Source organism: Lycium barbarum, chromosome 4 (assembly GCF_019175385.1).
Source record: "Lycium barbarum isolate Lr01 chromosome 4, ASM1917538v2, whole genome shotgun sequence".
NCBI lineage: Eukaryota > Viridiplantae > Streptophyta > Magnoliopsida > Solanales > Solanaceae > Lycium > Lycium barbarum.
Window position 1 is genome coordinate 136185397 of NC_083340.1, and position 72089 is coordinate 136257485.

A 72089-nucleotide genomic window follows, 5' to 3' on the forward strand; every position below is an offset into this window, starting at 1 on the left:
TATAATGTAATTTATAAATGTTTCTTTAACTTTTCATAGTTTTTTGTCTTTTAACATATTATTTAAAGCTTGGAATTAGAATTTTGAATGGTTTAATAAGTTTTATAGCTCAATAATATTAGTAACTCAAATAAAAATCAACAAAAATCAAATCAATACTAATGCTAACAAAAGAAATTCATATCTAACACTGGAATGATAATAATTTTGATATTTATTCTTTAGTTTTATATTAGTTTAGAAAGTGAAAATGCATAACTTAATTTTATTTTTTTCTTTAATATCTAGTCATGTAATTAATACTTATTAGTCATACTTATTTTAGCATGACTTAATACTTTAGGATTATGATCATTTTCTACATGCCTTATAAATTAGTTGTATTTATTGTAGCATGACTTAGTACTTTTAGATTATGACAATTTTATTTTATGCAATTTCATTAATTTTTTTCGTTGAATATTTTAATACAATGTCATCTCTCATCACGTTTTGTGTTATTTTCTTAATAAATATCTTAATTAGATAGTCGTATCTTACTAGGACTAAAGAAATATTTGAAGTACAAGTTATATGTTTTGTATGAAGACTTTACCGAAAAAAACCCGAAAAACCCGAGCAACCCGAAAAAACCGAGAAAACCCAAGGTTGAAAAACCCGACTTTTGTTGGTTTGGTTTGGTGTATAGATTTAAAAACCCGATGCAATTGGTTTGATTTGATCTTTAAAAAATTCGAACCAACCCGGTCCATATACACCCCTAATAAACACTATGATAGAACACAATAAGAAAGAATTTAGCATAAGATCCTGATGTTTGTAACCCTTTAGTAAAAGAGGAAATAGCAAAAAGGTATAGTACCAATTTAAAAAAACAAAAAGGTGAGAAATATATTTTTTGGAAGGTCATAACAAAGTGACTGGGAAGTTACCCAATTTTTTTTTTTTATCTTTTACTGTCATATCAAAGCCTTTAGTGTGTCCAGTTTTACTGTTGGTGCCCGCCCCTACCTTGGCTGGCTAGACTTTTAATCCATTTACAAAAAATACTATTCTCAGATTGAAGTCTTTCAAAGAACTTTATTTAAGGTTTTTGCCCTTATTTTCTGTAAATAGGTAAATTAACCTGTTTTTATGTTTTTATTGAGTCGAGGGTCTCTCGGAAACAGCCATCCTACCTTGGTAGGAGTAAGGTCTGCGTACACTCTACCCTCCCCAGACCCCACGTTGTGAGATTTCACTGGGTTGTTGTTGTTGTTAGGTAAATTAACCTGTTGTAATTGTTTTCCTTATCAAAAGAAGAAGAAAAAAACATGTTGTAATGTTCATACTAGAATTATGATTTGATCATAAAAATTAATTTGTTTTTACAAAACTTAAAATATGGGCTACTCAACAATAATTCGATACTTCTACCTCGCGAAACACAGGTAGATTGACTAATTCTGGTATTAAAGAGGAGAAGGAATAATGGCTCCAAAATCATTGTCTTGGGTTTAATGTTATAAAAAGGCCAAAAGGACTTGTTTGAATATGCCTAATAATAAAACAAATATAGAAAGCAAAAGCATGAAAAAGTGGAGCCTCACTTGTCTGCCACAAAGTCTAACAGGAAAAAAGAAAAGAAAGCAATGAATAATTAGGTTTAGTTTAATTTAATTAGAAAGCTAATCAAAATTTCTCATAGGAACAATGCTCTGTCACTTTAAATTTCCTTTTCCGTTTAATTTTATTTGGCACTATTTTCATAGTAGCCCGCTCAGATAATAATGACATTCTTATAATTTTTTAATTAAAAGTTTTTACAGCCATACACATATTATGACATGTTCAAGATCACAAATTTTATAATCACATAAATGTTTCAAAAGTTACTTTCTTAATTAAGTTTTGTGCAAGTCAGAGTATAACAAACAAAATGAAATAGAGAAATACTTGTTTGATCATGTATAATTGCGTATGGAGCAGGCGAGATGACAACAACGAGAAACCCTTCAAAAGAAAATTGATGGTCAGAAACACACAAGAACTATCATTTTTTCGTGTGTTTCACACGCCAACTATCAGTTGTTCCTTTTTCCTACCTAAACTATCACCGTATATGTATTTAAAAAAAAAAATACTTCAAAGTTAATTAGGCCAACTATCAGTTGTTCCCTTTTCCTACCTGAACTAGCTTTGAGGTGTGTTTTGATACATATATAGTGATAGTTCGGGTAGGCAAAAAGAATAGTTAATAACGAAAAAGTGATAGTTCAGGTATATTTTTTAGTATTATCTCAAAAAAAATGATATAATTTGTGTATTTTTTTTCCCCCTTTTCACCAACCATGAAGAGGCAACCATTAACATCTTTGCATACTTTATATGTACGTTGTGGGATTCAGCACAAAAGACAAGCCGGGGGGGGGGGGGGAAGGAAGCATAAAGGATGTGTTTGGTAAGAAGGAAATATATATATTCCTACAAAGTAAGAGCCTGTTTGGATTAGCTGAAAAAAAAAAGTGGCTTTTAAGCATAAGTGCTTAAAGTATTTTTTTAATTGCTGAAAGTTATTTTATAAAAAAGTAATTACGCATTTGGATAAAAATGTTTAAAGAGTTTTTAGAAGGAAGAGTAGCATGAAATTAGGGAAAAGGACACTGTGTGTCCATCGGCCAAACTAATCCACATTTAACCATTGTTTGGGCTTAATCCCACTAGGTGTCCGGTCGACCCAAATTAATGCAAACAAATGGTCGGTCGGCCCAAAATAATGTCAAAGCTGGCCGGCCCAACAGCCCAAAAAAAAAAGACTTTTTGTGGCGAGTAAGTTGCCACAAAAACGTCACCACTAAGGGGCTGCTACAGCATATATACATATGTTGGAATTATATATACACTTTATATACAAGAATTATACATATGCTGGAATTAATCTTAATCTGACATATATTATACATAAATTATACGTTAATTATACATTTATTATACACATATTATACAATAATGATATGATATCTATTTTTAACATATACAGTAGTGATACATATTATATACCACAATGATACGATTTCTATGATACATTTTTTATACGTACGATACACTTTCTATACAAGACTGATATAGTTTATATACACATACTGGAACTATATATACACTTTCTATACAAAAATGATACATATTATATACAAAAATGATACAATTTTCTATTCTATAATACACATTATATACACAAATGATACATATTATATACAAAAATGATACAATTTTCTATTCTATAATACACATTATATACACAAATGATACATATTATATACAAAAATAACACATACCTTAGTGATTCTTATTTTATACGATTTCTATACAATGCAGATAGGTACTGATACATATTTTTATACACAAATGATACATATTATATGCAAAAATCGCCTCAGAGTTTTTTGGGATATTTTTTACTAAATAAACACATATTATACATGTTTTGGGATATTTAACCTTTAGTGGTGACTTTTTTAATTGCCATTAAAAAGCCTGATTTTTCTGTAATATCCCTTTAGTGGCGACTTTTAGTCGCCACAAAAAGTCTGACTTTTTTTTTTTTAAGCGACGGGGCTGTTGGACGGGCCAACCTTTAGTGGCGACTTTGTAAATCTTAAGTCGCCACAAAAGGCTTGCTACAGATTTTGGATACCGGATGGGAATAGTTTATGAGCTAATTTTTGAGTTTGGAAATAGATGGATCAACGCATAGGATTATTTATGGCCCAGCGGCCATTTGTGTCCTTTCCCCTTGAAATTAACAGAAAATATAAGAGATAAAATCATAAAGTTGTTGGTCAAATCAAAATGGCTTTTAAGCCAGAAAAAAAAAGTTGGGGTTGAACAACTTCTTGGTTTTGGCTTATTTTAAGCACTTTTTAACTTAATTTAAGATATTTTTTATTTTACCAAAGATCCAAATAAGTTTTAAAATGACTTATAAGTTTGTTTGATCAACTTATAAGCCAATCCAAATGGCTGTAAGTGAAATACTTATTTTTCGAAGTTGGATAATTAAAAAAATATTGTACCAAAAACATTTTTGAATAATCTAGACATATAATTAATCTAACCTACAGAATTCGTATGATCTGAGATCTGTCAATAATCTAACTATTAGTAAGCCAATTAGAAGCAGAGTTGGAAGGAATTTGGCCAATTATTATACAAGTAAACTGTGGAAAATGAGAAGAAAAAAATACCACAGCAACAACAATAAATGCTCATCTACTCAATTTCTAATTAATATTGACAAATAGTTCAACTGAGACTTTTATTAAACATTATTTGGCGATTGCATACAGAAATTGTGTAAGAAGGAAGAAGAGCATGTTCTTCTCTTGCCAATTTGGCAGACTTCCTCTTTCTTTTTTTTTTTTTTTTTTTTGACTTGATGAGTAGATAGTTCAAAGTATGAGAATGCTTGAATGGGGTTAATAGCACTTTTTAAGGTTTTCATCCCTATTTTCTGTAAATAGGTAAATTAACAGCTTACCGAGGACATAACCTTAGATAGGAGGGTTTGGAGGACCCACATTAGGGTAAAAGGCTTGTAGATAGTCTCGTTATCCTTCCTTATTAGTAGGCGCATTATCGCAGTATAATTTCTTGTGCTTTGATTTCTGCTATTATCTGTTATTTCCTGTACTTTGATTATCTTATTTAATCTGTGTCGGTTTCGTTATTTACATGTCCATATCGCTTTGAATTTCTTAGCCTGATCTCACCTCTTTTTATGCTTTTTATTGAGCCGAGGGTCTTTCGAAAACAGTCGTCCTACCTTGGTAGGAGTAAGGTCTGCGTACACTCTACCCTCGCCAGACCCCACGTTGTGGGATTTCACTGGGTGGTTGTTGTTGTTGTAACCTATTGTAAAAAAAAAAAAAAAGAAAAAAAAAAAGGAAGACCTGTTGTGATTGTTCATACTAGAATTATGGTTTGATCATAAAAATTAATTTCTTTTTACAAAAATTAAAACATGAACTACTCGGCAATAATTCGATACTTTACCGTGCGCATTCACTAGTATTGTATAAAATGAAGCCCAAACTTAATTCGAAATATCTAATCTTATCCCATCAAATTTCGATTGTGGGAGTGAAAGCCTAATGTGGGGCTGGAAATGAAGCTTCTCTGTTCATACTTAAAGGTTGACTTGGGGTCAACTCATAGCCGGCCTTGACTTTCATTACCTCAATGAATTACAGGGCAATTATCTTAATTCTATATTCACACTCCTTAAACATATTGATAATTTTCACAGAAGTTTAAGGAGCCTCCCTCAAGTGTACTAGAGAAATTAAAGTGGTTAGTATCACTCTTACTTCAAATTCTGTTCATCTTTTTGCATGTTAATTTGGTGATTTTTTAATGTCTGCTTTTAAATATGAAAATCTGTTAATTTTGCTATGATGAATTCTTAATTGAAGTTTGGATAATGATTACTGAGTTCTTCAGAGAACAACCAAGAAACCCAAAGAATTTTAGTTCTGTATCAATTGGTATTCTGAGGAATGTTTATACCTACCGCCTATTTTTTCTACCAACTATACTCAGCATAGACAGAGCTAAAGCCAGGATTTTTGTTTTTTTGGGTTCTAGACTTTAGCTGAGGACATGCGTTGTAGTCTCTTGGTCCCCAACATTCTGCACCTCATAATCTTGCTCTTAGGTTTGGGTTAAGCTTTATGTCTTTTTTTAACAATTAGCTTAGATGAGGAGTCCAGAACCTAAATGACCCAAAAAAAAAAAAAAAAAAGAACCAAAATACCCTAAGAAAAAAAAGTGATACAAATGTATCTTTAACGCAGTTTTTTTATGCGTTATATAAAAGTGAGTTAACGTCTCCTGCTAAAATCCGTTACCCGAATTTTCTTTTTAAAAAAAAAAAAAATACATAACGCACTATTTTAGTGTGCTATGTAACCAAATTGGCCGTGCCATCTATAATTAGTGTATCCATTCATTACTATGCAAAAGTTTCCATTTCTAAAATATATATATATTTTGGTAAGCAAATCAAACTTCCTAAAATATTTATAACATTAATTTTTTCTAAAATATTTATAACATTAATTTTTTCTAAAATATTTATAATATTAATTTAATGTTCTGATACCATAAGAACCTTTTAACAAATTTTTATTCTCTTATCTTTGATATTTATGAAAGTACTTATTCTTATAAAAAATATTTAATCTCTTATTTTTTGATAATTATATTTTTTAACAATTTTTTTAACCTCTTGTTCATTGACCTGGTGCTCCATCTTCTTAGTTAGTGTTTGTTAGCTAACTCTAAAAACAATCGAGTCTATGATGTTTTTAGCACCGACAAAAGTAAACAATTTTCTATTATAATTGAGGGTTAATTATTTAAATACTCATGCAATAAAAATTAATTCGAGATATACCCCTTGTATTTAAAAATCGAATATTTACACCATTTGTACTATGAGAATCATGCACATACACTCTCTATGGGGTATAGTCGTAACTAAATGTATTTATTAAAAGATAAATTAAAATTATAAATAACACAAATTACTTAATAAAATATACCAACTATTGTTATTAACTTTCTCGCACATTAAGCAGCAAGTTATTTTAGTTATATTGAGTTATAATATTTTATTGTATAAGAATTCCTCATCTTTAATTTATTTATTCTTCCGCTTTAAAATTATTTAAAATTATTTATTCTGATAAATTGTCATTTGCGTAATATTTCTTAAGAAATTAAATTTTTTGTTTGAAAATTAGGAATACATCACTATAATTAAGATTTTTTAGTTTTTTTTTTTTTTTTTTTGCCAAATACGTTAAAATTCTAGTTATCTTTCTATTAAATACTCATGTAATAAGAATTAATTCGAGATACACCCTTGTATTTTAAAATCAAAGGTAGGATTTTCACAGTATAAGTGGTGTAAATGTTCGATTTTAAAATACAAGGTATGTACCTCGAATTAATTCTTATTTACATTAATATTTACTGTAATTAATCGTCACTTATAATCAAATTATTTATTTTTATCGGTAAATAGATCTTAGACTTAGATTGTTTTTAGAACTACCTAAACGAACATTAATTAAAAAAAAAAGACCAACAAGCCAATGAACAAGGGGATAAATAATTTGTTAAAAGATAATTATTAAAAAGTAAGAGAATAAATATTTTCTATAAAAATAAATGTTTTTCATAAATATCAAGAGATAAGAGAATACATACTTTGGTAACAACTTGTTAAAAGATTCTTATAGCATTAGAAGATGAATTAATACTCCCTCAGTTCACTTTTACTTGTCCAGAACTTTGCACATTCCTTAAGAAATAATAAATGAAATGCATAATTTATCACGATATTCATATTAATTGATGTAAATTTTTAATGGACTTGAAAATGATTTAAAATGAGTAATTACTACTATGGGTAAAATAGGAAAAAAAATTATCTTCTCTTAATATGCTAAAAGTGACAAGTAAAAGTGAAAATGTAATTTTAGAATACTGGACAAGTAAAAGTGAACAGAGGAGTATTATAAATATTTTAAAAGATGGAAACTTTTGCATAGTTTTTGAAATGGATACACAGTTGGATGTTGGATTAGTTAAGTAAATTCACGGCCTGCATAGCGCACTAAAATAGTGTGTTATGTAATTCAGTTTTTTTTTTTTTTTAAAAACAAAAGAAAATTCGGGTAACGGATTTCAACAGGGGACGTTAGCTCACCTTTATGTAACGCATAAAAAAGCTGTGTTAAAGGTACTTTCGTACCACTTTTTTTTCTTGGGGTATTTTGGTTCATCTCTTGTTTTTTTGGATCATTTAGGTTTTGGACTCTTAGATGAGCCCCTCATAGTTGGTTTTTATTTATTTTTACCTTCTGTTGTTTTGCAGACATACTTGCCATGGAAATTGTTGGTGCAGTGGTAAGCATGATGCAGTGTTTTTGTGGAGAGACCTGTTCTCATCAATCCATTTCCAAAACATGTGCATATCTGAGAAAGCCTCATGCATTAGCAAATAGACTTGATGAAAAGATGGAATTGCTCAAAGCTCGAGAAGAGGATATTAAAAGGAAGTTACATGTGGAAAATTTATGGCGCGGAATGGAGCCAAAGGCTGAGGTGCATATGTGGCTTACCAATGTAGGAAAGATTAGAAGTGGTATTGCTAGCATGCAAGATAAAATTACTAAAGACGAGAGGTGTTTAAACGGATGTTTGCCAAATTATGTGTCTCGATTTAAGCAGGGGAAATGCATTAATAAGAAAATTAAAGAGGTCGACAGGCTCCTGGGTCAGAGCATATTTCCAGATGCTTCATTGGTCGATATGATGCCTCAAAGGGGGAAAATATTGCCAACAACCACACTTGTGGGAAAAACTGCTCAAAGATGTTTGGAAGTAGTGTGGAAGTATTTGATTGATGGACACACGGGGATAATTGGTATTTATGGAATGGGGGGAGTGGGCAAGACATCCATCCTCTTAGCAATTAATAATCAACTTTTGAGGGAGAGCACAGTTTTTGATAATGTCATTTGGGTCACGGCATCCAACGATTCAAATGTCCAAAAATTGCAAAAGGATATTGCTAGAGCAGTAGGTTTATCTTTTGACAATGAAGATGACGAAATGACAAGAGCAGCTCAATTACACGAAGCCTTGCTGCGAAGAAGTAGATTTCTTTTAATTATAGATGACTTGTGGGAAGCATTTCCTTTGGAGGTTATAGGAATCCCGTCTCCAGGTTACGAACATGAATGCAAGTTGATAATAACTACTAGATCCATGATGGTTTGTCGTGGCATGGAAACAACGAGAGAGGTCGAAGTTAGTGTGCTTTCTGAGGAAGAAGCGTGGGACCTCTTTAAACAAAAGGTCGGTGACGAGGTGCTAGCATCTCCGAGATTAAAAGTTGTTGCCAAGGATGTTTTGAAGGAGTGCGGAGGTCTCCCACTAGCTATTGTAACAGTTGGTCGGGCTTTAAGAAGAGAAAATGATCTGAGGCAATGGATAATTGCATTAAGCCAGCTGAAAAGTGCAACGGGAAGAATAGAAGGAATGGAGAATCGAGTCTCTGCACGTCTGAGATTTAGCTATGAAAGACTGAAGGACAATGTGACTAAGTCATGTTTCCTTTATTGTGCGTTGTATCCAGAGGATCATCATATAGAGACTGAAGAACTGATAAAATACTGGATATGGGAAGGCCTGTTGGATTATCTTGGGTATGGAGAATCCAAGATGCTGCAGGGGAAGATGATACTAGATGAACTAAAAAATGCGTGCCTGCTAGAGATCGGATGTCAAGAAGGTAGCTTGAATGAATATGTCAAGATGCATGACCTCATTAGGGATATGGCGATAGCAGTTACAAGAGTGAGTCCGCTGTTTATGATCCGAGCAGGACATGAGATTCGTGTCCCACCAGTTGAGAGTGAATGGCTCGAAGGCCTTGAAAGAATCTCATTAATGAGAAATGATTTGTGCTCTTTGAATTTTGAACCGAGATGTCCTCAGCTAACTACCTTGTTGTTGCAGTATAATTCATTGTCCAAGGGCATACTTCCTTCTTTCTTTAACCATCTACAAAATCTCAGAGTTCTGGACTTATCTTACACAGGCATCGATCTGTTGCCTGATTCACTTTCTAATCTGGAAAACCTCTGTGCTTTGCTTCTACGTAGTTGTTGGAACTTGCGTGGAGTGCCAACAATGGAAAGGCTCAAGGAGCTGAGGTTTTTGGATCTCTCTTCTACATCAATTATGTGCCCGCAGGGGATGGAAATGTTACTCAATTTGAAGCATCTGGATCTCTCCAACGCTAAACTTTATGGATTTGATAGTCAAATTTTGGGAACATACAGATTTCTGGAGAATCTCTTAATGCTCGGTTTGGATTTTGTTGATGTTGTGGAACACTGTACCAACTTGACAAACCTCGAAGCCAATTTCAGCAACTTGCAGGACTTCAATTATTATGTTTTGTCAGGTCACTGGAACACACTCGAGAGTTTCAAATTTTGCATAGGCTATTCCCAATCCTCTAAACTACCCGGAAAAAATAGTGTAGGATTCTTTGGGATTCACATTGTTGAAAGCGAATCCCCTTCTTGGTTGCCAGGGATACTTGAGTTGGCCATTCATAATTGTTCTGGCATCACTCAGTTGCCAATGTTTATCATGAATGCCTCTTCCGATCTAAAACGCTGCAAGATAAAGTACTGTGATGAGATGGAATGGATTATAACTCCCGAGTGGGTCGCCTTTCCCAATTTAGAGTTGCTAGAGATCGAGGGTCTGAGCGGATTGCAAAATATGTATAAGGGGATTCCGCCAGCGGGCACTCTTACAAACCTTAAGGTGTTGAATGTTTTTGCTTGTAATAGTCTCATGACTCTGTTGCCACTTGAGTTAGTGCAGCAACTCAAAAACCTTGAAGAGCTCGAGTTGGAAAGCTGTTCGATGCTGGAGGAGATAGTTACCGAAGCAGAAAATGAAGAGGTCATTCAAGAGAACAACGGTGAATTGGTCCTCCCATGTTTGCGAAAATTAAGATTAGTTTCTATACCAAGACTGAGAACCATATGCAGAGGTCCAATGGTTTGCGATTCCTTAATGACGATCGAAGTCATAGATTGCCCGCTGCTGGGAAGACTTCCCTTCTTTCTGGAAATAAGGCAGCAACTAGTTGACTCTCTTAAACAGATAAAAGGAAGCAGAAGGTGGTGGCGGACATTGGAGAGGAACCACCCTACTGCGACGTCCCTCCTTGCTCCACTAGTTAGACCTGAAAGGGTGCAGCATTGTTCTGCTTCTAATGAAGATATTATAGTTGAAATTAACACTATATGTAGCAGTGGTGGCAGCTCTGGAAATTCTTCTTTTGGACCACGATAACATTCTTACTGTAAGTAACAAGCTTGCAGTTTCTGAGGGATTTTAAATTGTTCGTTAATCAACACTGACTTAAAATCCCATCTTTTGAATTTTTTGGATCATATTTTTTCATCAACACAAAAGAGAACAGATATAGAGCATTGATTGAGTAGGAAAAATATCTGAAAATTGCGTTATGCATAATGACTATTTCTGGCAGGAATCCCGAAAACCCAAAAAGTGGATTTTAATAGAAAGACTTATGCCTTGTCTTGATTACAGTTTTATGGACCGGACTTATTTCCCTACTATAGTATGATGGTCTCGAGTTTGGGTCTTTGGCAAAACTTGACTTCGTTCCCTCTCACAGTAATGCATTTTCTCTTTTATCTTATAGAGCAGTACTAATCTTATATCATATTGAATTCTGCTGTCTTTGTTTAACAGTTTACGATTGAGATGACGTAGTTGTTCTTTTTGTCTTCCTCATCTGTCTTGTTTAACTGGCTTAAACTATGGATTCTCATGTTAGAGTCAACTATTTTTTCAACTAGTCCGTGAAAGTATTAGCAAGGATTCTTGCTGGGGAATGCTAAATGGAACTGTCCTATAACCACATTTATGAAATCACTATAGAAGTTCGGCATACTAACAAACAAGTAAAGAGAGATGTGAGGTTCCATGTGATGTCTCAAAATTAGAAAAGCTTTCCATGAAAACGGGATTATTGTGCTAATGAAGCTCCAATGTATGAACATCCTGCAATTCTCTTTTGTATCCCATTCAAATAGCATTTGGTATGAAAATGAGGAGGGTCCTAGTTGAGTTTTTAACTTTTTTCTATTAACTGACACAGAAACCAAGATTTATTTGCTGTATGTCTAGTTTTTAATGATGAATTGGTCTAAATTAGCAGAGTCTATTTTAGTTTATCTTCCAATAATCATGTCAGGAGAAGATCAGTAAGTACTCCTTTCTCCAAGTCCAGACGTTCTTCGGATGCCAGTGTCTCAATGTGGTTCGGGACACAATCAGCTCCAATTTAGTTTGGCTCCAGTGGAATGCAGCTAAGAGATCCATGGATATGATTGTAATGTTGTACGTAGTTAACAATGGACGAGTTCCAATCATCGCTATACCTCTGGCTTGAGTCACCACTTCTAGACCTTCATCCGGTTTCATTGTAATTTGCTCTGGTTGAGCCCATTCTGCCCAGTGGATGCCCTTGAAGTTAGGGCGGTAATAGCCCAGCTCCCCCCTGATGGTGTCCAGAGCTCTCCTTGTCGTGTGAATAGCAGCATACTGATAAAAAGGTACTGAATACATTTTCATTAATTTTTAATTTAAATAGTGCTGATAATGTGTTAAGAGTCGAGGCCATTTCAAGTAGAAAACTTTGTTCTGATCTTGAAACTGATTTCAATCTGCTGCAACTTTTTTAGCAAGCCAGCAGCTTCATCAAGTGAAAGCCTTGCTAATGGATGAATGGCAATGTCCTGCACAACATTGAGGTGAGGGTGAGCACCCGAGAGCTGCTCAACGTTTATGTCTTCATTGGTAGCACCACACATGTCTAGCACAGTTTGATCCAAAGAGCTGTAAATGGAGCAGCTACAAGAGTGTAGGTAAATCTATTGGAATCGTGATCTTGAAATATGTTCGCGAGGATAGTTTCTGCATTGATTTTAGCAGCACATCCAATGGATTCGAGAGCTTGTTTGTGTGATTCAGATAAATAGAACTTGCAACATAACAACTTTGTATTGGTTGTATTACAATTTTCTTCTTGACCTTGCACATTAGCAAGACAGAGATTCAACATCAATTCAAGGTGATGTTGAGCTTTATACATCTTGCAGACACACTTTTTTACATGCAGATATATGTAAACATCTTACTATACGTACTCAAATAGAGAAAAATGAGAAAACTGATTCCTTAAGTTTTGTAGCAGGTTCAAAGTAGTCCCTTTAGTATCACCTAAGCAATTCTGGTCCTTAAGCTTTTCAAAAGTGAGCATTTTTTGTCTGTGTTAGATATTTACCAAATTTTGATTGTTAAATTTAACTGGAGTGAAAATAGAAAATATTTAACGCAAACTCCCATTTGGAAATAACTGAAGTTAATATTTCATTTTATTGTAAGATAGACATCTTACCATTGTTTTTAAAGCTGAGGAAGAGTATAATTTTTAAAACAAAGTTAGGGACTGATTTTCACCTAAAGAAAAACTATACTCCCTCCGTATCAATTTATTTGTCGTTTTTTTGTTGTACACTGTTATACCCCGTACTTTTGTACATAGGGTTATTCGTAAGCTAATCGACATAAGTTCAAGGACAAGATTATTTTTGAGACATGAGACGGGAAATTTTTAATCCCAATTTTAAAAAAATTGCACGGGATGCTAGTTAATTATTATTAGTGTGGAGATGTTAGTGAAGATTAGGAATTAATTATGTGTGCAATTAATCATACATGGAGGGTAGTGGAGAAATTATTAATTATCTAGGAAATTCCGTTAATTGTTGAGTTAGTAGAAGATTAGTGAATTAATTGTTGATGAATGAATAAGTGTTAAAAAGGGACAAGTACTTGCACGTGGATGCATAAGGTGACTAATGTAGTGTGTGTATCCATTTGGTTTACTTTTAGGACCAAAACTCTTATATAAGTAAAGCCAAAAAAAAAATTATGGGTCCCACAGCCATAAATGGATTATGCTTACTCATTTAAGTAGATACTACACTTAAGGTTGAGATTTGTGTTACGAAAGAAGGACGCTTGGTTTGCTGAAAGTACGGATACAAGGAATGAAACTCCGAAATGATTAAAAAAAAAAGTGACGAGGATGATTGAAAATAATATTTTATGTGTGGCAAACGAAGCTATGGATTAGTGCTACGTCACATAATCATGGCAATGAGTATATGACGTGTATTAAAAATAATTACTATTTAAGTGAATTGAGATTACTAAATTAATTATGTGGATGATTATTTAATATTGAGATAAAGTGGGAGAGTAAGAAATTAATTATGGTATTAATTAAAATAATGAGACAAGTGATTGGTGGACATGATCAACGTGTCCTTGTTAATAAAGCAGCAAATGAATAAGAAAATATATATTACATTGCATGCCCATCTTAGTCATCACCTTGGAGACAACAAATGAATAAGAAAATATATATTATAATATATATTTGTTGCCATTACACGTATAGGACTTCTTTTTCTTGGTGTCATCTTTTGAATAGGAATATATTATAATATGTATTGTATTGTGGGGACCCATAATAAATGGTGTTAATCTAATATGAGCAGTTAAAGTGGCAAAGCCCACAAATCATACCATGATCCGGTTATTGCCCCATTTGCTATAGATATAACAAAAGTCTTATTGGACTAAAAAAACCAAAGTACAACAACATTACCTTGGTGAAGACGAAAACCTTTGATGTTCTACTGCCAGAACTCAACATCACTCTATTTCACGTTTGTTCACTTTTAAGGAGAGGATTCTCCTATTGTTTTACACATATGCTGCAACAATTTCGCACCTTGGATAGCTACTAGCACACTCAAACGTAGAAGAGGCAACATCAGTAAGTCGCGATTGTTAGATAGTAATTTATTTTTTAAAGGCAAATTTATGCATCAACAAGTTTGTTCACACCAACAGAATTATATTTCTGGCAACGTTGTTATGCTTGAAGAATAAATTGCGAAATTAGAGCAATTAAGAGTAGAAATTCCTTCGAGAAAATTAAGGTATGATTTTCTTGTTTTATGGTGTAATCATGTTAATAGTGTTGTAATGGAGTTATTAAAATTGGATTGGACAAAATTGAAAGTAAGAAAATGCAAAAAATTGATGTTATACGAAATCGCGGGTTGAAATGGATTTAGAGAAGTTGTTGAGTTGTTAGAATTGTTGTGGGCTGTTTTTCTTGTTGTAAATATATGATATAAAGCCGAGATTTGTGGTAAATGATGTCCTTATCATATTGAGAATATTTTTAAGGTTAAATAGAAAACATACGAAAAGGTGTCATGGAGTATACGGATCGTAATTCGAGCTTGTCGCTCGTTATAGAGTATTATGAAATTGTTATGGACATGCATGTTGTGTTTTTGGGATTTATTTGTTGTTGGGCTGATATACCAAATTGGGAGATGCCAATGATATAGAGGAGATGCTGCCCGTTTCGTTTTGGAATTAAGTCATCAATTAATATATATAATATGCGAAAGCCTTCTTAAGTCACGTGCGTATTCTTACGATTATAGGTTTATCATATTAATTGTGGAAGTTCTTGGCTGGACTGAGCCCTTGAACGACGTAAGGTATGTAAAGCACAACCCTTCTTTCGTTTGGCATGCCTTAGTTTTCAATAGGCTACATTATGAGCCTCGAGGAAATTCTAAATTCGAAATCCAAGTACGTTATGATCCTTATATATATTTCTTGGCACTCTTATGTATGATTTGATGAAATATGAACCATTATGTCTTTGAAAATATCGCTTTTCGAACTTTGCATAAAAAGGTTTCACTTTAAAGAATTGCGTAATTTGTGAACGCCATATCTTTCACCGAAAGGCTCGGATTGCTTCAATATTTTTGTAGAAGTTTATATGGCATATAATGAGTATATTTTCCATAGGCGGGCCCGATTCGGGTCAATACCCGTCCGTGGGTCCCGCGACTTTCCTTTATGTAATTCGGACGATTTTTGAAAGAATTTGGTATGATTATCATTTCGAATTTCAAGTATGGTCATTTACTTATATTTGAGTCTATGATAATGATTTTATGCATATGGTTACTCATGACTCTGCTCATGCGTTCTGTTATATCTTTCGCCGGTTCCCGGGCCGGTTCTGTTATCGTGCGCATTTTGATATACTCCGGAGTTATGCTGTGTTTATGGTTCACCGAGCTACTCGCTAAAGAGGGTCGGGTTCCATTTATATTTGGTGTTATGTTGTGTATGGAGTTATGCTGTGTTTATGGTTCACCGAGCTACTCGCTAAAGAGGGTCGGGTTCCATTTATATTTGGTGTTATGCTATGTATGGAGTTATGTTGTGTTGTGATATGTGACGGGGATACGGAGATTTGAAACCTTCTGGTGTTATGCTGTGTTATGGCGCCAACGACGGGCGGGCGACCATATTCTTCTGTACCTTATGCATGACTTATATTTTGAAAGTAAACATTTTGATATGTTGGATTTATACTTACGTTCTGTACTACTACTTCGTTTATGCCTCAGATTTGTTCCTGTACTTTCTGCTTTGCATACTCAGTACATATTTCGTACTGACCCCCTTTCTTCGGGGGGCTGCGTTTCATGCCCGCAGGTACAGACGCACAGTTTGGTGATCCACCTGTTTAGGACACTCTTCTGCTGTTTGGAGTGCTCTTCTGTATACATTTGTTCAGGGGTACGGCGGGGCCTTGTCCCGCCATATGTTTCGGTTGGTCTGTTTAGAGGTCTGTAGACATATTTATGGGTGTGTGTGCCTACTTCTGTTCAGATGTGTCTGTATGATCCTATTCGCTATGGCAGCCTTGTCGGCGTGCATTCGTATATGTGTTTTGGGCCGTTGTGCCATTTGATAGCCTTGTCGGCTTTTGGTACATTTGATAGCCTTGTCGGCTTTTGATACATTTGACAGCCTGAAATGTGTCTGATACAGTTTTATATAGTTTGGGACGGCATATAGTATTTATGGCCGCATATGCTATCTGTTTGTGATTCGATTTGGATAAGTGTGTTACGATTTGATATGTTTTTCTGTCTGGGTGTCCAAATAGGGCACCATTCGCGGCCCACGGGGCTGGGTCGTGACATACACGCCCTTAAGAAATATTAATTAGAAGGGGCATTTGATTATTTTACCCTTATTTATCTCTAAGTTATAATCTCTCTCCTTTAATATTGATTTTATATTTATGTGTCCATCTCCTTTAATGACAAAATTTTATTAAGGGTAAAATGGTAAAAAAATAATTATTTATATCTTGAACTTCTAAAACGACAAATTATAGGAGACAACTCTTTTTAGTAACCCCGATAAATAATTTGAGACGGAAGTAGTATGTAGGTTTCTTAAAATGGGAATTTATTATCTTCAAAATAAAATGAATTATTTGTAAAGATGAGTAGTCTGAAAATTATTTACTGACAAAAACTCCGTACGATAATTTAACTCGGAGAAAAAAAGAGATTTCCTGTTTAGGTACCGTTAGACTTCCTAGAAGGTTGGGAAAAGGAAACGTGGGGAGAAAGCTAGAAAAAAAAATAACCAAAAAATAAATCCCAAACTCATTCCCAATCATACACGGAAGTAATTCTTTTTTTATCCTATAAATAGGTTGCATTAACGTAGTGGACTATCATTGAACGCCCAATTTTTATCAACTTCATTCTATATTAATTCCTTTCTCAATGTCTTTTTTTCTTCAAGAAAATAACACAATGTCTCAAATTCAAGAATGTCCTACATTAATATTACCACATCAAACAAGTGAAAGAATTAATAATGAAGTGCCTCCTAGACGGGTAACTGCTCGAATGAGTGTGCGTTATAGTCCTCCTCGTTACGATATTTCCCAGTGGATTCGTGATGCAAATTTAAATAATACTACTTATGGTTACTATGGATTTGACGAAGAAGAAGAAATAGACGACGAAGTATATAATGATATGTATGGTGAAGAAACTGATGAAGAAGAAGAAACAGTCGAAGAAGATAATAGTAATGAGTTTGTGGACTATGATGTATCGGAGTATTTGGAAACAATAACATATCATGCTCCAGCGACTATGGATATAGATAATGTTGATGAACAAGAAGCATGTGCTATATGCTTGTTTGAATATAAAGATGAAGATGACAAAGGCATACTTCAATGTGGCCATGAGTTTCTGTAGACTGCATCAACAAGTGGCTGTTGAGGAAGAAAACGTGTCCTTTTTGTAGAGCTTCGGTTTTGCCCCAACATGACTTTTGATGTGATGTAAATAAAGATGATCGACTTTCTTGTTAAAAAAGAATGTTATTATATTGCTTATTAATTTTTAATAGTTGATTGATTATGTGAGTAATTCTGCAAAAAAAAAATTAGCAAGCCCAAATTGCTTGCATTTTTTGTCTACGTGCAATCTTAGACTCGGAATGAAGTAGATATTGATAGTCTATAATTCAAATGGTGACCTCTTTAACATTCAATTAATTGTTCTGTTTCTTTTTAAAAAAAAAAAATTAAGATGTATACCTTACAACAAAATGGAATATCAACTTCACATTTTACAAAAAAGTTGATTACATGTAGATAGCCATGGCATATAAAAAAGCTGTCTGAAAGATGTATAAAGCTCAACATCACCTTGAATTGATGTTAATTAGAATGTCTGTCTTTCGAATGTGCAAGGGCAACAATAAAACTGTAATATAATCAATATTATCTGAATCATGCGACAAACAAGCTCGTGAACAGTTGAACATGCCGCAAAATTCAATCCAAGAACCGTCATGGTGAACATATTTCAAGATTGCGATTTAACTACACTCTTTTGTATCATATGTTGCTTATGATATATAGCACAGGCTGCAACATTTGCAGCCCTTTCAATGAAACCGTGCTAGTCATGGCCTCGGTCAGCATGATGGTGCTCATCCTCGCCTTAGTGTCGTGGACATGTTGTCATTCATCCACTGGCGCAGGCTTAAACTGATGAAGCTGCTTGCTGGCTCGGAAAGTAATTGGAAAAACGTTTCAAAGCTGGTGCAAACTTTGCTACTTGAAATGGCCTTGACATTGAACGAATGATGAGCGCTATTTACGTTAACAATGCAAATGAAAACAGTACCTTTTTACCTATATGCTGCTGCTCACCCAATGGGGCAAGCTCTGGACATCATCAGGCGGGAGCTGGGCAACTATCGCCTAACTTCATAGGCACCCAGTGGGCAGGATGAGCTTGACCACAGCAAGTTCCAGAAATAGTATTCCGAGCCAGAGGTATAGTGAGGATTGGAGCTCGTCCATGGTTTACTATGTACAACGTTCCAATCATATCTATGTATCTCTCAGCAGCACGACGGATTGCACATAAGGTGAGTGCCCCGGCGGGGACCTATCCAATGTGCAGTTTCTAGGCCTGTTTCATGGTCTCAACCAAGATTGCTTGAAGTCTGATAGAGCAAAACCAAATTGGAGCTGATCGTGTCAAGACCCACATTGATACACTGGCATCCGAAGAAGGTATGGACTTAGAGAAAGGGTTTTTTTACTGATTTTTCTCCTCAAATGACTAATGAAAGATCCATGGAAATAAGCTCTGCTAATTTGGACCGATACATCATTAAAGGCTATGCATACAGGAAATAAATCTTGGTTTCTGTGTTAGTTAATAAGAAAAAAGTCAAACTCAACTAATCGTCTCTTCATTTTCAACAAGACAATACAGTTCAATATGATATAGGTTGTAGTAGTGCTCTATGACTAAAGATAAAAGAGAAAATGCATGATTGTGAGAAGGAAAGGAAATCAACTTTTGCCAAAGGCCCAAACTCGAGACCATCACACTGTAGTAGGGAAATAAGTCCGGTCCATAAAACTGTAATCAAAACAAGGCATGAGTCTTCTATTACAATCCATTTTGTAATAGCCATTATTATGCATAACAAAAAAATTCGGAAGTTTTGCCTACTCAATCAATCCTCTACACCTATTCTCTTAGTGTTGAAGAAAAAAATATGATCCAAAAAATCCAAAAGTTGTGATTTCAAATCAGTGTTGATTAACGAACAATTTAAAATCCGTAAGAGTCTTACGAGAGTGCAAGCCTGTTACTTACAGTAAGAAAGTTATCGTGGCCCGAAAGAAGAATTTCCAGAGCTGCCACCGTGACTATGTATGGTGTTAACGTCAACCCAATATCTTTTTTAGCAGCAGAAGAATGCTCATATTTCATGTCTAATTGGCTGAGGAAAGAGGGATATCGCAGTACAGTGGTTCCGCTCCAATGTCCAGAATTACCTTCTGCTTCCTTTTATCTGTTTGCAAGAGTCAACAAGTTGCTGTCTTATTGTCACGACCCAACCCCGTAGGCCGTGACTGACGCCCGAGTTGAGCACCCAAACGTACCTATCCATATCGAATCACATACAAATAGCATATGCGGCCATAAATACTATATGCCGTCTCAAACCATATCAAACTGTATCAGACACATTACAACGCAACCATGTGCGAACATATATATATATATATATCAAAAAGCCGGCAAGGCTGTCAAATGTATCAAAAGCCGACAAGGCTATCAAATGGCGCAACGGCCCAAAACATATACCAAACGCACGCCGACAAGGCTGCCATAACGAAAGAGATCATATAAACACAACTGTACAGAAGTAGGCACACACACCCACAAATACGTCTACAGACCTCTAAACAGATCAACCGAAACATATGGCGGGGCAGGGCCCCGTCGTACCCATGAACGAATATATACAACATAGCGAACAAAAGTGTATACCAAAAGATGTGCTCTGAAGGGAGGAGAGCACTCCAACAGCAAAAGGGGTATCCTACACTGGGGGATCACCGAACTGTGCGTCTGTACCTGCGGGCATGAAACGCAGCCCCCGAAAAAAGGGGGTCAGTACGAAATATGTACTGAGTATGCAAAGCAGAATGTACAGAAAGCAAATCTGAGACATAACGAATTGGGAGTATCAAACATAAGTACAAATCCAATCTTATCAAATTATTTAGTTTCAAATATGTAAGTCATGCATAGGGTACAGAAGAATATGGTCGCCCGCCTGTCGATGGCGCCATAACACAGCATAACACCAGAAAGATTTCAAATCTCCGTATCCCCGTCACATATCACATCACAACATAACGCCATATACAACACATCACCAAACATAAGTGGAACCCGACCCTCATTAGCGAGTAGCTCGGAGAACCATAACACAGCATAACTCCGGAGTATATCAAAATGCGCACGATAACAGAACCGGCCCGGGACTCGGCGAAAGGAATAACATAATGCACGAATAGAGTCGTGAGTAGTCATATGCATAAAATCAATATCATAAATTCAAACATAAGCAAAATGATCATATTTGAAAATCGAAATAATAGTCTTAACAAATTCTTCCAAAATCTCCCGAATTTCATAAAGGGAAGTCGCAGGATCCACGGATGGGAATTTACCCAAGTCGGGCCCGCTTATGGACAACATACTCGTTATACGTGATGCAAACTTTTATAAAAATATATTGGAGCAATCCGAGCATTTATGTGAAAGATATGGCATTCGGATATTTCGAAGTTCTTTAAAGTGAAACCTTTTTGCGCAAAGTTCGAAAAGCGATTTTTCAAATACATAAAGGTTCATATTTCATCAAATCATGCATAAGAGTGCCAAAGAACATATACGGATCATAACATGCTCGGATCTCGAATTTAGAATTTCCTTAAGGCTTATAATCTAGCCTATACAAACTAAGGCATGCCAAAAGAAAGAAGGGTTTCGCTTTACATACCTTGTACGCACTCCAAGCTAGCCAATCTAACGCTAATCCAAATCTACGCCTCGGGCTCCCCAAGGTCTACAAATATGCCAATGAATATCCAATGTTAACCATAGGCACTTAAGTAATTATTCATTCCAAACTAACTCTCAATTCTACAGAAAATTCGGCAGCATTTCCCTTGTAAATAGGTCATCCCGAGAATTTATCTCGCTCAAAATCAACAACAACAACCACAATAACCAACCTAGCAACATCAATAATAAATTCAGAAGGCAAAATAACATTAATAGCTCTCTTTTCCATCATTCGACAACTTTCCAATTATTCAATTCAATGGCTTACTTTCAAGCCACAATATCGTTCGTACATTCGATTATTAACCCAAATCCATACTAACAACATTCAAGAACATTCTAAACAATTCACATAATATTTCCAACGATCCGAAAATTTTTCCACTGTTGGCCGAAAACAGTCCCCTTTAGCCGAGCAGCCCTCTTTTCATTTTTCCTCATTTTCAAGTCATGTTTTGCGTCACAATCCACAATATAACGATATGATTTTCATAAAATATACAAATTACGTCAACGCACAATGACTCTCCAATCAGCCCGCACAATCTTAATATTAATCTTAAGTCATTTAAAGCTCATTTCCAAACTAGAATTCATATCGACGATAAGCGATATTAACTCATCCTTCGTCACGCATTAGAGGCTATATACACGGCTAATCCACACATACATATATATGTTGATGATTTTTATTCTCTTCCCCACTCTACAACAATTCTAACATGATATAAGAATTAATTCATCAATTCAATCACAACACCCATTTACACAAGCACACCCACACTACACGGCTAGCACACCCATCACACAACCCACTTCCAACATTCCATATTTCATGATTTTTATCCATTTTAGCATACTACAACATGAATAAAATGTTCACAACACAATAAACAAGATCAAACTTACCTTTCTTCTTCAACTCCACAAAGGGGTTAGGGTTTGCAATCTCTTAAATGAATGACTTGATCGCTCCAACAATGCTTCCACGCTACTTAGGGACCTCTAAATAGTTGATTTATACCAAGGAAATAATTTTGGGGTGGCTTGATTTGGATTTGGTTTTCTTGGTTTCTTGGCCGAGAATGGTTGTTGAAGTTGTCTTCAACTTCTTGATATTTTGCTTAGTGTAAATGAAAGAAGATGACTTGAAAGTCATCTTTTAAGTCCCACTAAATTTTGTCCATGTGTCCTTGGGGCCCACACATGTGTTGGACCAATTAAAATTGGCCACAACAATGTGTGGAGACCACTTCAATCCACACATCTTCCCTTTTTTTTTTGCTAGACTTTTAATTTCCAAAGTTATGCATTATGGTCCCAATTTTTCCTAAGTGTTCAAAGCCAACAATTTCATGCACAACTTATGTCTCAAAATAAAATCAAAGGTCAAAAGTCTCGACTTCATGTCCCGGAAAGGTTTTGGCCCTAACTTATCATAGTTAATCCGGATTGCCCCAATGTGTAAAAATATGGGATATAACACTTATTTCCATAAAGGAGGGAAGTATTTCCAGCTCTGGACTATCTATGACCTAGATAGTCGTTAAGGAATCACAAATCATTGGACCTCTGCATATGCTTCTCAGTCTTGGTATAGAAACTAATCCTAATTTTCACAAACGTGGGAGGACCACTTCACCCCCATCCTCTTGAATGATCTCTTCATTTTCTGCTTCTGTAACTATCTCCTCCAGCATCGAACAGCTTTCCAACTCGAGCTCTTCAAGGATTTTGAGTTGCTGCGCTAAATCGAGTGATAGCAGAGTCTTGAGATTATCACAACCAATGACATTCAACACCTTAACGGTTGAAAGACTGCCTGCTGGTGGAATTATATTTTGCAGTCGGCTCAGACCCTCGATCTCTAGTAACTCTAAATTAGGAAGTGTACCCCACTGGGGAGTTATAATCCATTCCATCTCATTGCAGTACTTTATTTTGCAACGTCTTAGGTCGGAAGAGGCGTTCATAATAAACATTGGTAAGTGAATGATGCCAGAACATTCATGAATGACCAACTCAAGTATCCCGGGAAACCATAAAGGGGCTTCCCAACCAACAATGTGAATACCAAAGATTCCTACGCTGTTTTTTTCCCGGTAGTTTAGAGGATTGGGGTTAGCATATGCAAAAATTGAAACTCTCGAGCGTGCTCCAGTGACCTGACAAGACATAATAATTGAAGTCCCCTGCTGAAATTGGCTTCGAGGTTTGTCAAGTTGGTGCGCGTTTCACAACATTAACAAAATCCAAACCGAGCATTAGAGGTTGCCATAGACCAATAGTCAAGAGATTTTCCAAAAATCTGTATGTTCCTAAAATTTGTATATCAAATTCATAAATTGTAGAGTAGGAGAGATCTAGATGCTTCAAATTGAGTAACATTTCCAACCAGCGGCGGATACTCAATTGATGTAGAAGAGAGATCCAAAACACTCATCTGCTTGAGCCTTTCCATTGTTGGCACGTGACGCAAGTTCCAACAACTACATAGAAGCAAAGCATGGAGGTTTTCCAGGTTAGAAAGCAACTCAGGCAACCAAACGATGCCTGTGTAAGATAAGTCCAGATTTTGAGATTTTGCAGATGGTTAAAGAAGAGAAGGAACTATGCCCTTGGACAACGAATTATACTGCAACAGCAAGGTTGTTAGTTGAGGACATCTCGGTTCAAAACTCAGCTCAAATCATTTCTCATTAATCAGATTCTTTCAAGGCCTACCATCCATTCACTCTCAACTGGTGGGACACAATCTCATGTCCTGCTCGGATTATAAACAGTGGACTCACTCTTGTAAGAGCTACCGCCATATCCCTAATGAGTTCATGCATCTTCACGTATTCATTCAAACTACCTTCCTGACAGCCAATTTCGAGCAGGCACACATTTTTCAGTTCATCTAGTATCATCTTTCCCTGCAGCATCTTGGATTCTCCGTACCCAAGATTATCCACAGGCCTTCCCATATCCAGTATTTTATCAGTTCTTCAGTCTCGATATGATGATACTCTAGGTATAATGCACAGTAAAGAAAACATGACCGCGTCACATTATCCTTCAGTCTTTCATAGCTAATCTCAGACATGCAAAGAGTTGATTCTCCATGCCTTCTATTCTTCCCATTGCACTCACTGCACTTTCCCATTGCCTCAAATCATTTTCTCTTCTTAATGTTACGTCTCGTATTTTTATACATTGGGACAACCCGGATTAACTATGATAATTTGAGGCCAAGACTATTCCGGAATTTGAAGCTGGGACTTATGACCATTTGATTTTATTTCGAGACATAAGTTATATATGAAATTGATGGCATTGAACACTTAGGGAAAATTGGGACCACAATTCACAAAATTGGAATTAAAAATCTTGCAAAAATAGAGCCATGTGGCCGTGTACAATGAAGTGGTCCCACACAATTGTGTGGCCAATTTTAAATGGTCCAACACATTGTGTGGGCCAAAGATTTGTAGAGATATTTTAGTGGGACTAAAAGATGACTTTCAAGTCATCTTTCCTCATTTTATACTTAGCAAAAATAGAGCCACAAGTTGAAGAGCTTCAACTTGAAGCTCACGGCCAAGAGGGGAAAATCCAAGATCATTTTTTTGCTTCTCTAAAAATTATTTCCTTGATACAAACCCACTATATTGAGGTCCCTAAGTAGCTTGGAAGCATTGTTGGAGTGATCAAGTCCTTCATTCGAGAGGTTGCAAACCCTAACCCCTTTGTGGAGTTGAAGAAGAAAGGTGAGAATTCCTCTTGTTTTATGTGTTATAAATGTTGTATGCATATTATAGTATGTTATTATGGATGAAAATCGTGAAATGTAGTATGTTGGAAGTTGGGTCGTGTATGGTGTGTGAAGTTGTGTAAATGGGTGTTGTGACTAAGTGATGAATTAATTCCATTTAGTATGTTGATTGTTGCAAGGTGAAGAAATGAATGAGAATTATCGATATATGTATGTATGTGTGTATTGTAGCCGTGTATAGCCCCAAATGTTTGGCAAAGAATGAATTAAAATCGCTTAGCGTCGTAATGGTTATTGTGATGACTTTTATGTTGGAAATGAGAGTTTAATGTCCCAAAATTGATATGGTAAATGTGCGGACTGATTTGGAGAATTTGGGTGCACCTAATGTAACCTTTATTTATGAGAACCATTAACATATGTATGTGTGTAGCGTGGACGAATATGAGTCTTATTATATGCCGAAGATCGTATTTATATCGCTTAACGTCTTAATTGTCGTCATTATGAATTCTAGTTGGAATTGAGCATTTAATGACTCAAGGATGATGTTGAGATTTTGTGGGCTGATTTGGGTCTTATTATGCGTTTGATGTAAGTTGTATATTTGTGAAAATGACATCGATATATTGTGGATTGTGATACAAAACATGACTTGAAAATGAGGAAAGAAAATAGGGGGCTGCTCTCGGCTAAGGGGGCTGTTTTCGGCCAAAAATTTGGAGAAATTGTGGATTGTTAGAAATATTATGTGAATTGTTTAGAATGCCCTTGAATATTGTGGTAAGGATTTGGGTTGATAATTAAATGTGTGAACGATATTGTGGCTTGAAAGTAAGCCATTGAATTGAATAATTGGAAAGTTGTCGAATGATGAAAAAGAGAGCTATTAATGTTATTTTGCCTTCCGAATTTATTATTGATGTTGTTAGGTTGGTTATTGTGGTTGTTGTTGTTGATTTTGAGCGAGATAAATTCTCGGGATGGCCTATTTACAGGGGAAATGCTGCCGAATTTTCCGTAGAATTTAATGATTAGTTTGGAATGGATGGCTTAAGTGCCCTTAGCTAATGATTGGATATTCGTTGGCATATTTGTAGACCTTGGGGAGCCCGAGGCGTAGATTGGAATTTACTTTAGATTGGCCATCTTGGAGTGCGTACGAGGTATGTAAAGCAACTTCCTTTCTTTTTGACATGTCTTAGTTTTACATAGGCTAAATTAGAGTCTTAAGGAAATTCCAAATCCGAAATCCAAGCATGTTATGATCCGTATATGTTCTTTGGCACTCTTATGTATGATTTGATGAAATATGAACCCTTATGTCTTTGAAATAATCGTTTTCCGAATTTTGCATAAAAAGGGTTCACTTTAAAGAAGTTCGTAATTTTTGGAATGCCATATCTTTCACAAACATGCTCGGATTACTCTAATATTTTTGTAGAAGTCTATGACATATGATATGTATGTTTTCCATAGGCGGGCCCGACTCGGGTAAATACCCACCCGTGGGTCCCGCGACTTTCCTTTATGAAATCCGGAGAATCTTTGAAAGAATTTAGTATGACTATTATTTCGATTTTCAAATATGATCATTTTGCTTATGTTTGAATTTATGATAATGATTTTATGCATATGACTACTCACGACTCTATTCGTGCATTCTGTTATTCCTTTCGCCGAGTCCCGGGCCGGTTCTATTGTCGTGCGCACTTTGTTATACTCCGGAGTTATGCTGTGTTTATGGTTCACCGAGCTACTCGCAAAAGAGGGTCGGGTTCCACTTATATTTGGTGTTATGCTGTGTATGGCGTTATGCGGTGATGTGATATGTGACGGGGATACGGAGATTTGAAACCTTTCTGGTGTTATGCTGTGTTATGGCGCCATCGACGGGCGGGCGACTATATTCTTCTGTACCCTACGCATGACTTACATATTTGAAACTAAACATTTTGATATGATTGGATTTGCACTTATGTTCGGCACTTCTGTTTCGTTTATGTCTCAGGTTTGTTTTCTGTATATTCTGCTTTGCATACTCAGTACATATTTCGTACTGACCCCCTTTCTTCGGGGGCTGCGTTTCATGCCCGCAGGTACAGACGCACAGTTTGGTGATTCACCAGTTTAGGACATCCCCTTCTGCTGTTTGGAGTGCTCTTTCATTTCAGAGCATACATTTTGGTATATATTTGTTCGCTATGTATATATGTATTTGTTCAGGGGTACGGCGGGGCCCTGTCCCGCCATATGATTTGGTTTGTCTGTTTAGAGGTCTGTAGACGTATTTGTGGGTGTGTGTGCCTACTTCTGTTCCGATGTGTTTGTATGATTCTATTCGTTATGGCAGCCTTGTCGGCGTGCATTTGTATATGTGTTTTGGGCCGTTGCGCCATTTGATAGCCTAGTCGGCTTTTGACATATTTGATAGCCTTGCCGGCTTTTTGATATATGTGCATATGTTCGGCGAGGTATATTCCGCCGCCTCTTCTGATTCTGATATGATGTTTTGTACGCGCAATCGCGCAAGAAAATATTCATTCTCAACTCTGTTTAAAAATGATGAATTTGAAATCCGTGTTAAGCTTTGCTATGATGATTTTGTTTGTATGTCCGTTTGGGTGCCCAAGTAGGGCGCCAGTCGCGGCCCACGGGGTTGGGTCGTGACAGAAGTGGTATCAGAGCGGTTTGTCTTTGGGATGTCTACAAACCGTGTCTCGTAGGGTCTTGTTTATCGGTGTGTTGTGCACCACACCTATAAACAGGAGGCTACAGGACATTTAGGGTGTTTCCTTTCTTTGAATCTTAGATCGTGCGATAGAGCCAGCTGTAGGAAATGGATTCCTTTTTGCTAACCTTTAATTTCAGCTGGAGGACGGTATCGACGTAAGAAAGTGACTGATGATATTGGAAGCTATACCGTACACAGGTAAGAAATGGTATGAAAGATGTATGTCGGGGAAGCTATTTGAAGTATGATGGAAATATAAAGTTGAAGATTGAAAAGAAAAATAAATAGGAAGATGTCACCGGTGCCGTTTGAGTTGGGCATGTGAGGTAAGCCTCGACATCTGTGTACTTTTATTTGCAATTGTTAGCCCTGTGTGGCTATGATCCGATGTGATATGATGATATATATACGTATATGTGTTGGCCCTGTGAGGCATGGTTGGTATTTCCTGTGTACAGGTTTTGGAATAGTAAGAAATACAGAGGAACCTCTGCCCAAATTTTGTCAGAAATATAAAGAGGGAAAATGAGATATAAGTTCTTAACGTGTTTTGAAAGTCGATACCGATAGGGTAAATCTATTATGTTGGATTAAAGTTAAGAGATACCCTCCGTGTCATCCGTAAGAAGTATCATTCTTGTTCGGAAAATTTTATTCCGAGAAAGCATTTATGAGCAGCAAATTTGCACTTCATTTAAACGGACCAAAATGCGTTCCAACCACATCGTGCTTCAGAAAAGCCTATGTTGAAGGGCAGAAATGTCCAATGATTAAGTTTCGATTCATTTGAAGAATACTAAATGTATAACAGGCAGTTGGGAATTGAATGGTTCGCTTACGACTCAAAAGAAAAATATATATATGTATAAATATGGAGGTAATTATGTGAATTGAGTACTAAAGGATTTCGCGATGTTCGTCGGATTCTAGTGTTCTTTTGCTGGTGGTAGGAGAATGCTTTACAGTAGTATTTTATCTGTCTTCATCGACTAATTGGAGATGGAATTTGTGGAACAAAAACTTAAAGCTGTGGATTGTTTAAAATTATATATGTATATGCATGAGGAGAAAAATATTGAGGATTTACAGGGGGCGACATGGTGACTATATAGTCCGAAAAGTAAAAGAATTCTCTCTAGATCGGGGTGGAACCCGCTACGAGAACGTTTTGAAAATATGTAAGACCCCGATTTGCCTTAAATTTTGTGATAAAGGTTGTGCGGGAAAATTGATGCAATTATACCGGCCTTAACGCGTCTAAAAACATTAAAGTTGTAAGGTTAAGCGTGCCAGGGCCAGAGCAATTCTGGGATGGGTGACCCCCTGGGAAATGTACAAAAATTTTCGCAGATATGGGTATAAGAGACAAATAGGAAAGTTAGAGTAACCTAAAAGGGAATTAGAGTATGTGGAATGATTAGAAACTTTATAAAAGTCGCGTGGGCTGAGACAGATTAGATTAGTGAAAAAGAAGAAAGAGCAACGCAGCTCTAGAATTTGAATGAGTTTGAACAGATGATTGAAGACGCTTTGTAAAAGAAATGTTAGTGATATATATATATGTATAGGACCCCCCCCCCCCCCCCCCTTTATGATTTTGCCGATCGATTGGCGAACCCTAATAGCCAGCGTTGCAATATATTGGAGACATTAACAGAATAGAATTTATGAGACAAAGTGAAAGGTATGGTACTGATGTTACGAAATGAACTGATATTTATTTCGCTACTGGTTGAGATATTTTATCCATAGGTTCTCAGAATTCATAAAGAAAGACAGAATGACTAAACTCAAATTATTACGAATAGGTCTTTCTAATGATAAATAAGTATGGACTCATTCTCTCTTAGAAAATGGGATCAACTCCCCAACTACGTATTGGTACTTATCGAGTATAGAATATGAAAGATTCTAATACGACGATATTTTGGAAGGAAAAGAGAGTAATTGAGTATAAGATAAGGAGATCAAAATGCCAGAAAATTGAAAAGTAAGAAACCTATTTAAGAAGAGCCTCAAAAAGGGTCGACCGGCAAAATACGAAATTATTTGCGAAAATGAACTCAAGTGTAATAGTGCAGGGCAAAGGAAAACCTATGGCATAGAATGATGAATCATGCGAATATTAAGTAATTTGACTATCGAGAAAAATAGAACGACGGATAAGGAACGGGTATGAAGGAAGGATATGATTTTTTAAAGGATAAATTGCTATATTAATTAAATTATTCGAGTGCCAGCTATCAGATAGGATTTGTACTATATGATTGAGAACTTCATCACTTCGTAATTTTGTTAAGATCTCGTACGAAGGTAATCAAGTTATAGATTATAAAGGAAAAACATGGGTACGGTGTAAGCACAACCCCAAAAGGGGGGGAGCAGATGAAAGCGAAGTAAGGTAAGTATAAATAGAAATAATTGACACACACAAGATTGAAGCGATCAAAAGTTGGCCTAGGTCTTCGACATAGACCGAGATACACAGTTTTTGGGGATTAGCCAAGTATTACAGAAAAATTTGTGAAAAACTTTGCTTCTTCTACGGCACTATTAACGAAGCTAACTTAGAAGGCCGTGAAATTTCAGTGAACCGGTACGTGTGAATGCAGTTTCCAGTACTGGAGGAAAAAATTATTTCGGCTCCAGTCTATCTCTTCCCAAGGGCCAGTCGGGTATGTTACTTATTATGATGCTTTTGGTATTGGGATAGGTTATGAATTAGTGCAGTACAATTAAGTTATGGCCTAGGCTCCCCGGCAGTTTAAATCGCACGAGAGAAGTTATCCCATACATAATCTGGAATTAGCCGCGGGGATTCATGTCTTGAGAATGTGGCGGCATTACTTACATGGGGTCCACGCTGATGTTTATACGGACCATAAGAGCCCCAGTATATTTTAAGCAAAAGGGAGCTAAATCTGCGGCATAAATGGCTTGAATTATTGAAAGATTATAATGTCGATATTCTGTATCATCCCGGAAAATCCAATGTGGTAGCTAATGCACTTAGCCGTAAGTCCACAGGCAGTTTGACTAATGTACAGTTTGATGAGGAAGAATTGGTTCGTGGAATTTATCAGTTAGCCAGCTTTGGAGCCCGTTGGACAGATTCTGGAGATACTGGAATTTCTGTTCGAGAAATTGCTGAGTCATCAATTATGGAAGAGGTAAAACAGCGCCGATTTGATAGCCCTATGTTGGTACAGTACAGAGATACAACCCTTGGTAAGGAAAAGACTTAGTTTGAAATTTCGTCTGAAAGGGGTATTATTATACGGAGGCAGATTATGGGTGCCCGACGTTGCAGGGCTGTGATGATCAATTTTGGGCGAAGCACATAATGTTTGACATTCTGTTCATTCTGAGTCCACAAAAGTGTATCATGATCTTAAAAATTTATGCTGATGGGATGGTATGAAAAAAAAAAAAAGGGACACTACAGAGTTTGTTGGCCAATGCCCAAATTGTCAGTAAGTCAAGATCGAGTATCAAAGGCCCGGCAGATTGCTTCAGGAATTAGAAATTTCAGTTTGGGAACGAGGAACGATTCGCATGAACTTCATTATAGGCTTACCGCGCACTACGCGGATATGATTCTATTCGGAGTATTGTTGATAGACAAATGAAATCAGCCCATTTTCTTCCAGCCAGGACTACTTATTCGGCTGAGAGTTATGACAGAGTGTATATTAATGAGATAATAAGACGTCACGGGATTCCTATATCTATTATAACCGACTGAGGTGTTCAGTTACGGCTAACTTCTGAAGATCGTCCCAGGAAGGACTGGAGACTCAGATGAGTCATAGCACAATATTTCATCCTCAATTGGTAAGAGGCGATTCTCTTCGGGGAATGTAAAGGAGCCAGAGGTTCCGCGTTCGATACCCCGTAGCGCTGCAGCGTGAAGAGGGATAATGGGGCGAGCCCCGGTGCGGACGGGCAGTACCCTGGCATAGACAATACCTTGAGTAGTGGGTCCCCAAAGGGGGTTGTCACAAAAAAGGCTATATTGAGGTCCCTAAGTAGCTTGGAAGCATTGTTGGAGTGATCAAGTCCTTCATTCGAGAGGTTGCAAACCCTAACCCCTTTGTGGAGTTGAAGAAGAAAGGTGAGAATTCCTCTTGTTTTATGTGTTATAAATGTTGTATGCATATTATAGTATGTTATTATGGATGAAAATCGTGAAATGTAGTATGTTGGAAGTTGGGTCGTGTATGGTGTGTGAAGTTGTGTAAATGGGTGTTGTGACTAAGTGATGAATTAATTCCATTTAGTATGTTGATTGTTGCAAGGTGAAGAAATGAATGAGAATTATCGATATATGTATGTATGTGTGTATTGTAGCCGTGTATAGCCCCAAATGTTTGGCAAAGAATGAATTAAAATCGCTTAGCGTCGTAATGGTTATTGTGATGACTTTTATGTTGGAAATGAGAGTTTAATGTCCCAAAATTGATATGGTAAATGTGCGGACTGATTTGGAGAATTTGGGTGCACTTAATGTAACCTCTATTTATGAGAACCATTAACATATGTAGCCAATCTAACGCTAATCCAAATCTACGCCTCGGGCTCCCCAAGGTCTACAAATATGCCAATGAATATCCAATGTTAACCATAGGCACTTAAGTAATTATTCATTCCAAACTAACTCTCAATTCTACAGAAAATTCGGCAGCATTTCCCTTGTAAATAGGTCATCCCGAGAATTTATCTCGCTCAAAATCAACAACAACAACCACAATAACCAACCTAGCAACATCAATAATAAATTCAGAAGGCAAAATAACATTAATAGCTCTCTTTTCCATCATTCGACAACTTTCCAATTATTCAATTCAATGGCTTACTTTCAAGCCACAATATCGTTCGTACATTCGATTATTAACCCAAATCCATACTAACAACATTCAAGAACATTCTAAACAATTCACATAATATTTCCAACGATCCGAAAATTTTTCCACTGTTGGCCGAAAACAGTCCCCTTTAGCCGAGCAGCCCTCTTTTCATTTTTCCTCATTTTCAAGTCATGTTTTGCGTCACAATCCACAATATAACGATATGATTTTCATAAAATATACAAATTACGTCAACGCACAATGACTCTCCAATCAGCCCGCACAATCTTAATATTAATCTTAAGTCATTTAAAGCTCATTTCCAAACTAGAATTCATATCGACGATAAGCGATATTAACTCATCCTTCGTCACGCATTAGAGGCTATATACACGGCTAATCCACACATACATATATATGTTGATGATTTTTATTCTCTTCCCCACTCTACAACAATTCTAACATGATATAAGAATTAATTCATCAATTCAATCACAACACCCATTTACACAAGCACACCCACACTACACGGCTAGCACACCCATCACACAACCCACTTCCAACATTCCATATTTCATGATTTTTATCCATTTTAGCATACTACAACATGAATAAAATGTTCACAACACAATAAACAAGATCAAACTTACCTTTCTTCTTCAACTCCACAAAGGGGTTAGGGTTTGCAATCTCTTAAATGAATGACTTGATCGCTCCAACAATGCTTCCACGCTACTTAGGGACCTCTAAATAGTTGATTTATACCAAGGAAATAATTTTGGGGTGGCTTGATTTGGATTTGGTTTTCTTGGTTTCTTGGCCGAGAATGGTTGTTGAAGTTGTCTTCAACTTCTTGATATTTTGCTTAGTGTAAATGAAAGAAGATGACTTGAAAGTCATCTTTTAAGTCCCACTAAATTTTGTCCATGTGTCCTTGGGGCCCACACATGTGTTGGACCAATTAAAATTGGCCACAACAATGTGTGGAGACCACTTCAATCCACACATCTTCCCTTTTTTTTTTGCTAGACTTTTAATTTCCAAAGTTATGCATTATGGTCCCAATTTTTCCTAAGTGTTCAAAGCCAACAATTTCATGCACAACTTATGTCTCAAAATAAAATCAAAGGTCAAAAGTCTCGACTTCATGTCCCGGAAAGGTTTTGGCCCTAACTTATCATAGTTAATCCGGATTGCCCCAATGTGTAAAAATATGGGATATAACACTTATTTCCATAAAGGAGGGAAGTATTTCCAGCTCTGGACTATCTATGACCTAGATAGTCGTTAAGGAATCACAAATCATTGGACCTCTGCATATGCTTCTCAGTCTTGGTATAGAAACTAATCCTAATTTTCACAAACGTGGGAGGACCACTTCACCCCCATCCTCTTGAATGATCTCTTCATTTTCTGCTTCTGTAACTATCTCCTCCAGCATCGAACAGCTTTCCAACTCGAGCTCTTCAAGGATTTTGAGTTGCTGCGCTAAATCGAGTGATAGCAGAGTCTTGAGATTATCACAACCAATGACATTCAACACCTTAACGGTTGAAAGACTGCCTGCTGGTGGAATTATATTTTGCAGTCGGCTCAGACCCTCGATCTCTAGTAACTCTAAATTAGGAAGTGTACCCCACTGGGGAGTTATAATCCATTCCATCTCATTGCAGTACTTTATTTTGCAACGTCTTAGGTCGGAAGAGGCGTTCATAATAAACATTGGTAAGTGAATGATGCCAGAACATTCATGAATGACCAACTCAAGTATCCCGGGAAACCATAAAGGGGCTTCCCAACCAACAATGTGAATACCAAAGATTCCTACGCTGTTTTTTTCCCGGTAGTTTAGAGGATTGGGGTTAGCATATGCAAAAATTGAAACTCTCGAGCGTGCTCCAGTGACCTGACAAGACATAATAATTGAAGTCCCCTGCTGAAATTGGCTTCGAGGTTTGTCAAGTTGGTGCGCGTTTCACAACATTAACAAAATCCAAACCGAGCATTAGAGGTTGCCATAGACCAATAGTCAAGAGATTTTCCAAAAATCTGTATGTTCCTAAAATTTGTATATCAAATTCATAAATTGTAGAGTAGGAGAGATCTAGATGCTTCAAATTGAGTAACATTTCCAACCAGCGGCGGATACTCAATTGATGTAGAAGAGAGATCCAAAACACTCATCTGCTTGAGCCTTTCCATTGTTGGCACGTGACGCAAGTTCCAACAACTACATAGAAGCAAAGCATGGAGGTTTTCCAGGTTAGAAAGCAACTCAGGCAACCAAACGATGCCTGTGTAAGATAAGTCCAGATTTTGAGATTTTGCAGATGGTTAAAGAAGAGAAGGAACTATGCCCTTGGACAACGAATTATACTGCAACAGCAAGGTTGTTAGTTGAGGACATCTCGGTTCAAAACTCAGCTCAAATCATTTCTCATTAATCAGATTCTTTCAAGGCCTACCATCCATTCACTCTCAACTGGTGGGACACAATCTCATGTCCTGCTCGGATTATAAACAGTGGACTCACTCTTGTAAGAGCTACCGCCATATCCCTAATGAGTTCATGCATCTTCACGTATTCATTCAAACTACCTTCCTGACAGCCAATTTCGAGCAGGCACACATTTTTCAGTTCATCTAGTATCATCTTTCCCTGCAGCATCTTGGATTCTCCGTACCCAAGATTATCCACAGGCCTTCCCATATCCAGTATTTTATCAGTTCTTCAGTCTCGATATGATGATACTCTAGGTATAATGCACAGTAAAGAAAACATGACCGCGTCACATTATCCTTCAGTCTTTCATAGCTAATCTCAGACATGCAAAGAGTTGATTCTCCATGCCTTCTATTCTTCCCATTGCACTCACTGCACTTTCCCATTGCCTCAAATCATTTTCTCTTCTTAATGTTACGTCTCGTATTTTTATACATTGGGACAACCCGGATTAACTATGATAATTTGAGGCCAAGACTATTCCGGAATTTGAAGCTGGGACTTATGACCATTTGATTTTATTTCGAGACATAAGTTATATATGAAATTGATGGCATTGAACACTTAGGGAAAATTGGGACCACAATTCACAAAATTGGAATTAAAAATCTTGCAAAAATAGAGCCATGTGGCCGTGTACAATGAAGTGGTCCCACACAATTGTGTGGCCAATTTTAAATGGTCCAACACATTGTGTGGGCCAAAGATTTGTAGAGATATTTTAGTGGGACTAAAAGATGACTTTCAAGTCATCTTTCCTCATTTTATACTTAGCAAAAATAGAGCCACAAGTTGAAGAGCTTCAACTTGAAGCTCACGGCCAAGAGGGGAAAATCCAAGATCATTTTTTTGCTTCTCTAAAAATTATTTCCTTGATACAAACCCACTATATTGAGGTCCCTAAGTAGCTTGGAAGCATTGTTGGAGTGATCAAGTCCTTCATTCGAGAGGTTGCAAACCCTAACCCCTTTGTGGAGTTGAAGAAGAAAGGTGAGAATTCCTCTTGTTTTATGTGTTATAAATGTTGTATGCATATTATAGTATGTTATTATGGATGAAAATCGTGAAATGTAGTATGTTGGAAGTTGGGTCGTGTATGGTGTGTGAAGTTGTGTAAATGGGTGTTGTGACTAAGTGATGAATTAATTCCATTTAGTATGTTGATTGTTGCAAGGTGAAGAAATGAATGAGAATTATCGATATATGTATGTATGTGTGTATTGTAGCCGTGTATAGCCCCAAATGTTTGGCAAAGAATGAATTAAAATCGCTTAGCGTCGTAATGGTTATTGTGATGACTTTTATGTTGGAAATGAGAGTTTAATGTCCCAAAATTGATATGGTAAATGTGCGGACTGATTTGGAGAATTTGGGTGCACCTAATGTAACCTTTATTTATGAGAACCATTAACATATGTATGTGTGTAGCGTGGACGAATATGAGTCTTATTATATGCCGAAGATCGTATTTATATCGCTTAACGTCTTAATTGTCGTCATTATGAATTCTAGTTGGAATTGAGCATTTAATGACTCAAGGATGATGTTGAGATTTTGTGGGCTGATTTGGGTCTTATTATGCGTTTGATGTAAGTTGTATATTTGTGAAAATGACATCGATATATTGTGGATTGTGATACAAAACATGACTTGAAAATGAGGAAAGAAAATAGGGGGCTGCTCTCGGCTAAGGGGGCTGTTTTCGGCCAAAAATTTGGAGAAATTGTGGATTGTTAGAAATATTATGTGAATTGTTTAGAATGCCCTTGAATATTGTGGTAAGGATTTGGGTTGATAATTAAATGTGTGAACGATATTGTGGCTTGAAAGTAAGCCATTGAATTGAATAATTGGAAAGTTGTCGAATGATGAAAAAGAGAGCTATTAATGTTATTTTGCCTTCCGAATTTATTATTGATGTTGTTAGGTTGGTTATTGTGGTTGTTGTTGTTGATTTTGAGCGAGATAAATTCTCGGGATGGCCTATTTACAGGGGAAATGCTGCCGAATTTTCCGTAGAATTTAATGATTAGTTTGGAATGGATGGCTTAAGTGCCCTTAGCTAATGATTGGATATTCGTTGGCATATTTGTAGACCTTGGGGAGCCCGAGGCGTAGATTGGAATTTACTTTAGATTGGCCATCTTGGAGTGCGTACGAGGTATGTAAAGCAACTTCCTTTCTTTTTGACATGTCTTAGTTTTACATAGGCTAAATTAGAGTCTTAAGGAAATTCCAAATCCGAAATCCAAGCATGTTATGATCCGTATATGTTCTTTGGCACTCTTATGTATGATTTGATGAAATATGAACCCTTATGTCTTTGAAATAATCGTTTTCCGAATTTTGCATAAAAAGGGTTCACTTTAAAGAAGTTCGTAATTTTTGGAATGCCATATCTTTCACAAACATGCTCGGATTACTCTAATATTTTTGTAGAAGTCTATGACATATGATATGTATGTTTTCCATAGGCGGGCCCGACTCGGGTAAATACCCACCCGTGGGTCCCGCGACTTTCCTTTATGAAATCCGGAGAATCTTTGAAAGAATTTAGTATGACTATTATTTCGATTTTCAAATATGATCATTTTGCTTATGTTTGAATTTATGATAATGATTTTATGCATATGACTACTCACGACTCTATTCGTGCATTCTGTTATTCCTTTCGCCGAGTCCCGGGCCGGTTCTATTGTCGTGCGCACTTTGTTATACTCCGGAGTTATGCTGTGTTTATGGTTCACCGAGCTACTCGCAAAAGAGGGTCGGGTTCCACTTATATTTGGTGTTATGCTGTGTATGGCGTTATGCGGTGATGTGATATGTGACGGGGATACGGAGATTTGAAACCTTTCTGGTGTTATGCTGTGTTATGGCGCCATCGACGGGCGGGCGACTATATTCTTCTGTACCCTACGCATGACTTACATATTTGAAACTAAACATTTTGATATGATTGGATTTGCACTTATGTTCGGCACTTCTGTTTCGTTTATGTCTCAGGTTTGTTTTCTGTATATTCTGCTTTGCATACTCAGTACATATTTCGTACTGACCCCCTTTCTTCGGGGGCTGCGTTTCATGCCCGCAGGTACAGACGCACAGTTTGGTGATTCACCAGTTTAGGACATCCCCTTCTGCTGTTTGGAGTGCTCTTTCATTTCAGAGCATACATTTTGGTATATATTTGTTCGCTATGTATATATGTATTTGTTCAGGGGTACGGCGGGGCCCTGTCCCGCCATATGATTTGGTTTGTCTGTTTAGAGGTCTGTAGACGTATTTGTGGGTGTGTGTGCCTACTTCTGTTCCGATGTGTTTGTATGATTCTATTCGTTATGGCAGCCTTGTCGGCGTGCATTTGTATATGTGTTTTGGGCCGTTGCGCCATTTGATAGCCTAGTCGGCTTTTGACATATTTGATAGCCTTGCCGGCTTTTTGATATATGTGCATATGTTCGGCGAGGTATATTCCGCCGCCTCTTCTGATTCTGATATGATGTTTTGTACGCGCAATCGCGCAAGAAAATATTCATTCTCAACTCTGTTTAAAAATGATGAATTTGAAATCCGTGTTAAGCTTTGCTATGATGATTTTGTTTGTATGTCCGTTTGGGTGCCCAAGTAGGGCGCCAGTCGCGGCCCACGGGGTTGGGTCGTGACAGAAGTGGTATCAGAGCGGTTTGTCTTTGGGATGTCTACAAACCGTGTCTCGTAGGGTCTTGTTTATCGGTGTGTTGTGCACCACACCTATAAACAGGAGGCTACAGGACATTTAGGGTGTTTCCTTTCTTTGAATCTTAGATCGTGCGATAGAGCCAGCTGTAGGAAATGGATTCCTTTTTGCTAACCTTTAATTTCAGCTGGAGGACGGTATCGACGTAAGAAAGTGACTGATGATATTGGAAGCTATACCGTACACAGGTAAGAAATGGTATGAAAGATGTATGTCGGGGAAGCTATTTGAAGTATGATGGAAATATAAAGTTGAAGATTGAAAAGAAAAATAAATAGGAAGATGTCACCGGTGCCGTTTGAGTTGGGCATGTGAGGTAAGCCTCGACATCTGTGTACTTTTATTTGCAATTGTTAGCCCTGTGTGGCTATGATCCGATGTGATATGATGATATATATACGTATATGTGTTGGCCCTGTGAGGCATGGTTGGTATTTCCTGTGTACAGGTTTTGGAATAGTAAGAAATACAGAGGAACCTCTGCCCAAATTTTGTCAGAAATATAAAGAGGGAAAATGAGATATAAGTTCTTAACGTGTTTTGAAAGTCGATACCGATAGGGTAAATCTATTATGTTGGATTAAAGTTAAGAGATACCCTCCGTGTCATCCGTAAGAAGTATCATTCTTGTTCGGAAAATTTTATTCCGAGAAAGCATTTATGAGCAGCAAATTTGCACTTCATTTAAACGGACCAAAATGCGTTCCAACCACATCGTGCTTCAGAAAAGCCTATGTTGAAGGGCAGAAATGTCCAATGATTAAGTTTCGATTCATTTGAAGAATACTAAATGTATAACAGGCAGTTGGGAATTGAATGGTTCGCTTACGACTCAAAAGAAAAATATATATATGTATAAATATGGAGGTAATTATGTGAATTGAGTACTAAAGGATTTCGCGATGTTCGTCGGATTCTAGTGTTCTTTTGCTGGTGGTAGGAGAATGCTTTACAGTAGTATTTTATCTGTCTTCATCGACTAATTGGAGATGGAATTTGTGGAACAAAAACTTAAAGCTGTGGATTGTTTAAAATTATATATGTATATGCATGAGGAGAAAAATATTGAGGATTTACAGGGGGCGACATGGTGACTATATAGTCCGAAAAGTAAAAGAATTCTCTCTAGATCGGGGTGGAACCCGCTACGAGAACGTTTTGAAAATATGTAAGACCCCGATTTGCCTTAAATTTTGTGATAAAGGTTGTGCGGGAAAATTGATGCAATTATACCGGCCTTAACGCGTCTAAAAACATTAAAGTTGTAAGGTTAAGCGTGCCAGGGCCAGAGCAATTCTGGGATGGGTGACCCCCTGGGAAATGTACAAAAATTTTCGCAGATATGGGTATAAGAGACAAATAGGAAAGTTAGAGTAACCTAAAAGGGAATTAGAGTATGTGGAATGATTAGAAACTTTATAAAAGTCGCGTGGGCTGAGACAGATTAGATTAGTGAAAAAGAAGAAAGAGCAACGCAGCTCTAGAATTTGAATGAGTTTGAACAGATGATTGAAGACGCTTTGTAAAAGAAATGTTAGTGATATATATATATGTATAGGACCCCCCCCCCCCCCCCTTTATGATTTTGCCGATCGATTGGCGAACCCTAATAGCCAGCGTTGCAATATATTGGAGACATTAACAGAATAGAATTTATGAGACAAAGTGAAAGGTATGGTACTGATGTTACGAAATGAACTGATATTTATTTCGCTACTGGTTGAGATATTTTATCCATAGGTTCTCAGAATTCATAAAGAAAGACAGAATGACTAAACTCAAATTATTACGAATAGGTCTTTCTAATGATAAATAAGTATGGACTCATTCTCTCTTAGAAAATGGGATCAACTCCCCAACTACGTATTGGTACTTATCGAGTATAGAATATGAAAGATTCTAATACGACGATATTTTGGAAGGAAAAGAGAGTAATTGAGTATAAGATAAGGAGATCAAAATGCCAGAAAATTGAAAAGTAAGAAACCTATTTAAGAAGAGCCTCAAAAAGGGTCGACCGGCAAAATACGAAATTATTTGCGAAAATGAACTCAAGTGTAATAGTGCAGGGCAAAGGAAAACCTATGGCATAGAATGATGAATCATGCGAATATTAAGTAATTTGACTATCGAGAAAAATAGAACGACGGATAAGGAACGGGTATGAAGGAAGGATATGATTTTTTAAAGGATAAATTGCTATATTAATTAAATTATTCGAGTGCCAGCTATCAGATAGGATTTGTACTATATGATTGAGAACTTCATCACTTCGTAATTTTGTTAAGATCTCGTACGAAGGTAATCAAGTTATAGATTATAAAGGAAAAACATGGGTACGGTGTAAGCACAACCCCAAAAGGGGGGGAGCAGATGAAAGCGAAGTAAGGTAAGTATAAATAGAAATAATTGACACACACAAGATTGAAGCGATCAAAAGTTGGCCTAGGTCTTCGACATAGACCGAGATACACAGTTTTTGGGGATTAGCCAAGTATTACAGAAAAATTTGTGAAAAACTTTGCTTCTTCTACGGCACTATTAACGAAGCTAACTTAGAAGGCCGTGAAATTTCAGTGAACCGGTACGTGTGAATGCAGTTTCCAGTACTGGAGGAAAAAATTATTTCGGCTCCAGTCTATCTCTTCCCAAGGGCCAGTCGGGTATGTTACTTATTATGATGCTTTTGGTATTGGGATAGGTTATGAATTAGTGCAGTACAATTAAGTTATGGCCTAGGCTCCCCGGCAGTTTAAATCGCACGAGAGAAGTTATCCCATACATAATCTGGAATTAGCCGCGGGGATTCATGTCTTGAGAATGTGGCGGCATTACTTACATGGGGTCCACGCTGATGTTTATACGGACCATAAGAGCCCCAGTATATTTTAAGCAAAAGGGAGCTAAATCTGCGGCATAAATGGCTTGAATTATTGAAAGATTATAATGTCGATATTCTGTATCATCCCGGAAAATCCAATGTGGTAGCTAATGCACTTAGCCGTAAGTCCACAGGCAGTTTGACTAATGTACAGTTTGATGAGGAAGAATTGGTTCGTGGAATTTATCAGTTAGCCAGCTTTGGAGCCCGTTGGACAGATTCTGGAGATACTGGAATTTCTGTTCGAGAAATTGCTGAGTCATCAATTATGGAAGAGGTAAAACAGCGCCGATTTGATAGCCCTATGTTGGTACAGTACAGAGATACAACCCTTGGTAAGGAAAAGACTTAGTTTGAAATTTCGTCTGAAAGGGGTATTATTATACGGAGGCAGATTATGGGTGCCCGACGTTGCAGGGCTGTGATGATCAATTTTGGGCGAAGCACATAATGTTTGACATTCTGTTCATTCTGAGTCCACAAAAGTGTATCATGATCTTAAAAATTTATGCTGATGGGATGGTATGAAAAAAAAAAAAAGGGACACTACAGAGTTTGTTGGCCAATGCCCAAATTGTCAGTAAGTCAAGATCGAGTATCAAAGGCCCGGCAGATTGCTTCAGGAATTAGAAATTTCAGTTTGGGAACGAGGAACGATTCGCATGAACTTCATTATAGGCTTACCGCGCACTACGCGGATATGATTCTATTCGGAGTATTGTTGATAGACAAATGAAATCAGCCCATTTTCTTCCAGCCAGGACTACTTATTCGGCTGAGAGTTATGACAGAGTGTATATTAATGAGATAATAAGACGTCACGGGATTCCTATATCTATTATAACCGACTGAGGTGTTCAGTTACGGCTAACTTCTGAAGATCGTCCCAGGAAGGACTGGAGACTCAGATGAGTCATAGCACAATATTTCATCCTCAATTGGTAAGAGGCGATTCTCTTCGGGGAATGTAAAGGAGCCAGAGGTTCCGCGTTCGATACCCCGTAGCGCTGCAGCGTGAAGAGGGATAATGGGGCGAGCCCCGGTGCGGACGGGCAGTACCCTGGCATAGACAATACCTTGAGTAGTGGGTCCCCAAAGGGGGTTGTCACAAAAAAGGCTATATTGAGGTCCCTAAGTAGCTTGGAAGCATTGTTGGAGTGATCAAGTCCTTCATTCGAGAGGTTGCAAACCCTAACCCCTTTGTGGAGTTGAAGAAGAAAGGTGAGAATTCCTCTTGTTTTATGTGTTATAAATGTTGTATGCATATTATAGTATGTTATTATGGATGAAAATCGTGAAATGTAGTATGTTGGAAGTTGGGTCGTGTATGGTGTGTGAAGTTGTGTAAATGGGTGTTGTGACTAAGTGATGAATTAATTCCATTTAGTATGTTGATTGTTGCAAGGTGAAGAAATGAATGAGAATTATCGATATATGTATGTATGTGTGTATTGTAGCCGTGTATAGCCCCAAATGTTTGGCAAAGAATGAATTAAAATCGCTTAGCGTCGTAATGGTTATTGTGATGACTTTTATGTTGGAAATGAGAGTTTAATGTCCCAAAATTGATATGGTAAATGTGCGGACTGATTTGGAGAATTTGGGTGCACTTAATGTAACCTCTATTTATGAGAACCATTAACATATGTATGTGTGTAGCGTGGACGAATATGGGTCTTATTATATGCCGAAGATCGTATTTATATCGCTTAACGTCTTAATTGTCGTCATTATGAATTCTAGGTGGAATTGAGCATTTAATGACTCAAGAATGATGTTGAGATTTTGTGGGCTGATTTGGGTCTTATTATGCGTTTGATGTAAGTTGTATATTTGTGAAAATGACATCGATATATTGTGGATTGTGATACAAAACATGACTTGAAAATGAGGAAAGAAAATAGAGGGCTGCTCTCGGCTAAGGGGGCTGTTTTCGGCCAAAAATTTGGAGAAATTGTGGATTGTTAGAAATATTATGTGAATTGTTTAGAATGCCCTTGAATATTGTGGTAAGGATTTGGGTTGATAATTAAATGTGTGAACGATATTGTGGCTTAAAAGTAAGCCATTGAATTGAATAATTGGAAAGTTGTCGAATGATGAAAAAGAGAGCTATTAATGTTATTTTGCCTTCCGAATTTATTATTGATGTTGTTAGGTTGGTTATTGTGGTTGTTGTTGTTGATTTTGAGCGAGATAAATTCTCGGGATGGCCTATTTACAGGGGAAATGCTGCCGAATTTTCCGTAGAATTTAATGATTAGTTTGGAATGGATGGCTTAAGTGCCCTTAGCTAATGATTGGATATTCGTTGGCATATTTGTAGACCTTGGGGAGCCCGAGGCGTAGATTGGAATTTACTTTAGATTGGCAATCTTGGAGTGCGTACGAGGTATGTAAGGCAACTTCCTTTCTTTTTGGCATGTCTTAGTTTTACATAGGCTAAATTAGAGCCTTAAGGAAACTCCAAATCCGAAATCCGAGCATGTTATGATCCGTATATGTTCTTTGGCACTCTTATGTATGATTTGATGAAATATGAACCCTTATGTCTTTGAAATAATCGTTTTCCGAATTTTGCATAAAAAGGGTTCACTTTAAAGAAGTTCGTAATTTTTGGAATGCCATATCTTTCACAAACATGCTCGGATTACTCTAATATTTTTGTAGAAGTCTATGACATATGATATGTATGTTTTCCATAGGCGGGCCCGACTCGGGTAAATACCCACCCGTGGGTCCCGCGACTTTCCTTTATGAAATCCGGAGAATCTTTGAAAGAATTTAGTATGACTATTATTTCGATTTTCAAATATGATCATTTTGCTTATGTTTGAATTTATGATAATGATTTTATGCATATGACTACTCACGACTCTATTCGTGCATTCTGTTATTTCTTTCGCCGAGTCCCGGGCCGGTTCTATTGTCGTGCGCACTTTGTTATACTCCGGAGTTATGCTGTGTTTATGGTTCACCGAGCTACTCGCAAAAGAGGGTCGGGTTCCACTTATATTTGGTGTTATGCTGTGTATGGCGTTATGCGGTGATGTGATATGTGACGGGGATACGGAGATTTGAAACCTTTCTGGTGTTATGCTGTGTTATGGCGCCATCGACGGGCGGGCGACTATATTCTTCTGTACCCTACGCATGACTTACATATTTGAAACTAAACATTTTGATATGATTGGATTTGCACTTATGTTCGGCACTTCTGTTTCGTTTATGTCTCAGGTTTGTTTTCTGTATATTCTGCTTTGCATACTCAGTACATATTTCGTACTGACCCCCTTTCTTCGGGGGCTGCATTTCATGCCCGCAGGTACAGACGCACAGTTTGGTGATTCACCAGTTTAGGACATCCCCTTCTGCTGTTTGGAGTGCTCTTCTCATTTCAGAGCATACATTTTGGTATATATTTGTTCGCTATGTATATATGTATTTGTTCAGGGGTACGGCGGGGCCCTGTCCCACCATATGATTCGGTTTGTCTGTTTAGAGGTCTGTAGACGTATTTGTGGGTGTGTGTGCCTACTTCTGTTCCGATGTGTTTGTATGATTCTATTCGTTATGGCAGCCTTGTCGGCGTGCATTTGTATATGTGTTTTGGGCCGTTGCGCCATTTGATAGCCTAGTCGGCTTTTGACATATTTGATAGCCTTGCCGGCTTTTTGATATATGTGCATATGTTCGGCGAGGTATATTCCGCCGCCTCTTCTGATTCTGATATGATGTTTTGTACGCGCAATCGCGCAAGAAAATATTCATTCTCAACTATGTTTAAAAATGATGAATTTGAAATCCGTGTTAAGCTTTGCTATGATGACTTTGTTTGTATGTCCGTTTGGGTGCCCAAGTAGGGCGCCAGTCGCGGCCCACGGGGTTGGGTCGTGACACTTAAAGCCCGACCAACTGTTACAATAGCTTGTGGGACAGCTCCACACTCCTTCGACACATTCTTGGCAACAGCTTGTAATCTTGGAGATGCTAGCACCTCGTCACCGACCTTTTGTTTAAAGAGGCTCCATGCTTCTTCTTCAAAAAGCACACTAACTTCAATCTCTCTCATTGTTTCCATGACACGACAAACCGTCGTGGATCTGGTAGGTATTGTCACCTTGCATAACGCACCTGGGAATGGGATTCCTATGACCTCAAAAGGAAATGCTTCCCACAAGTCATCTATAACTAAAACAAATCGAAATTTTCGCAAAAAGGCTTCAAGTAATTGAGCTGCTCTTGTCATTTCATCATCTTCATCATTAAAAGATAAACCTACTTCTCTAGCAATATCCTTTTGCAATTTTTTGACATTTAAATCCTCAGATGCCGTGACCCAAATGACATGATCAAAAGTTGTGCTCTCCCTCAAAAGTCGATTATTGATTTCTACCAGGATGGATGTTTTACCCACACCCCGTTCCATAAATACCAATTATCCCGTTGTACATTCAAATACTCCCATACTACCTCCAAACTTCTTTGAGCAGTTTCTCCCACTAATGAGGCTGTTGGCAATATATTTCCCCTCTGAGGCATCATATCAACCAACGAAGCATCAGGAAATATGCTCTGCCCCAGGAGCCTGTCGACTTCTTTAATCTTCTTATTTATGTGTTCACCCTGCTTACATCGAGACATATAATTCGGCAAACATCCGTTCAGAATCTAACACCCCATCACCTTCCCGGAACACCCATGGTTAGATATTTGAAGTATGGATAACATAACACTAAGGTCATTTTTTTAACCCCTCTGTAGGAGCTCCCATGTTTTTGCTTTGGTGACTCGAAACCGCAACCGTAGTTGAAGGTGGAGGATATTTACCACTTGAGCAACCCCTTTTGTCATAACTCAAGGCCCCATATTGGTTGAGGGTATAAGTTCTCTTTATATGGTCTTGAACAATTCTCAGCCCCAAAAGTTAGCTCATGAGGCGAGATCATTCAAAAAGCTTTAAAGATATTATAACCCAAATCCTAAACTAACCGGAGACTCTGACACTAATAAATCACAACTTATAAGGTTTAAGCTGCTAAACAGAAAGTAACTGTCTATACTGAAACCACCAAATTGACTGACAAGTTTAGAATTTCTTGTTTAGTTTAACTTCATCCATTGGAAATGAAAATACTGTTACATAATAGGTTTAGTTAAAAGTCAACTACAGATAGGTAACTATCTTTATACTTGGGGGCAAAGCCACAGTGGTCGTTACGGGTAGAACCCACTAACTTCGGCTCAAATCATGTATTTGTGTTAAAAAATTCATTTAATATATCCAAGAACCCATAAGAAAAAATAATTATGCTCTACAACCTGTAATAAAAAAATCCTAGCCCCGCCTCTGTTTATTATAATTGGTAACATATAAAAAATGGGGAGTAGGTATAAACATTCCTCACACTATCAATGTATACAGAAGTAAATTCTTTCAATGTCCTGGTTGTGTGAAGAACTCATTAATCATTAATTCATTATACAACATCAGTTAAGAATCATCATAGCAAAATTAACAGATATTCATATTTAAAAACAGACATCAAAAAATTCATCAACTTAACATGCAAAAGATGAACAGAATTTGAAGTAAGAGCTAACCGCTTTAATTGCTTTAGTATTCTTGAGGGGAGAGGCTCCTTATATTCTTCTGCGAAAAATATTATCAGAAGGAAATTATCAAAGTTAAATATGCTTACTCATTTCAAATATTAGGCTGACTAACATTTTTATCCTTCAACTGTTGATAAATTAGATATTGATCCTTCTGTAATATTTGAGTAAGCATATTTAACTTTGAATTACATAAAAAATGGTAGTATTATTTTTGGAATTATATTTCCCTAAAATATTGAGTAACATAACAAACTTAACATATTACATGTGCAATTAATTGGTTTAATAGTTAATAATGCATTTTATTTGTGGGATTCACAAACAAAATGATAAAAACGCACATTCCAATTATCTGAAGGTCAAATATTTTTAACCATATATCGTAATTACCGAAATCAGAATTTGGCAATATTTTAAGGATTAAAAGAAAAAAAATCTTCTTTGATATTGTCCTTGGTAATTAAAATCATCTGATTAGAATAGGTAATATTGATACATGGGCCTTGAGCGTTAACTTATTAGTGCCTGTCTGTTTTCCTTTTACTAGTCTCTTATGTTCATTTTAGTAAATCAAGAAAAAGTTATTATTTTTTCCCTACATCACTCTTATCATTAAAGACGAGCATAGAGTACTAATGGTTAAATTAGATTTTTAAATCATAATTAAATTCAATAAGAGTACTATTTAAGATTTCAAATCTCATATTTTAAGAAGGCTTGTATATAGATTTTTTTATAACATGGTGCAATTATTTACGCAGACAATATGTAAATTTAAAGTCCTCCTAATTTTCTCCTAATTGATTACAATTTCTAAAAGGAAGCTTCTTATTTCACACCAAGGCGTGTTTTAGGAGGGAAACACTACATACCTTCTCTCAAAGTCATTTGATCGAATATTGTTGATTATACTGTCAGTCAATTATTGATAGAAGATTTTTAACTTTTTACCATTTGGCAAGAGATGGTGGTGCGGCAAATATAGAGGGTGTTTATCTAAGCTTATAAGCTGGTCAAACAGACTTAAAAGCTTATTTTTTTTACTTATTTATGCATTTGATAAACACTGAAAGTGCTTATAAGTTAAAATCAGTCATAAGTTGGTCATTCTCAACTTTTGACTTTCCAACTTATAAGCGCTTTTAATTCGATCAAAACTTTTACTATTTTAATCTTAAAATCTTTTTGAATTTTCAAAAAATCCTTTTCAAAATAAAACATCTAACTTCATCTTCATTTTATATCCATCATTTCTCCTTTTCTTTGCAAAGACACTACAAATTTGTACTAATTTTTTGTAAAAAATTTAAGTATGTTTTAGGCATTTTAAATAAAAAGTAGCTTATCAACATTTTTTTTTTTCAAACACGACAACTGCTTTTTATCGATTTCAATACTTCTATGCAAACATGTGACTGCTTTCATCACTTAGAAATATTTTTACAACCAACTATTTATAATCAGCTACTCCAAATGAGCTTTTAATAGAATTTTGAAGACATTGTAAGTTGCAACGGATGAAAAAAGAAAAAAGTAACTAAAACCACTTTTTTTAATTTTTTGTACATTAACTAAAGCCACTGTTGCACGCAAGTAAAGTATGTAAGACGAATGTAGAGCACAGGTTGATCACAGAAAACGGTGTTACAGTTTTTGCCAGCCTCACTTTACTTAAAAGGTTGAAAAGCCAACTCTCTTGCAATGAATAAGACAAGAATTTAGAGGATAATCAGGCCAATTAGGCAAGATAACGTATTATTAACTAAAAAGAAATGCACTTTGTACACTTCCCTTGCCATGCACATTTATCTTTCAAACCTTGTTATTTCCGCTTCTCTTTTCCTTGGGGAATGTTTGGTATGAAGTATGAACGAATTTGTTTTTATAATTTTCTTGTACTCCTTTCATTATTAGTGGTGTTTTTATCTTTTCATTTTAGTTCAAAATAAATGGTGTTTCGCAAAATTAAGAAGATAGCATTATTTTTTTCTTCCAAGTTTACCCTTAGGCCTTAATTTTAAATAAATGAAATTTTATATAACCAAGAAACCATTAAAGAGCTACTACTACTTTTTCAAGACATTTGATTAAGGGTAAATTACTAAAAATACTTCTTACTTTCCAGAGTGAGTAGTTCTCTCAAGAGGTGTTCCCAAACTAAAAACACTACTTATTATGAAACGAAGGGAATATTTAATAGATAAGTGAAAAAATATTATCTCAAAAATATTTATATATATATATTAAGCAAACACCATGAGAGGGGTGGAGGTGGGATGGGGAGTGTTGGATTAAAAGGAGTGGAATGTCACTCGTAAACCTTGTTTTCCCTACTTATATTTTCCTCATTATTAAAAGACTAGTTTTCCTAGAAAAAATACTTTTCAAAACTATTTTCCTCCGTACAAACATGCCCTTAAATGTGTCTGTATGTGTGTTCATAGAGAAATAGAAAAATAGAGAGAGGGGAGGCAGTTTGAAAACCACTTTGAGATGACAAGAAACATGCAAGATGTGACACTTTGTTTGACATATTGGAAGAGCTAGAGAGAGGGTTCATTCTTGTTTTCTCCATTTTCTATTTAGATTTCTAGAGAGAGGGAGATGGCAAAGGGGGGAAGCATGAAGGGACACATGCAGAGTCACAACAATGGAAGTAAAGGAAGAACATATGCAGTGTTGGTGCTTCTTGCTTTTGGGATTGCAATATTTGGAGTGTTGATTCTTCACAAGCTTAGAGAAAGGCGCATCTTTAACCTCCTTGTCAAAGACAGAGAAACTGAACTCATCGACCTCAAACTCCTCTTGCAGGTTACTCTCTCTATATCTGTTGTGTGTGTGTGTGTTTTTCCCTCTTGTTCTGTTTTTTTTTTTTTTTTTTTGGACGGGGGTAGGGGGGCGGGGGGGGTGGGGGTTTGCATGTGTATTTTTGTGTTCCACCCAGTATTTGGGACTCGTATTGGGGCCGATTAGATCCAGATTTGCATTGGGAAATCTCACATTGGTGTAAAGTTCTGCCTAACAAAAGCGATTTCATAGCAAGGACTCGAACACGAAAACTCTGGTTAAGAATAGACTACTTACCATTCTATCGCAACCTTGTTGGTTATGCATGTTTGTCACATCATTGTGGGTGGCTCTAGTTTAGACTTTTAAACCATTTGCTGCAGTTAAACAAAGATTTAACAGGTGATGTGGGTTTAAAGGGTTTGTTTATATTGCTTTCACGGGGATTTAAGAACAAAATAACTTTGTGATTTAGTCCTGAGCCTTAGATTCTGTACTAACAGATAAGACTTATATGCTAAATCAGTTAAAAAGTAATGTGAAAATTAATTTATTCTTCCTGTTCATAAGATGAAAAAGAGCAACAAACAAGAAGACTTTTCATTACTGTATTTCTGCTAACTTCATGCAAATATTATCTTGAAACTTTTCATCGTACCAGCTGAAATGTATGATGCATATAGCAAGTATAAAACTTAAGGCAACTTGCAAATTTATTATGCTACTACTACCAAGCTAATAGTGATTGTGATCTGTGGGACAGAAAGAAAGAGAACATACGAAAGAAGCTAAAAGGAAAGCGGAGGAAATGAAATCCAAGATGCAGTGGCTTCGTACTCAGAAAAGAGATCTAGAGAGTAGGGTCATGGAAATGAAATCGACAATCTCTTCCCTTAAAGATGAACAAAGAATAATCGAAGTGGCTCTTGAGGAAAAACAGGATGAAATCAAGATGCTCAGAGAAAAACTAACAGAAACAAACCGAGAGGATTCCCAGGTTAAGCTTCTTTCTGAATCATTGCCACGGAAGGAAACCGAAAATGACTTGCCTGTAAAGGTCTGGTCAGTGAGTGCAGACGATCCGTCAAATCCACATATAAACTTCACCACCAAGGCTGCTGGAAGGAAAGAAGCAACTGGAGAAGAAACCGAAGAATTGCATGAATCCATCAAAAGAGATGACCAGAAGAATTCAACAGAAAACACACACAGAAGTGCCGATGAATCTGCCCCCAAGCGAGATGAAGGCACGAGGCAAGGTGAAGACAGCAACACTGGAGAACAGGAGTCTCAAGAGTTGAGAACTGTTGAAGAAGAAGTTCCAGGCAACGGAAGCACCATTTTACAGACTTTGGATGGCAAAAGAGAGACCGCTGACAATTCTAACGCCGGCGAAAATTTCCTAGAAGAGAAAAGGTACAATAGTGGGCATGCATCCGCGGAAACTGTCAATCATAGTGGTCAAGTACAAAATCAGAGCAAGGAAGATGGTGTAGTAGATGCCACGGATTGGAAAGAACATGGAACAGAAATTGAAGGTGATCAAGGAAATTTTGCCAATTCTCAAGGTAATAGCCAGGAGTTTGGACGGCGTTATAAAAGTTGGGTGAAGTTAGAAATGAAGGATGATCACAAGAGTACAGATGCATCAAGAGTGAAACCAGAGCACATAAGAAAGACAAAAGGGAAGAGTCGGAGAATAATTGCAGAGAGCAAGGTCACTGAAAGTGATGGGAATACTGAAAAAAGAAGCATCCTGAGCATGAGAAACAGAAAGTTCTTTAAAGAAATACAGGAAAGTGAAACAAATGAGAGACTTGGAGGCAGTAAACTGGAGAAACAGGAACATAAGCAAGAGAAGAGTGTGGACCCGGACAGCATGAATGAATCAGGTTCACAAGATCACAGGATTGACAGTTCACAAGATCACAGGATTGACAGGACCTATAAAACCCAACAATTTAAAGATCTGGAAGAAAAATTTGGACACCAAATCAGGTTTCAACCAGAACAGAAACCAGATATGAGGAGACAGAGAATGCAAGATGATAGCTCAAACCTCGATGATGCTCCACCACGTAAGACATTACCTAACCCTAAGAAATCTGCAGGAACTGAAAAAGGTATCCGAGAAGGAAGGAAATCTGACACAAATGAGATGAATGGGAAAGGGCAAGAAAGAGAAGCCAACAACACGGAATCTGAGATGGCGCACAGTTCTCAGGAATTGCCTACAAAGACAGCTGCTTCTATGATCAATCGAGTTTCAAAAGAGACCAGAAACAAAATATCGGATGAAACTACACAATCACAAGAAGTAACAGGCATCAGTAGAGAACATCAAGAACAAAAACAGGCTGACAATCTTCACAATTCTTCGGAGCATGAAATTATTGCTGAACGGGATGTAAAAGCAGATGATCTTCAGGTTGAGAATCATCAAGAAACAGAAGGAGAGGTAGACCAGTCAAGCAGAATTTCACAAGAGGCCAGATATCAAGAACTCAATAGCACTGCACGCGCAGAAAAGGAAAACAACACCATTTTTACAGATACAGAACAAAGGCTGGATGGCAATCTTCACAGTTCTTCCACACATGTGAAAAATGCTGAAATGACTTTAGAAGATAACAACCTTGCCGCTGAGAATAATAAGGAGACAGAAGACGAAGACCATTCTAAAAGCTCTGCTGCCAACTTGGAAGAGGAGGGAGAAGACATGGACTGAAACAGATGTGTCTGAATGGTAGTATATACAGTTACCTGGCAGCATGCTTAATGTTTGCTTCATTTCGATGTAAGATTATTATGTTTCTATGTTTTGTTTACTGTAAGACAAATACTTGTGTCTTTGTTAGATTCCTGCGGGAGTTGCAATTTGCTGCTTCCACTTACTAATCACTTCCATCCCCCATCCACACCCCCACCCAAAAAAAGAAAAAGAAAAAAAAAAGCACTTACCCCATGAAACTCCTCATTGCAAAAGGAACACTGGAAAAGAATAATGAGAGGGAGAGGGGCAAAGAAGAGGAAGCAGTCTCATCTTAACAGTAGGTAGAGGCGTAAAATGGAAACCACCAACTTTAAGCTCGACATTTTGGATGATGAAGGATGATTTTGGGAAATTTTCATGAAATCACCGAGCATATTATGTTTTCAATCCAGACTAGTAATGATACTAATGGAGGAATTGAGTATCGCATATGAATGTTCAATAACTGTGATTAAGTTAAAACACACAGTTATTCGAGGACATCCTTATTAACTCGATTCTCAGTGGCATCAAGATTTACTGCATCAGTCTGCATGTGCAAAGCTTCTACGAAATATGGTAGCTGGATCTTCAAATTAATGTGTACACAATTTCCATACTACTGCATGATCAAGATGACAACGAAGCTTAGAAAAGCAAATGCACGAAAACCAATTTCATTTATCATCATAGCATACAAAAGAAAGAAGTGCATTGCAGTATTGATGCAATCAACTTATGTCCACCATTTAGTAGCTCACAGGCTCTCTGGTAATTTTTATAATGATAAGAAAATTCATAAAATGAGAATTGAATGTCCAAAAAGTTGGATTATTAGAGAGAACTTCTCAGTTTCGGACTTGAAATATCCCAACCTCAGTATGATGCCACGGAAATTCCCACCTTATTGTGATGCTGGCACCAAATTCTGCACAAAAAAAAGGATAAAATAGGATGTCATTCCTCTCAAACAGAGAAAAATTCATCCATGTTTGCAAGGGCAGGTAAAGGACACTAAAAAATAAGAGACTATTGTATCAACAACTAATCTCTTGAATCATAATTAATCTACCATTATTTCAACTGAAAGAACTTTCGCATCCCAAATATATAATTCGTATAAAATCAACGTTCATCTGGCATACATAATTAGAATTTCTTGTTCTATTCATGTATCAAGAATTGAGTTTTATAAATTCTTTCCTTATATGAGACTTCACTGAATTGTAAACCTTGTTCAAAGCTTACCATTTCTATTCATTTCAAAAAAAAAAAAAAAAAAAAAAAGAATTAGCATTTCTCTTAGTTGAATCGAAAGTAGTGTTTTACTCCTCCGCCTTTGAGGACTGGTTATATCCAATGTCTCCTATAGGCTGTCTTAAGGTCCTCTTCGTCTTGTGTAAAGCTTTTTTCGAATACATTTGATTTGGTTCTCAAATTCTTTCGAGGTTTGGGTACACACATAAAAGTAGAGATGTTATTCTTTTTTTGAAGAAAGCTTTTATCAACCGCATAGCCCTTTTTCTTTCTTCTAACTACACAAATCCCTTTTCAACCAACTTGGCTCCTATTCTCATTTCTCATATTCCCTATGACCGTAAAGAATCCGTAGAAATGTTATTCAACAACCAAAAGGCTCTTCAAAACTTCCTAGGGATGTATGTTAGATATTTTCAACAAAGAAAATGCATCTGAATATTTAACCTATTGCAGAGTTTTGAGCAAATGAAACAGCGAATACATGCATCAATCATTGTTTGGAATAGGTGAATCCATAGAACTGCATAGGGAAAGGAGGCTGGGGATAAGTGTGCAACTTTAAAATATTGTATGGCCACAAGACTCCAAAACTGATATAAATAACTGCTTGATTGGAAAACAAAGTTTTTGAACTTTGTCGCTTTGACACCTATATAAATCCCCCAAAATGCGACCTCCCAGTCTTTCCTCACTTCTCCCTCCCTGCACTCAAAACTGATAAAATTTAACAAAGAAACTGGAAGCTTACAATTTTTATTTGTTCCCACTTAGTCATATATCTCAAGGTGACACACTCTCTAACTCCCGTCAGTCACTGATAGGTGAACTTAATTTTTTCAACCATTCGACTATGCCTCAATATCAAATTAGTTGGGGCCAACTATATGAAACATTTGCATCCAATTGGTTTTATTCATGTCATTATTCAGACCTCATCAAATTTAAACTATTTTTAGCTGGCTTTCAAGTTACTGTGATCGTCCTAATTTATCTAAGCCTGGAACCGGCAAAGCTCAGCGAGGCTCAGACAAACTTAGGGAAACCTATTCTTTGAGGTATGAAAATTGTGTTCCCAAAAAATGGATGAAAAATAATATAGTACACTTGACAGCAATGACCCCTCATATACCAGATTACAGGATTAATCAATTGGCCAGGAAAATGTTAGCTGACAACTGTATCTGGGCATAATGTCGTGAGTGTTCTATCTCTTTGCACTAGTGACCATCAGGAAGAGGTAGTTATAGGAGCGAAATATAAATTAAGTACCCCTTTCAAGTTTCACCTCCATTCTTTTATCAAGAAAGCCACAGAGCATCTCTTTAGGAATTTATAGAGACACGGACTGTTGGTATGTGGTTTTTAAGAAAGAAAACATATACACCAAAGTTTCCAGATTCTTAACTTGGTTCCCAGACAGCCATTTAATGGTTTTTTAGCTGTTCCAGGTAGCCTTTTAATGTTTTGAACAGGCCATCGAATTTACTCAACATTCTCTTCTCAGTCTCATCCTAGGTTGATTGACATTCTAACTAGATTGGTCAATCTATTGAAAAACATTGTATAGCAAATATTATTATCTCTGTTTCCTGAAACAGTTTGTCAAATGTAAATAGGCAGCACTATTTGCACTTTCAGCAGAAGAGACACGTACCTCTTCTTTGTTCTTCTTGCCTCCAGTGAACAACTTGTATCCACCATAGAAAAGCAAGCCCCAACCGGACAAAGATACAATCACAAACTGCAAAGAGAAACATCATTTGCAACCATATATCTTTGCATTTTGCATTCCAAAAAGCGCCAAAAGACAAGTTTACTTGGGTTGAGATTGTGAACTTCATTAATACAGGTATAATAGGAATAAGGTTGATCCTTTTGAAGATTCTAGTGTAGCCAAATATGATCAAATTGGGTCCAAAATCAGCTAAATCTAAATTAGTCTTACACCAAAAAGGACTCGAATAAAATTGATCCATGTTTAGTTTGGTCGAGAAAAACAAGCACCAGCAACACAATTCTCTGGTTTGTTTCTTTTTAATTTAGTCAAACGACCGTTTACTTATTTTGGAAAAAACACACTTTCTCGTATCATATACTCCCTCTGTTTCAATTTGTTTGAACCTATTTCCTTTTTAGTCCGTGCCAAAATAAATGACCTCTTTCCTAAATTAGAAACAAATTCACTTTATGAATGATTTACAGCCACACAAATTTTCAAGGCTTATTTTGAACCACAAGTTTCAAAAGTCTTCCCTCTTTCTTAAATGTCGTGCCCAGTCAAATGGGTTCATATAAATTGAAACGGAGGGAGTATATAAGATATGCAATACAAGTTTTTATATAAGAAATGCACTAGATCGTCAAAGTAGGATCGGACAAGATCATGACCAATAATACTCATGAATTGGATATGTACAGTTGCACTAAGATATCATTCTTGAACAAAATCCATGTTTTGTTTTATTTATTTCGGTAAAACTATACCTATATCACCAAACAGAGCCTCAGCATTGCTGAAACTCCAATAGTGAGCTATAAGTATTTCTCTTATTCTCTTTATCTTTATGACTATTGTCAGTGAGATTAAGGATTCTGAACAACTTTCCAAGTAGCAAGTAGGTCTGTTCCCATAGGCTTTTTTAAAACCTACTATTCACCCTTGACATGGATGTATCTAGGAACTATTCAAGTAGCTCTTCTGATAGTGTCTTTTTTTTTTTTTTTTTTGTGATCAAGCTCTTCTGATAGTGTCTTAATGAAGGTCTTTGATATAAAACCACTTTAAATGCATAATATACCAATTCTCCAAATCTACATTACCTTACTACACATACTACCTTACCTTACAGTCCTTCCACAGTTAAAACAATCTAGTTTTTTTGTCATTAGTACTCCATACTAGTCCATGTAACACCTTATAATTCTGGAAATCCCATAATATTCATAAAATTCCACTATTACTCTCTCCTTATCAAATTAGAAGTTTGAGTTTGTATGATCATTTTATTACAAGAAGTGAACATATTATATTGTTCTAGCGTTTTCTGAGAGAAAATAACGCATCATCTGACGACTCCTCTTTTTGGGAGAATAAGTTTGAATCCGATGATATTCCGAGTTGCAATTGTCAAAACTGTAACGAGCATTAATTCGTTAAAGCCCCAAAAAAAGTTTGCTCCTTTTGAACAGACAATGGCAAAAAAACTTAAGCTGTTACATTTAACAAATCAAAAAGGGAGTAACAAGTATACTGTCATAGAACGTAATCTAAAAACAAAGCTTCATCGATAACGTGGATGTTATAGTAAGAGAACTAACATGTTCTTCCTTCCATTGGCCAGGATTCATCGGCTCCTTCCAGCAATTGACCTTAGGAGGCCCGTGATGCTCTGGAAATATTCACATTTCAATACCATCAATAAATTAAAAACAAAGAACTACTCCCTCTGTGCCAATTTATGTGACACTTTTAGTTTTTCCGAGATTCAAACTATATAAACTTTGACCAACATTTTCAAATGTATTGTTTCAGCATATTGACATGACAAGAATTACAACTTATAAGTATAAGGGGTCGTTTGGTTGGAGATAACTTATCCTGGGATTAGTTATTCCACCCTCCCACAAGAATAAAATAACACTACAATCCCGGGATCAGTTATACCACCATTTTATCCCAACCAAACGTGGGATAAATTCATCTCAAATATAATCCCGGGATTATTTATCCTTATCCTTGTACCAAACGAGGCCCTAAGCGTTTAACAATAAATAAAATGATTGTATATTCATTGTTGATCCATGAATATAAAATCATTTCCATTTCATTAACGGAAATGATTATACCGTGTAAAAATGTATTTTTTTTCATCATTTTTTAATATTTAATTTATAACACTGAGTTGATCTAATCCAATTTAACTTCAGAAACTTAGTCAAATTAATCTAGGGAAGTGAAAAGTGCCACATAAATTAACAATAAATGAAATGATTGTATATTCATGGATCAAACATTAATAGAAATAAATCCATCAACGAAATGCTACACATCTTAAATGGATCGATCAAATAATTTTGAGAAATGATTACCAGCTGAGCCGGCAAGGCCACGGCGCTGAATAAGAGAAGTGGCTTGAGTGAAGTTGGTTGCAGCTCGACGAGCCGCCATTGTCAGCGATGTAGCCATTGGCTTTTTTGTTTTTTTTTGTTCTGTTTCAGATCGATGAGAAGAAAAATTAAAGTAGCTTTAGGATGTTAGGCTTCTATTAGACAAAGGGCTTAGAAGAGGAACTTAAGGTCTCCAAAACGACGTAGCTCGCTCGTCTCTTTAAATTGCTTTTGAGCCCGTTTGGATTGGCTTACAGCTTAAAGCTGTTTGCAGCTTATAAGCTGAAAAAAATAAGTTGGGGTAGTCCAACTTATTTTTTTTGGCTTATAAGCTGTTTTCAGCTTATAAGTTGCTTTAGATAAACTAAGTCAAATGGGTCCAATTATTTTTTTGAGCTTATTTTAAGCATAAAATGACTTTAAGCTGGCCAGCCAAACACTCAAAAAAGCTGAAAACAGCTTATAAGCCAACTTATAAGCCAATCCAAACGGGCTCTTTGTCTATTCCATTTTTGTGGGATTTGGGATAATAAAATTTCGACAAAAAATGTGGTACTCCTTGTAGGAATATAAATTTTATTGGATTTAAATCCATAAATTAATTTGAACTATATTAAGTTCAAGAAAATAGCCCAAATGATGTGGCTAATATGATTGGGTTAATCATCCAATTTTAAATACATTGAGCTTGCCCATTTAATTGCACTCCAAATGATGAACCCACTTTAATAGCCCAAGGTCCAAATAGGTATTAGCCCATTTTAAAATTCTGGCCCATGCTACATGTGCAATCCAAGTCAAATTAATGGGCCAATGAAATCATGACAAGTGTACTGATGACATGCTCTACCCAATCAAATCACAAAGATATACCTTCCCTAAAACTATAAATGGGGGTCCTCATAACTTACAAAGGAGGGGGATTAAGAACAAGAAGCAAGAAAAGAGCTTGTGGATCAAAGTCTACATATTTCTCTACAAGCTACAAGTTCAAGCTCAAGTTCAAGTTCAAGATTAAGAACAAAGACAAATATCAAGGCGTTCAAGATCAAGTTACTTGTTCGTGGCAAATAATCTAAGTCCAAATTCAAATACGAAGATTCAAGATTAAGCTTCTAAAGCCCTTGAATCTAAATCAAATTCAAGTTTCAACATAGTTTACATTATTGTTGAAGAATCGGAGGATTATATAGATATTGTACGACTCAACATTCTTGAAATCAAATACTACATTTTGTTACTCAATTTTCCTGTCTTGATTATTTATTTTTCTAAGGCCCGGAAATTTGTTGGTTACAAATTTTGGCACAGAAATTTGTTGGTTACACTCCTCTATCCCAATTCACATGTTTCGCTTCTTAAAATTCAAACTGCATCAACTTCGGTCAATATTTTAATATGTTAATTTGAGAAAAGTTATAACTTAAATACTGTTCATATATTAAAATATTGATTTAATCTAATTAATTCAATTTAGCTTCGGTTTAGTCAAATAAATTCTCGAAAAGAGAAAAGTATCACATCAATTGAAAAGGAATGAGTATTATTTTATTCTGTGTTTGGTCAAACTTTCAATTTCTAAATCAATAACTCTTAGTTGTTTATATTGTAATTGTGGTATTATCTTTATACCATCCTCAATGTGGATTACAATCTCGAAGAAAATACCAAAATGATAAAATATGTTTTTCTCCGAAACTTTTCTTCCCGAAATCCTTTACAAGTCCACTATTTAATTAGAAATAAAAGTTTATCCTAGTTTATCTAGTGTAAAACTAAATACATGTTTCATGTTATATCCCGCACATATTTCATTTTTAATCCAATGAACCAAACATCTGTCCAGGTATGTTCACTAAATAATTCCACCACTATTTAATAATCATATTATAATCCTGTCATTATAATTAGTTAAAACTTGTTCACCAACCAAACGACCCCTTAACTCAGTATAAAGTTCAAAAAAAAAAAAATGAAAGAGCACATAAACAACCCCTTCACCTTGGTTAATTTCCGCTTTAACATGTCAATTAAGATTTATACCTATTGAATACTAGTATTCAAGTCAAATTGTAGTTTTTAGACATATACTCCCTCCGTCTCAATTTATGTGATATGGTTGATTAAACACGGAGTTTAAAAAAAAATAACTTTTGAAATTTTTGGTCTAAAACATATCATAGATATTTGTGTGGCTGTAAATTATTTCATTAAGAGTAAAAGGGGAAGTTTTAAGTTAAATTATTTCTAAATATAGAAATGTAACATTCATTTTGGAACAAACTAAAAATGAAAGTGTATCACATAAATAGAGATAGATGGAGTAACCAACAGTGCCTCGCAAAAATAAATACATGATTTTCAAATGTGATGACATGGTTAATAAAGTGAATCAGCAATGTCAATCGTCTCCCACTCTTATTTACCCAAAATTACTTTTGATTGTGGATAAGATGATTGCCCTCCAACTTACTTAAGAATGGAATGGAAGTGGTTTGTCAATAAGCTCATTGATCTTAAACTAAGTATATTGGAATCCTAAAGCACCACCACAAACCCTACCGTGTATCCGCCTACGGTGCGGTAAGGCACCATCATATTGTGCCAACAACCAACTCTAGCGTGTATGGACATATGAGCCTTTTGACTTCTAGCTATGTGTTATGCTGCTCCCCCGAAGAGAATGAAGGAAACTTAGCTTCTGGTGTAAGCTGACTCACATTTTTATTTAATAAATACCTCCCCTCTAATTTTGTGGTTTCTTACCCCGAGAAAAGAGAGTAAAAAGAAATTTTTAAGTTAGATGTCATGACTTGTATCTGCTATTCTTCTAATGATTTAAATTATAGCATCACCCTATTGTGGCAACAACCAACTCCAATGTGTATGGCCACATAGGTCTTCTGACTAACAGTTGTGTTGTGCAGCTTCCGTGAAGAGAACGAAGGGAACTTAGCTTCCGGTGTAAACGACTACTTTTGTATTTAATAAATTCTTCCCCTCTAATTTTGTGGTTTCTTAGCTCAAGAAAAGAGAGTAAATAGCACTTTCTAAGTTAGATTTCATACTAATATCTGCTATTCTTCTAAGGTTTAAATTATAGCACCACCATATTGTGCCAATAGCCAACTCTAATGTGAATGACAATATGGGCCTTCTGACTTCCAACTATGTGTTGTGCGGCCACGCGAAGTGAATGAAGGGAACTTAGTTTCCGGCATAAGCTGGATTAATTTTCTATCCAATAAATTCTTCCCCTCTAACTTTTTGGTTTCTTACCTCGAGAAAAGAGAGTAAAGAGCAATTTTTAAGTTAGATGTCATGACTTGTATCTGCTATTCTTCTAAAGATTTAAATTATAGCATCACCCGATTGTGGCAGCAGCCAACTCCAATGTGTATGGGCCATATGGGCCTTCTGACTTCCAACTATGTGTTTGCGGCTCCCCAAAAGCAAATGAAGGGAATTTAGCCTCCATTGTAAATCATTTTTTTGTGCGGAATGCCCTTCAAAGGCATTGGTCTTTAATATTTTCCCCTCAAATTGGTGGTCTTTAATTTTTTCAGTTCGCTAAAAACTCCTTGGTTCTGAGTTTGAACTCCTGCTTAGTCAATTTTTTTTAAAAAAAATAAAGACCACCGATTTGAGGGGAAAAAAATTAAAGACCAGTGTCTTTGAAGGGCATTTGTGCAAATGACCCATTGTAAATTGGCTTACTTTTATATTTAAACCCTCTAAATTTGTGGTTTCTTACCTTGAGAAAAGAAAGTAAATAGCAATTTCTAAGTTAGATGTCATGACTTGTATCTGCTATTCTTCTAAGTACTTAAATTATAGCACTACTCTATTGTGCCAACAGCCAACTCCAACGTGAATGACCATATGAGCCTTCTGGCTTCCAGCTATGTGTGTGAGGCTCCCACCTAGCGAATGAAAGGAACTTAGCTTCCTCTCCAATTCTGTGGTTTCTTACCTCGAGAAAAGAGAATAAAGAGCAATTTCTAAGTTAGATACCATGACTTGGTATCTGTTATTCTTCTAAGGATTTAAATTAAATCCACTGATAATATGATTTTTGCACTATATATGTTATTAAGCTTATCATTACATGCTAATTAGTTACTACTATCATTTTATCAGATTGTCCATCAATGTTGATCATACTACATGTAAACCTTATAAATGACCTAATTATTCCTATTTTAATGCTCTGTAAAACATATGTTCGAGCTTGATCAATAGGTAACTAACAACAAATGACCCAAAAAAAAAAAAAGGTAACTAACAAGAACATTGTCATTTGTTTATATATTCTTTGAAGAATTACCCAAGAGTGAAAAGAAAAGAAAAACTTGCAGGACATGATCTTATGAGGATAAGGAGAGGCTGTGAAATGCGTAAACATTTATCTTCACTGAATATTTACCCCAAATTAAACTATTATTTTACTTTAATTGAGTGATTTAATGAGGTAAAAATATGCAATATTAAACCATGGTTTTAGTAAAAAGAAAGTGTTGCTCAAACACATGTCATTCATTTATTGGGCTGATGTAAACAATTTTCAGGCCTACAAGTCTACAACTAAAAACAGTAGGAAACTCAGTCCAACTTCTTTAAGTATCAATTTCACCCCTAAAGGTTGTGGAGGAGTGGTAAATAATTCTAAATCTTTAACCAGAAGTATCAGGTTCGACTCTGGGAATGGAATCGTCTTTGGTAGGGCGACTCACAAAGTGGGACTTTCGTCGCGAATCAAGTTATTTGGACTCCAAAGCAGATACCAAAAGCAAAAAGAAATATCAATTTCTTCATATAATGAACAGAAAAATTGAACAAATTTTCAAGAAAAAAATAGAGCATCTAATACACATAGATTTCACAGATCCTGCAAGATGTCTATATGTACCATTGATGTGACAAAAATTGCTTCAATAAATACAGTGTCAAAGAAAAGAAAGTGCTGACAATGAATACAAGAATAAATTTCTTACAAACAATAGTCAATTGCCAAAAAAAAAAAAGTGATCCTAAAATTCACAACAACCTGATAAAACTTTTATTGGATTCTTCTTCAAAAAACAACCAAAAAGTCTAGTCCAAAATTTCAGGTGGGTTGTTCTCTCTCTCTCTCTCTCTCTCTCTCTTTTCTTATAATATTTTGCTAGCAAGTAATGGCCACCATAGAGGGAAAGTAAGGAGAATGACCAGCAAAATGATAAGGAAAATGGCAATGCAAGTACACTTTCTTGAGCTTTTTTGAATCTCCCTAGCCTCTGTTAATTGCTCTGTGCCTCTCCTAACAAAGGAACTTGCATGTGCCACATGACTTTCAATATCATTCAATTGTTGACCTTGTGCTTCCACCAATGCAGCCATGTCTAGAAATATTTGGTGTAGCTCAATCAAATTCTTCTCAATTTCCTTCACTGCATCATGTCTTTCTTGTATTTCTGATATAGTGTCCATAATCTGGCCCCTACCTAGTAGGATCGAAATAACCAGACATCATGCAAAAGCTAACATAGCGAACTTGAATGACGATAAATTAGATAACAAAGGAGAAATATACCAAAGGAGACAAGAAAATTTAACGTGGTTCGGTCGATTGGCCAACATTCATGGACTTGGATGACCAATCCACTATTCTAAATGGCGGCGGGAACAAGAATTTCTAGTAAGGGGGTTAAAAAGAATACAAGTACGACACACTTGACATACAAACATATGACGTAAAGTAATTTTTGACTCTCTTTACCACTACACTAGATGTTTTTGTTATGCCAAGGGAATTCAATAGTCTCTATATATACACACAAATTATTTTACTTTTACTCTATTTGTACAATATAACTTTTCTATGAAGAGTCAAATCCATTCTTAATTGGTGGATCCTCCCCTGCCGAAGAGAAAATAGAAGAAAATGCTATAATATCGAGAGAATAACCTTACAAAATTCTCTCTTAAAGAGGTTCACACAAGTGACAACTTAAATTTATGTCTCACAAATTTTCTGATAAATTGAACGCTCTAACTATAAAAGTCTGCATGGATGTATTGCTATTTCTTTTTGAAAAGGGAAGGATAAAACCAGGCATGTTAAGAAAATTAGGGCAGACAGCTAACAATATACCTTGTTCTTGGATTGCCTTATGGAGGAAAGATTCACTCTCCCCACTCGATATCAAATTCTCGATCAATTCATCGTTAGCCTTCTCTCCTGTCACAGTAAAGTATCTTCTTGCAACCGTCTCCTTATATTCATCATTCATTCTTGCCCTCAATGCCTGGAAATCATCCATGAGGACTTTTAATTTCTTCCCTAACCCGCTAACTACAGAAGTCCTCGTTCGATCTGCAGAAGATCCGGGGCCACAACCTGGGATTTTCCTATGAGCTGCATTGGATCGTTCGAGGGCTTCCAATTTTCCTTTGATCATCTTGACACGTTTTAAGACTTGTGACACGTCCGAGTCCATCCTAGACCTTATTTCTTTAACAGTCTTCGCATTGTGCACAAGTTTGCTCTCTTCATTTGATTCTTGTAATTTTTTGTAGAGCTTTTCTACATTGTTCATGTCCTCTTTCACATTCTCTACATCTTCAAAAAATTTAGCAAGATCAATGCTTTCATTTCCTGACTGGCCAACTTGACCACCCTCCAAATCATCCAATTGGACCTGTTTTTTTAGGTCCTGGTATTTTTTAAACGAATTAGAGAATAAGTCATTCATTTTTGGCTGATTTCAATTTCCTCTTTCTTCCCTATGGACAAATTAGCCTTGGCCAACTCTGTAAAAGGAGGAGAAATGCGGTAGGTCGACAGCCAGCGGAAAAACGAGTCAATTTATAACGGATTCCAAATTACTTGGGATTGAGGCGTTATTATTGTTGTTGTTATTATTGAAGGGGAAACATCGCGCCCTTGTCTAAACCTTCTCTCTTCATTAATGGCGTGGTGAATTGGAGGAAGAAGTAGAGAAGGCGACAAGAGCAAAGCCTTCATTAAGAGAAAACTAACTAAAATCATTATTTGTTTTAAGATTTGAGAGTAATATTATTAGAGGCTATGCAGCCATTATTAAATTAAAGTTCCACCAGAGCAAACTTGAGGAAGGTCGTTAAAACAGGGAAAATTGTTTTGCCACTTGGAGTGTGATTTCTCCTTTATAATAACATACCCGAAGATTTGGTATTGACCTCGTCTAGTCAATTTATTTCAAATATTTTGATAAAAGCTAAAGTCAATTTTTCGACGTTCGTGAAGGGGTAAGTACCTCTCCATTATTAACCAGATGTCTCGGGTTCGAATTTTAGAATGGAGCCTTATGTAGGGTGCGCTTTACCCCACAAAGTAAGACTTACAAGTGTGAATCTGAATTAATCGAGTCCCAAAGTGAGTATTGAACACCGGATAAGCATATTTTTTTAAAAAAGTCAATTTTCACCATATGTATGTAAAAGTACACACTTGAATTTTTAGAATATATATATGTATATATATATTTTCTTTCTTCAATTGATATGCCAATTATTGCTATGTCCTTTGTGAGCCACAAATACACAGTGGTGAAAGACTATATGTTCTTAAAAAATTAAGAATGTGAAGACGTAGAGAAAGAAAAACATGTTTCATCGAAAGAAAATTTATTTCTTGAATGTCTTACGATGTACCAAGTTCTATTATTTTCTTGCCTCAAATCCTTATGTGTTAAGATATTTTACATCTCCAATGAGGGTGCTTCATGGTTGATATTAGCAAGGGCCGATGTACAATATGAGCAACAAGTTCAGTCAACTCAATAGCTGTGACTCAGACCGTGTATGTGTATGTACATGTGTTAAGAATTCTATTAAATATATACAAATATTATATTTCAAAACAAATAATTCAAATGGCCAATGAATTCTGTCACATCCCAGACCGATTTATTTTTTAAAATTATGTATCAACCTCTTCCTACCAATTAGTCATGACTGGAGGTCCGTCACAATTCACAACTAGGCGATGACAGCGGTGTCTTGTTGAAGAAACAAGTATGGTCGATGCTGAATTGACATGTTTGGACACCCCCGCATATCGAGATTCGATTGGTGGAATTCAAATTTATTATGTCAGTAAATTTCGAATAAGGACTGATTAACGCAGAAAAAGACTAGACTCGAATGTTTGTCGAGTGATTGGTACACAAAGACTCCATCCACTCTCGAAATTTGTTTTTAAAGAGTGTTGAGAAACTTTTTTAAAAAATACTCTTGGAGTAGTTTTTCAAAATTTCAAATGATTTTTTTCTAATGGCATTTGATTGAAAAAAAATCCTAACTTTTTTTTTTTTCCAAACTCTTGTCAAAGCTGAAAGATTTTCTGAATAAATGTCACATATTATTTGAAATAAATGTCACCTTTTAAGTTGGACTGTCTGAGCCTATGCAATATTCCTATCACGTCACCCTAATATGGGTATGTAACGTAAAAAGGGTTATTCTCAATGATCCAAACGAGAAAAATAGAGTAAAATTCACCGGACCCCCTCAATCTTTAAAGGTTGTGAAACTATGCCCCTTCCACCTTCCAAATTAAAATGATAACCTCCTTGAAATTACAGAATGAAGTACCATGATGTTTTTCTAAATATTAAAATGAAATGAAATTATGAAAAAGTATAATGGCAATTAAAAGAAAACTAATAGCATAGTCAAAAGGGCCTATTAGAAAAAAAGTTGCCGAAAAAGAGCATAAACTCTAGAAAGAAAAAGAAGACTCAAGTGGAACAAATGAGCTCATTCTTCTTATTCCCGAAAAGGAAAAATAAAGTCACAAAAATATTTATAAATTCAGTCTCTCTTTATTTATACATATATACAATACTAATTATAAATATATTATATATCTGTTAGCTGTTTTTTTATGCGGACGGCTATTTTAAGTTAATTTCCCAAAATGAAAGACCTAGTCCATTCCTTTATATGGTTCATAAATCTCTTTTTCATTTTTGGGAGAGCCAAGATTGTGTTTCATACACAACAATATGTTTAAGATCTTTGTCAAACAAATCGCATGTCCGACCTTAGCTCAGTTGGTAGAGCGGAAGACTGTAGTTTGGAAACAGCTGCTAATCTTTAGGTCGCTGGTTCGAATCCGGCAGGTCGGATTTCTTTTTTGTTTTCTATGTTTCTTAGGAGTAGTAAATAATATGACCTCTCTCTTTTGTTCTCATTTGAATCTAGAGTTTGACTATAGCAACAAACTGTATACGGGGCAAAAATCAACGATGCTCCATGGAACATCTATGGATATGCTATTTGTTTTAATTTATGTGTCTTAATTTTTTCCGTATATTTAAAAAAAATGTCAATTTTTATTGGCGTAATACATAGATAGGTTTCTGAACTTGTCCAGAAATTCCACTTGGACACCCCAATTGAGCTTCATACCACCTAAACCCTCCCGAAGACGTTTATTATGCCATTGGACATAATTCGTTGAGGTAGCACAGTACGTACATTACGCTTGCTTCAAAGGGCGTGAGATGCCAATTATTATGTTATTGATGTAGTAGGCCCACGGATTTTAAATACAGAAAAAAATCAATTTTTCCTCTCTCGTATTCATTTTCTCTCTTGCGTCATTACCTTCACCACGACCCAACCTCCATCATCTTACTAACTAACTGCCGCCACCACCATATTTAGTACAGAAAAAGTATATTCATGTACTATTGGAAAAGGGCCAAATAAACCCCTTGTTACTTTACCCTCTGTTTGGATGGTTGTTTCACGTGGTTCATTAATGTACAGTATGGTATGATATAGTATGGTGTTGTATTGTATTATACGGTATTAATGAACACAATATTTGGATAGACTGTATCGTTTGTTGTGGTTTAATAACATTTGTATTATTTGTTTTGACTGTATGATATTGTATAATAACTTGTAAGTTTACTAAAATACCCTTAACTCTTAATTAAAAATTAGTTTATATATATTAATAAAACTCAGGTAAAGAACAAAACAGGAACTTTAAAAAATAAGTAGGTAGTGAGTGGGAGTGGTGGAGGGGTAGGTGGTGTGAGGTGGGTGGTTGTGGGATGAAGGTGGGGTAGTGGGTGGTAAAGTGGGGGTGCGGGTGGGCGGTGGTGAGGGGTAGTGGGTGGCGGTGGTGGATGAGTGGTTATGGGGTGGGGTTAGGGCGTGGTGAGAGGTAGTGGGTAGTGATTGGAGTGGTGGGGGTGGGTCGCAGAGGAGTGGGGTAGTTGGGAGTGGGGGGTGGGGGTGGGGGTGGGGTGGGTGGTAGGGTGAAAGGTGTGGTGGGAGTGAGTGGCGGGGGTGAGGTGGGGGTGAGTGATAGGGTGAGGTGGATGGTGGAGGGTGGGGCGGGGGTGAGTGGTAGCGTGGGGGTGGGGTGGGGTGGATGGTGGAGGGTGGGGTATAATGGAGAAATGAAATATGTAACCACGGAAAAACCACCAAATCCGTGGTTACAAAAATTGAGACTTTTCATGGTTATATAACCATGGGATGAACCACGGGTTTACAACACCATACCACATAATTTTAAGAACAATGAAAACAAACATAGTTTCATAGAGAACCATACATTAATGAACCACGGGAAACCACCATCCAAACAGGGGGTTAGGTTCAAATACACTCCTGTCATTATACTACTAGTTGAAATATAACCCTCCTCCATTAAAGTTGTTCAAGGTGGACATCCAATCCTACGTGGCACTAACATTTGATGAGGTGGATGTCATGTGAGCACCCTAACTCATTTTACCCCTATCCTCTATTTATTCTTCCACCACTAAAATTTCTTTTCCCTCCACCATCATTGCTACCATTAGCACCACCATGACAGAACATGACAAGCTGGCCTCTTACCGTGTATTTTTACTCCTTGTCTTCATACTCCATACCCCAGGTGACCATAAGTTCATTAATTGGATTTTAATTTTAAATACTCACTTTTAAAGAAATTTTTCTCTATCTATTATTTAGTTGTCTAAGTCTTTTCTAATTTACAGGAAGTTTCAGTTTTTTGCAATAAAAGAATTACTAGCATATTATTATTATTATTGCAAAAACAACTCAAAAACTGTTTGCAAAAACTCAATAACTAAGTTTGTAGACTCTGTTTTTGCAAAATTTCAAAAAAAAAAAAAAAGGGATTAACAAAATTTATCCATCTTGTGGAAAATGGCCATGGCGGCGGTAATGGTGGCAATGGCGGTGGAGGGGAAGGAAATTTTAGTGGTGGAAGAATAAATAGAGGGGAGGGGTAAAATGGATTAGGGGTGCTAAAGTGGCATGTCACGTGGCATCCACCCCATCAAATGTTAATGTCACATAGGATTGGATGTCCACCTTGGACAACTTTAATGGAGGAGGGGTTTATTTGAACCAATAGTATAATGACCGGGTATATTTGGACCCAATGTATACGAGGGGTATATTTGGCCCTTTTTCAATAGTACAGGTAGGGGCGAATTTAGGTAGAAATTTTGGGTCATGTGAACACATGATCACTCGACTAAACTCGATATATTATGTGTATAATTCTGAAAATATATCTAATATTAACCAAAGGAACACATGGTCAAACCAGGCCGAGTGAAGCACCAATTAGGGGTTGTGTTTATTTCATAAGGTCTTGGGATCCAACCTGAGCTTCTGCACGTTTTATGCTTTTTTCCCCTAAAAGCAGCCTTTTAACTTTCCTTTTTATATTATTCTAAATCATTTTTCTTCTATAATTCTAATTACCCAAAAATTAAAAACGTGTTTCTTTTTTAGAATTACATTGACTTTTCCCCCCTTTATTTCTAATTACCTAAGTCTCAAAAGGCAAAAGAAATTAAAAAAAAAAATCATAGGCGCTAAACTGCAACGAACTAAAGGCAAAAGAAATAAATAAAAAACCCGTAGCTAATGATGAACCCATTCTCCTGAAATTCTGAATTCGCCTCAGTTACAGGGTATATTTAGCCCATTTCCGTATTTAATATAAATTAGGGACATGAAGCTGGTGATGTGGCAGTCCCTAAAGCTAGAAAACATATTTATCTTTTTTCATCTACTTTTACTTTTTCCTATTGTTTTTTCTTCTATTTGTTTTGTTTTAAGAAGCCCAAAAGTCATGTTTTTTAGAATTTCACACGTTATTTCCTTTTCAAAGGTCACTTCTTTTAAATTAAAACTCTTAACTATGCTATGCAGAACGTGTTAGAAAATTTGCAGAATAGATTTGAAGAAGAAGAAAATCTTGAGGCGTGAAATATTACCCGTATATTCTTTACAGACAATTTTCTTTAGTATTCCTCAAAGACAACATGTTACTGCAGAATAATTAACTACTTTCGGGCCTACTTTCGGGGTAACATAATTTATAGAAGAAGAAGACCATTCCGAAAAGGTATCTATTTCTGAACAAGTATTTCAGTTAAAAGTTAAATTAAAATTCAAAAATTTAAGTTTTAAATAAACTAAACCTGTAACAAAAAAATAAATACTAAAACGAAAAATGATCTTTACACACAAGGACACATGGCAGGCTCACTTATTCAAGTACACATAAAGAGCCGAAGCACTTAAACCTTTTCATTTCCCATCGATGTGAGAAAGTTTCCTTTACAAGTACAAAATATGCAACAGAACGTGGCTCCAAGTAACTACTATGAGGACCAAGGCAAACGAAGTGGGACTACGGGTGCCACACGGGCTATTAATATGTTGTTGATGCTAAATAGAGAGTTGGCCCGAGTGATATTGGTATTAGAGCTTAGAGTATAGTAATCATCAGTGCATTTTGAAATTTAGTGTGGTGATTATATCAAAGCAGATATTGATATTCTTAATGTCAATCCAGTTGGTCAACGCGACACTACTGGTTACAAGAGATTGATTGCATGCATTTTTCCACTTTATATCTCCAGTAGGGCATATTATAAAATAATTAAAAGAGAAAAAACTTTTACCGGTTTACAACATTCTATAGTGATACTCCTAATATATTATCCCTAACAAAAAATAGACAAAAATATAAGAGCAAGAGTTTGACTTATTTTGAGAAAGTTCGTTCTTTTATATTTGTATTTGAGACTTTGATAAATTATCCACGGAACAGAACAGACATAGTGGTATTTCCCTTTACTACTATGCTTAATTAATTTATAGAATAAGTGGGTTCTTGAAAATTAAACCATGCTAAGAGGCAAATCGTTAAATATTAACATTTTTTTTTAAAAGTGTTTAACAAACATTTCAGCCAAAAAAAAAAAAAATTGTATTTTGATGAGCATTTTTTCAGAATGTCATCTTTAGAAGACACGAGTGCTCATATTAGATGTATTTAAAAACTGAACAATTGAAAAGCTTACTATTTTGTTCTACTTTCGACTAACCTTGATCACATATCAATACTTTTGCCACTAGTATAAGTAAATACTAAATCAATTTGATAAATAAATAAAAATCTTCAACAAGAAAATGAAAAAAATTACCGAATGAGAAATATAATTCTTTTTAAAATATAATAACAATAACAAGAAAA

General features: G+C 36.3%; 6 protein-coding genes, 1 non-coding gene and 1 pseudogene across 9 annotated transcripts; 4 read left to right on the forward strand and 4 right to left on the reverse strand.

Moving 5' to 3' along the window:
* Positions 1-4932: 4932 nt before the first annotated feature.
* Positions 4933-12850, forward strand: LOC132636608 (disease resistance protein RPS2-like). 3 transcript variants are annotated; one of them, XM_060353556.1, is made up of 4 exons: positions 4933-5328; positions 7922-10939; positions 11191-12221; positions 12351-12850. In XM_060353556.1, exon 2 carries the CDS (start codon positions 7933-7935, stop codon positions 10927-10929), a length of 2997 nt encoding a protein of 998 aa, XP_060209539.1. In that variant the 5' UTR covers positions 4933-5328; positions 7922-7932; the 3' UTR covers positions 10930-10939; positions 11191-12221; positions 12351-12850. The 3 variants fall into 3 exon arrangements, with proteins under 3 accessions (XP_060209539.1, XP_060209538.1, XP_060209537.1); XM_060353555.1 differs by having other exon boundaries at positions 11861-12221; XM_060353554.1 differs by having other exon boundaries at positions 7922-12221.
* Positions 11857-12479, reverse strand: LOC132637854 (uncharacterized). Its single transcript, XM_060354883.1, has 2 exons — positions 12323-12479; positions 11857-12224 (listed from the first exon to the last, which is right to left on the reverse strand). Exons 1-2 carry the CDS (start codon positions 12477-12479, stop codon positions 11857-11859), a joined length of 525 nt encoding a protein of 174 aa, XP_060210866.1.
* A 5922-nt stretch (positions 12851-18772) lies between the features above and the next one.
* On the forward strand, positions 18773-19312 carry LOC132637855 (uncharacterized; annotated as a pseudogene).
* A 20496-nt stretch (positions 19313-39808) lies between these two features.
* On the reverse strand, positions 39809-46438 carry LOC132637857 (probable disease resistance protein At1g52660). Its single transcript, XM_060354884.1, has 2 exons — positions 45926-46438; positions 39809-39859 (listed from the first exon to the last, which is right to left on the reverse strand). The coding sequence occupies exons 1-2, from the start codon at positions 46436-46438 to the stop codon at positions 39809-39811; spliced, it is 564 nt and encodes a 187-aa protein (XP_060210867.1).
* A 3481-nt stretch (positions 46439-49919) lies between these two features.
* On the forward strand, positions 49920-53313 carry LOC132636609 (uncharacterized). The gene is made up of 2 exons (XM_060353557.1): positions 49920-50439; positions 51179-53313. The coding sequence occupies exons 1-2, from the start codon at positions 50233-50235 to the stop codon at positions 53141-53143; spliced, it is 2172 nt and encodes a 723-aa protein (XP_060209540.1). The 5' UTR covers positions 49920-50232; the 3' UTR covers positions 53144-53313.
* A 515-nt stretch (positions 53314-53828) lies between these two features.
* Positions 53829-58698, reverse strand: LOC132636611 (uncharacterized). The gene is made up of 4 exons (XM_060353559.1): positions 58517-58698; positions 57746-57816; positions 56082-56168; positions 53829-54095 (listed from the first exon to the last, which is right to left on the reverse strand). Exons 1-4 carry the CDS (start codon positions 58611-58613, stop codon positions 54072-54074), a joined length of 279 nt encoding a protein of 92 aa, XP_060209542.1. The 5' UTR covers positions 58614-58698; the 3' UTR covers positions 53829-54071.
* A 4722-nt stretch (positions 58699-63420) lies between these two features.
* LOC132636610 (syntaxin-124-like) lies at positions 63421-65555 on the reverse strand. The gene is made up of 2 exons (XM_060353558.1): positions 64668-65555; positions 63421-64017 (listed from the first exon to the last, which is right to left on the reverse strand). The coding sequence occupies exons 1-2, from the start codon at positions 65266-65268 to the stop codon at positions 63686-63688; spliced, it is 933 nt and encodes a 310-aa protein (XP_060209541.1). The 5' UTR covers positions 65269-65555; the 3' UTR covers positions 63421-63685.
* Positions 65556-67596: 2041 nt separating this feature from the next.
* On the forward strand, positions 67597-67686 carry TRNAY-GUA (transfer RNA tyrosine (anticodon GUA)). Its single transcript is given in 2 exon segments — positions 67597-67633; positions 67651-67686. It is a non-coding gene; the product is annotated as a tRNA-Tyr (tRNA).
* Positions 67687-72089: the final 4403 nt, after the last annotated feature.

What these genes read in the sequence shown, in the direction of transcription:
- LOC132636608 (XM_060353554.1), top strand. Translation starts at nt 7,933, where the DNA reads ATGGAAATTGTTGGTGCAGTGGTAAGCATGATGCAGTGTTTTTGTGGA.
- LOC132637854 (XM_060354883.1), bottom strand. Translation starts at nt 12,479, where the DNA reads ATGTGTGGTGCTACCAATGAAGACATAAACGTTGAGCAGCTCTCGGGT. An exon ending in GTTGCAGCAGATTGAAATCA is followed by an intron (nt 12,225 to 12,322) that starts GTTTCAAGATCA and finishes AAATGTATTCAG; the next exon opens with TACCTTTTTATCAGTATGCT.
- LOC132637857 (XM_060354884.1), bottom strand. Translation starts at nt 46,438, where the DNA reads ATGGAACGGGGTGTGGGTAAAACATCCATCCTGGTAGAAATCAATAAT. An exon ending in TCCCACAAGCTATTGTAACA is followed by an intron (nt 39,860 to 45,925) that starts GTTGGTCGGGCT and finishes CCTTCAACATAG; the next exon opens with GCTTTTCTGAAGCACGATGT.
- LOC132636609 (XM_060353557.1), top strand. Translation starts at nt 50,233, where the DNA reads ATGGCAAAGGGGGGAAGCATGAAGGGACACATGCAGAGTCACAACAAT. An exon ending in ACCTCAAACTCCTCTTGCAG is followed by an intron (nt 50,440 to 51,178) that starts GTTACTCTCTCT and finishes TCTGTGGGACAG; the next exon opens with AAAGAAAGAGAACATACGAA.
- LOC132636611 (XM_060353559.1), bottom strand. Translation starts at nt 58,613, where the DNA reads ATGGCTACATCGCTGACAATGGCGGCTCGTCGAGCTGCAACCAACTTC. An exon ending in TGGCCTTGCCGGCTCAGCTG is followed by an intron (nt 57,817 to 58,516) that starts GTAATCATTTCT and finishes GAATATTTCCAG; the next exon opens with AGCATCACGGGCCTCCTAAG. An exon ending in GCCAATGGAAGGAAGAACAT is followed by an intron (nt 56,169 to 57,745) that starts GTTAGTTCTCTT and finishes TTCTCTTTGCAG; the next exon opens with TTTGTGATTGTATCTTTGTC.
- LOC132636610 (XM_060353558.1), bottom strand. Translation starts at nt 65,268, where the DNA reads ATGAATGACTTATTCTCTAATTCGTTTAAAAAATACCAGGACCTAAAA. An exon ending in TAAGGCAATCCAAGAACAAG is followed by an intron (nt 64,018 to 64,667) that starts GTATATTGTTAG and finishes CGATCCTACTAG; the next exon opens with GTAGGGGCCAGATTATGGAC.